The following is a 71,566-nucleotide window of genomic DNA, read 5'->3' on the forward strand; positions in this document are numbered from 1 at the left end:
AGTTAAAGTACATTTAATTAGCTACCTGCGCTGACCCGACCCATCGTCCATCCTCTTCTTGTAGCGCCTTTTCTCCGTTTTACAAATGATAAATACACAAACAAAGTGAAGCTTTTACAAATGAAAGAAAAGCTGCTGGCATGTCCTTCTGCACATCTGTCAAGAATGCCAGATAATCTGAAAAGTCCTTCCGACCGCACCAGGGAACTGTTCTCAGGCTAATTTCAGTGGAAGTGCAACAGGGTTTTTCTTAGAATCCCAAGGAAATGGAAAAAGCTCGACGAAAAAGGACTGTAGTCTATTCCACCCCTGACGATGGGGCATCAGAGAGGTGGATTTGGACCTTCTGAATATGAAATGAAGCCTGGCTCTTGCATGACAGATGCAGCATAAGACAGGAGTCATGTCTCATCTGCTGCCTGTTTAATGTTGTGGTGTTGACAGACTACAAACTGTCTCTCCGTCCCTGTATGAGCTAATTACTGGAGCTAGTGCACCTCACACCAATTCTCACACATTCCCCACTCTTGGCAGTCAATCTGCTGCAGGGGAGCAGGGAGGTGCACCAGAGATCAATCAATTTGCAAAAAGAGGGGGATGGTTTATTGTTGTTTTTCCAAAATATGACATTTAAATACATACTTGTACGTTTGATATTTTTCAAGCTTGTCAAAAGCTCCACAAGGCATTTGCCTGAGGATCTGAATGAACCCACTGACTCTTCACCCTGGCGAGACCCTAACAGGCGCAAGCTGGCCCGCTCAAGGTCCACACCCGCACCCTAGCCACAGACGGAGGAAAACCTAATTATCCTAATCTAAAGTACAGCAAAATATTCCAGAATCTTGACAAATGAAGCAGAATAATGAGCGCTTTTTCATCCTGAAGTATGGGAAATGCAGCCACTTTGATTTGAATAAGCACAATTAACCAGACGGCGTTTCAGATTACACCGCTACTCAGAAACTGGAGCGATGGCACTGACAGCAACCAGCCGCGGAGACGGCGCGTGCCTATAACCTACATATGACAGCCGCCGCATCAGAAACATGTCCTAAAGTAATTACGTCTTACCAGACACGATAAAATGGGTTTATCTTTCCCATCACATTAACGGCCCCTCCATTCACAGACGAGTAGTAATTAGCTGTTTCATTTTGTCCCGTGTTTTTCCCTGCAAGCGCGGCGTGTAGGTGTGTGAAAGAGTCGCCTAACTGATATCAGTTACCTGTGATTTGTAAATGAGTTTTCAGTTTGGCACATGCACGTTCTGGCGCCTCAGGGGCGTTTCAGCACTGACTCGGTATCTTCCGTGAATATCCTCCAGAAAACAGGTCGAGGCTGGTAAGGTAAGTCGCCTTTGAACAAGAGAACCCCCCCCCCCCCACACACACACACACACACACCCTTCCTCTACCACATGCACACATGAGTGTTAGAGGAAGAGCCCAATCACGTGAGCATCCCCTTGTTCCAGGCTGATTCTAATCCTCATCAGGGCCAGGTTTGAAAATGAGATCAAGTGCCTCGTTCACTGCGAGTCTCCGGCTCCTCATTGTGTCTAAAATCGCACTGTGGCATGTGAGCAAGATGGAGATGCCTCATTCAGGCGCCAAAGCTGCGGGAGCTGATCGCCGGTGTCCTAACCGCTGCTGTTGTTTGTTCCACGACGACGAACAGGCTGAAATTTTCAGGCAGTATTTGTGGGTTTGATGGTAGAGGAAGGGCAGGTTAGCGGGGAGGTGGGCGTCTGGTGACAGATGGGATGTGAATAATGCCTTCCTGCTGGAGGAACACCTACATATGGAGAGATGTGTCTGTCTTTGTCTGCCTGTTTGTGTTTTTATTCGCTCATTTATTTCTTACGGTCTGTTTTGACTGGAAACTAAATAATTAAATACACTAAGTGTGGATGGATTTATCAGTCGTTGTTTTCATCTGTTTGCATCCAGACTGTCATCACAACCACGTGTTAGCACTGCTACAGCTAATTAAAGCGCCATTTCTCTTCATAAACAACGGAAGGGAATCGCCTTTTAGGCTGACATTATACGCAAAGTGCTTTGATGCATCTTTGTCAGATTCATTTTTATATCATAAAATACTGGCTACAGGGAAAAATGCCCTGATTCAATCCCCTATTGTTTGGCTCTCTGAGCTCATTTGGTGCCAGGGTTAGAGTTGATTTTTGGAGGCACGATGTTGGACTCCAACACATTTGGGTCCAGTTTTCATTATGCTGACATTAATACGCAGTCGCAGTCGTGCACAATGCCGTGGTGTTAGGCCGTGGCGTTCAGCACCAAATAATGCAGCTGAGGCCACTTTAGCGGTGCAATAATCAGAGAACCTCTTCAATCAAAAAAAAACATGTTTTGCAGAATAAACGGTTACATGTTTTCTTTACATGGAGTGACATAAATAATCACCCCTCAATTTGAAATTGTTCCTCCAGGAGTGTTCATGTAGTACCACTGAGGTGATGCTTCAACTATATATAAAGGAGCAATTTGCAAGATTTGCAGTCGTATACCTGCATTTTCAAATAGTGACGCATCAAGCTGGCAGGAGGGAGGAAAGACTATACCGGCTGCATTTATTAGCCTGACAAAGAGACCGAATATGCTTTTAAAGTAATTGTTTCACACCATCATTTCAATGATTTTCCACTTTTTTTTTTTGCTAACTACCATCTATGCAAAACAAGGACAAGTAACGGAAAGTATCCAGTAAAAAGAAGTGATCTTCAAAAAATGAGCTGCAGAGATCACAATAGTCCTTGAAAGCCATTAGGAGGATTACTAAAGACCAGGCTTGCCACGATGATGAGAGCTTCACCTGATATTTCACTTTTAGACGTCAGACTGGTACCTTCCCTGAGGGGCCCCGGCGGTCCCCACCCTCATCTCTATCATTGGCAACAACATGCTCATGAATTCCCCCTTTGCATTTTCTTTTAATTCGACTCAAATCGCTGCTGGAAAATGTAAATAAGAAGCACCTCGCTGCCTCTGCACCAGATGGTGGAAACACCTACACAGGTTGTTGGGAAACAGCAGGAGGGAATGGGCTGACTAACTCCTGCTGTATTGAGCAACAAATGACAGAAGATATCAGCTGGGCTTTTTTCTTTACTTTTCCTGTGAAGGCGGGTTGAAGGTTCCATTGTCAGTGATTTCTAGACCAGAAAAGACTCCATGTCTGTTAATAAAAACAACTTTCCTGGGTTTGAACGCTGCCGTAGCTGCTGCAACAGGCTGCCGGTTGTCATAAATCAGCCGTGCACAGTTTGCAGATTTTAACAGTAGGGCTGTTTCTTGCACTGTGCTCATCATTCAAAATGCCATCCGTTTTCTTTGAGGTTGTTTGCTCTTCCCCCAGCAGGATCCAATAACAAATGTTTAACTGTATTTTTACAGAGCAAGACAAATCAGTCCACTGCACCGACGAATGTCGCGCACTGGGACATTCTGACAGATGCTGGATGCCAAAGTTACGGGTAGGAAGCCAAGCAGACAGTGCCGATAATCGCACCAACCTTTTCATCCCTGTGGGAATGGATGCCATGGTAGAGACAGAGATTTATGGCACCATCAGCTGCAGCAGCAGAAAAACCCTCAGCACGTTTGGAAAGGAACAGCGGGACAGTACAATCCTCGTGGCCAATGTCAAACCTTACTTAAAGTCGCAGCACGCACTGAGCCCGCCGCTGCAGGAGAGTCCATCTGCGTCTGGCAGCCCCACCAAGAGTAGTTTGCCCCTGAACTTGGCCAAGCAAGAGTCCACAGACGAGAAGGAGGGCGGGTCAGACATCAGTGCCTACGGACCTCCAGACGGCCAGTGCTCCCCTCTGCACACTGAGCTGGAGGAGCCCTCCTACCTGACCTGTGAGCTCAGACCCAAGTCCCTGTCGAGCGGCCTGATCCACAGCTCCATCATCAGCCAGGAGTGCGGGGGGTCGGACTTCGCCCACGACCCCAAAGACTCTGCAACCTGACAGGTCAGGTGATGGCCCGCCTCGGGTGCGTCGATGCTAATGATGAGGGCGGTATCACAGACGAATAAGTAACAGCTGATTTATTTTGGCCGACACAGGTGTCCAGACACACAATGTATAACCAAAAAAAGAGAACATCTGCTTCATGTGTTTTTCTTTTTTGAGTTTGTGACTCGTTGTGTTTCAGTGAAATATGTGTCCTTGACTTCCGTGAAGGGGTTTTTCCAATGGGGAGGGGGCCAGTGCTTACCTGACTTCAAGTGTTTCCATGGTGTGCTGTACCTGTCAGTTTAGATGTCTGTATTTTACACATTTCACGCTCCGATTTCGTGAGGCCGTTGAGCAAATCGCTAACTGTTAAGCTAATGAGTCCTGTCTGCTTTCGTACTGTGAAGCTTTCTGTCCCCATTCAGTGTATAAGGAACATGTCTTTGGATTCACACGCGACTGAAATACATATCAGTGACGTTAAATACAAAAGTGAAGTGTCTTATGAACTGTTAATGGTGGTGCAACAGGGAACATCCCTTTTCATAAAACCATTTAAGGTTCCTAAAGAAAAAAAAACAAGGTTTTTTTAAGAATGTATTTGTAATTTTATTGTCGTCCTCTGCGGTTTATGTGAAAATAAGCTGAGCTTACAATGTGAATGTGGGCTACTGTACTCGTTGTGTTTTATTAAATTTGTACACACTGTGCGTGGACGGTAATGCTTCCTTTCATTTTGCTTGGTGGAGCGAAATGATGCCATCCACCGTGTTATTATTACACATTAATAACAATGAGCGGCGCTTAAGCGAAATATCAAGATGGTCAAAGAAGCCACAGTGGGAATATCAGTGAAGTTTCTGAATCCTTCTTATGTTAAAACCTCCAATAAAAGCAGGGACCGTATGGATGACGAGTTAGCTCCGAAGCTCAGTCCTTTATCAAAGAGCGCGTCATCAAGTGAGCACGGTAACCCCGCTCATGCCTTTGTACTCCAATTCAAAAGGCTCCAGAGCTGCCATCAGTAAATGTCTATTTGTAACTAGGCCTATATTTACTTACAAATGCATCTGGCACGCTATGAGACGAGATCCGAACAAAAATGAAAGCATTAGGCACAGCCGCAACTGTCAGTTACGAGCGAAGACGCTTTCAGTGAATTGTTTGATTGGATAAAATTAAATTTTAATGATCCCTGTGGGGAAAGTGGGTCATTGCAGCAGCATTAGATTGAACAAATGATGCATTAAAGGTTATCTCAAGTAGATTAAAGAAAAGGGAATCATACAACATTAAAATGTGGCATCTTCCCTGGAGAGAATTCAAGACTGGCAGTTTATGCGGCGCATTGACGTCTTTGTCTCTGTATTTACCGTTCAGTCGTGTCGTGAGAACACTTACAGCCCGATTTTAGCTGAAGCATTCAAAACACAGAAATGAGGACAACTGTTGCCTCGATCTGTGTAATTTTACTACAGGCCCTCAGAGCTAAGCCAGACCTGTACCTCCACTTGATATTGATAGAGGATATAAACCTAAAGCACAAACAGGGATGTATGTTTACGGACATAGATCGCTAACGTTGGGAATCATGCATAAATGTTTCTGTTTTTCATCTGTTCAAAAAAAAGCCACCAACAGTCGGCAGGCTTTTTTTCCCCACCTCTTCTTTATTCTTACTGAGCTGAGTTTAGTTTCTCCGTAGAGAGACGCTGACTTTTGTACCCCGGCTCTGTGAGAGGTTGCAGAGCACCTTGCTTTTCATGAGCTCGGGATAACAGAATCCTGTCATCTACTGAGAGTCGACTATAAGTACGACTTGGTTTCTCCTCGGGGAAAACACATTAATTTGGATTTTGATTTGCATTTGTTTTGGTGCTGGTATTGACACAATTCCAGACCTAGATGTCTCTTCTCAGCAGGCAGGCTCTGATGAGCTCATCTGCATAAGTTGAAATACTCTTTGAGAGGGAGATTGCGTGGGTCACAGCAACTCATGCCGCTGAAACACAGACAGAAACATCACATCATTTTATGTGTATCAGTCCCCGGTTTCAGAACACGGGGAACGGAGACAGGTGTGTAGAATGTCAAGTAGAAGAAGGGCTGAACCGTTTGCTCCCGCACTCATTCCTCCCAGACGTAGCCACCAAATCCTTGTTCAGCATCATGTCGGATATAAATCTGGTTAAACATCCAGTGCTGCTAAAAAATATATTTGGAAAAATATCTTAATTAAACAGCGAGCCAGAGAATGGCTCGTGACAAAAAAAAGAAAAAGAAAGAAAAAGGGCCACGTTGTGGAGTGGAGCTGAATGCAGATGAAGCAGCAGCACACACCGCTGGATGAATTGTCTCTCCGAATGACTGCAGCCACAGAGAAAAAGGAATTACAGACAATGAAAGTGATCTGTGTAATACCTCCATTCTTCTACATTTTACATACACAAATGATCTATTCAGATGAAAATGGAATGAGCAGTGTACCATTCATTTGTGAAAAATTGACATGCTCACCCTGAGTACTTAAGCTTTTAATTCAATAATTCGGCAACACGGCCGATTAAGAGCTTGTCTTCCACCTCCAACAAATGCTATGGGAGATGGTTCCACTTGCACGAGAACCATCCGTGTGGGGAGAACAGCAGCAGAAGAAACAGACAAACAACGCCGAGAGGGTAGCATTCATTTTAGCTGAGAGGTGTCACTGAACGCAGCATGCAGCCCTTTAGGGTGAAAATATTAAAATGCCTCTTCTGGAGCCATTTGCATATTTGTTTAAACATAAAACAAACTAGCGCAAAACAGCTCGCACTGTACCCAATTAGGTAATGTAAATGTGACAGCTCTGAATTTAATTTGTTAAAGAGGTGCTATGTTTAGAATTATTAAATTATTAAGTATGTGCAGTAAATCTTAATAGAGCGAATGTGCCACAGGCCACACAAATGTGCCGCCCAACGTGACACTGTCGTGTTCCAGGGCTTTGAAAAATGGTCCGTTTTTTTATTTGTAAGGGTGGGGGCAAAAAAAAAAAAAAAAAAATCCTCTTAGCCCAGGTCAGCACACATGCGTTTGGGGAAACGCCTAAAATCTCATCATTAATATGAGAAAAACACACATAAATGACCCAAAATCCACCCCCAACTTTAAAATAATGATAAAAACAGAGAACAGCGGTGGTACGGAATGTTGCTAATACATCAGGATCTGAAGCTTTCCTTGACTTTAGACCATTAGCTCAGTGTGTGGTGAGGCTGGGCTGACTGGGAGCGCCACCAAAGCTCTGCACATCTTAATGATGCAAACCCGCTACACGGAGCTCTGGGTCCAGACACCATCTGGCCAAATCTGTCCGGAGAAGGAGGATTTGGTGAAGGACACAGGTGAAGTCTCTCTATTGAGCGTTTAAAGAACAGACAGCACTACATCTGATATCAAAAGGTCACTGCACGCCATCATGAAGACATCCTTCCAACCGTACAGCGTGCTAGACCAAATCAGGACCTGGGCCTGAATTCCTCCGCCAGAACCTGCCAGCTTGCTGCCATTGAGGGGAAGCTGTTCCAAAGGTTCTCCAGGCTCATGGATCCGTACCTCTAATGAAACTGTAGGAGAACAAAGCAAAGGGTGTCAGAAAAACGCAGTTCTCCTTTTAAGAGGGCCAATTCAGAGCCCAGACCTCAACCCACCAGAGCTGCTGTGGAACCATGGCGGTTTTTTTTTCATCAACACTGTGCGGGTGTTAGAATTAGAAATGAAAGATCACAATGTTTTTGTGTTGTTATCTGAGGCCCATTAGTTCCTCGACTTTGGTGGCCTTTGGATCACGTTTTATGACACCGCAATGCAAAAAAGCCAAGAAATTCAGAAAGGCTCACGTACTTTTTAATCTTCTAATCTTATGCGCCATTCAGCAGGGGCCTGTGAAAGTATGCAGCTGTTATTTAATCATCAGCAGCTGTAACCGCTGCCAGTCTCGCTGGTGCAGCTTCCCTTTCAACAATGGAAACAGAAAGCACTGATTTTATTAAAAAGAAAGGACGATTGGACCAAGTAACACATTCCATGTTTAAACCTCCTGACATCAATCTGAACTGATTTATGCATTGTTGCATTCAGGCTGTGAAAGTAAATAAATGCGTACTTCCACTATCCAGCAATGATCTCCATAATTTGGATTTCAAAGGTAGCCCATAAGATATGCATGTGGCAGAAGACTGCAACAGATTATTCCGCAGTGACTGTTGACAGGCTGGCTTTAGCAAGAAAGGCTCTCTTCAGCGGTGTTTTCCTCCGTTCTAACAGGAGTATGACACCGCTGACTGCGTTCAGTGTTTATTAAGACTCACAGGAATTAACACTCCCGTCACTGACCCCATCTGACAGCTACGCTCCTGACTACACACTGCTTTCATTTGGAGCGCTTGTTAAATGTGTTTCTTATGGGGGCTCCTGTGGGAGGGGGTTCAAATGCACATCGATCCGTCGCTCCCGATTCATGTGACAGAGGCACGAGGGAGCGATTCGGCAGGACTTCACACAGGTTTATGCTAGGCTACACATTACTGGGTCATGACACACTTTCCTCTCTTTAAGTTGGGTGAAAATATTCCCCAACGCACTTTTTATCTTTTTTTTTCATAGAAAACTGGGCCACTAACTGCAGGAAGTGGAATATTTGCTCTGTCATCTACTCCAATGTCACTAGTCTTCACCCTTTAAGTGCTTTGTCCACCACCACAAGTAAGATAGCGAATGTTAAAAACCAAAAGACTCTAATAGTTGTAACATAAACAGGTTTAAAGATCATCACCGAGTCCATTAAATCACTGTTTGGTGTTGTGCGGATCATGACAGATGATAATGGTCCATTTGGACGGGGATTAGATGGTTCTGGCCCGAGCCTTGCCCTCTTCACACACATCAGGCCTCCGTTCTGTTTGACTCTGATGGGCAGAGTGAAGGCAAGGATGAAGATTCAAATGGAAGCTTAACATCTTTTATAGTTTTCCCTACTGTCAATGCAGAGACTTCCTAACATTTACTTTGCTCCAAGATTATGCCGCATTGACGGAGGAGCGAGCCTGTCCTTTTGAAAAGGTCTCATTAGGATGGATGATAAATGAGTGCATTTACACATTGTATTGCCACAATTAAGAGCCCTATTTACTGGAGAACTTCCACACAGAACCTGGTAGAGCTGTGCTACACTGTGCTGTGGTGTTTAGCAAGCATGAGGAACGAGGTAGCGGCAGGAAGAACATGGTAGTAACGGAACATATGAGCGAGCGTCCCTCCTCCCCTCGATTCCAGCGTGGTTACAGAGACCTACCTAGCTTTGTGTTTGTAACTAAACTATAGCACGGACACACTTAATATGCTAGCCAGCTGCTACAGTCGGGCTGCTTACCCCAGCGTTTAATGCGATCGCATGATTGGACAACATCTAATTGGCTAAAGTGCAATTTATACCAGCCCTTCACTTTGATCTAATCTTGTGTCGGTTCAATGCACTTTAGCCTCAATGATGTGTGACAGCATCAGCACCCCAACACCGGTCCACTTAATGCTCAGCACCATGCACTTTAACTCATCACGTCTAAGAGGTTATTTCTTAAAATCAAGTGCACAGTGTGGGACGTCTAATAGCTGCAACCTTATTTGCAGTCAGAGTTTTTTTTGTTCCCGTAATGATAAACGATCCAAACATCTTTGTCTTCCTACTCGGCCAAATGTCTGAACCGATGTGCTTATTTGACCTTTTAGTTGACCTTTTGAGTTCTGAGCCCGTTCTTCAGGTCAGATGGTTGCAGGAAATAGCTCAGCGTGTTCATTCTAGAGTGAGGATGGGTCCCTGCTATATCTCATTAGCTAAACGGAGATATAGGCTGAAAGCACACAAGGCCGCCCAGAGCCTGCAGGTAACAACACGCCGCATGATAATGCAGTGTAAAGAGGACCGTCGATGTGTCCGAGTGTGGTTATTGGACAATTCCTTCCTGGTCGGTGTAGGTTTAAATCCATTTTAATGACTTTTCAAAAATCAACTTGCCCAGATGGGCGAAAAAAAATGAAATGTATTCAGAATCGATACAACATCCTCGTGAATCAGCAGTCAGCAGTGTTCAGTGCTGCCAAACAAAAAGCATATGTGGGTGAAGAAGATGCTGCCTCCACTGGGAGAGTTGGACTCGGTCTCACTGACATGGCTGTCCTTTAGCACCCCGCGTCCAACCAGGTTTTTTCATCTTAGCTGATTAAATCACACCAAGGACCGTGTGGGTGCAGTGCGAAGAGCGCTTATCTGACACTTCCCCCACTATCCTGCTGGGAGGTTTTTATGGTTTTTTTTTTTTTTTTTGCACCTGCCTGGTTCAGTCAATTTACACCTTTATGATTATTAGTGCAGAGAGTGTGGCGACTTCACATAATTTCCAGCTATGCTCCATTCAGCAGAGGTCTGGTGTGTGAGGAATCACTGAAGAGCCTTTTAAAACCAGAGATGAAAATGAACTGGAATGAATGACCGGTTTCAAATCTATTTTCACATTTTCTCTTGATTATTCTCTGCTAACAAGACAAATAACCATTCTTTTAAACGTAGCTTTTGATTATTTAAAAATAGGAAGCAGGACTGGAGCTTTAATGGCTTTTGATTAGCATTTTTCTTGTGCATTTTAATATTTGAGGAAGAGTGTTTACAGGAATGCGGCACACAGTTTTATTAACAGACTGCAGGGCTCAGTCAATAAAACACTGAGAGATTTCTGATTCATCTTGGCTACAAATCAACAAGCTAATGCAGAATAGGGGAATTTTGTGAGATCAACTGTCTGCCAAACCTGGGGGACTGGAAAAGTCCAAATTGGTGTTTCAGACGTCCAAATTGGTGCACCGGACGTCAGTTTGTTACAGTTTGTTAGTTTGTATTTCAACAAAACAGGTTTGAACAGCAGCTGCCCCCTTCTTCAAATGAGGAAAAGTCAGGCCGACCTGGATCCTAGATGTCTGCGGAGGTCATCGGTCTGAGGGTCCGCCTCATGATCGCCGCGACGTCTAGAACGGCGTGTTTGGCCCGCGTGTCCCGTCTGAAGCATTGCCGAGTGCAGCCAGTCTTTTTCGGTTCCAGCAGCAGCTGCTTGATGTCCCGTCGCCACGATAATCGAGAGCAGCGCCGTTAATGGGCCCGTGGACTTGACGCTGATGCGTGTTGTTGCTCCACAAGCGCAGCACATTTATAGATGTGTAACAGGCTTATAATGTGAGCCCGGCTCAGGTGCATTTCCACCCGGAACAGTTCAGAACCCTTTAAGAGGGAATACAAACCCGGATGATTTTGGCAGAGGCAGAAATAAACGTAAATAGTGTGACCTTAACACCGGGATAAAAATATGATTTGTTTAAAGAAGTGCGTGACAAGGTGCCGTGGCACTTGAGTGGATTAGTGCACCCTCCTGGGAAATCATCCATTTTCAGCGCTTGCATGGGTCTGAATCTAATTGCGTGCAATGGTATTATATCTGTCGTCTCAATCCTGCTCATTGTCACTGTAGCCTCTGGAAACTGGAGTGATTTCTGGAAGCGTCGGCACAACTATAGCAGCCCTTTAAACCACCGTTTGTCCCCCTTTCAACGCAATCCCAACAGCTTAACAGTCTCAGCATGTTCTTGTCAATTGTCTGGCGTCCGTAATTGACAGACGCGTCCCCCTTTCTTTCCACATCGGCCTGTGTTTCACTGGAAGCTCACTAAAGTACAATCAAGAACGATTCTGTTCTGAGAACAATAAAAGTCAATTTGTCAAGGCGTAATGACCCATGCTTTTATAACACAGTGAAAATAGTCATTATTTCGAACCTGAAATATCACTCTGCAGTTCCACATCTCCCCTGATTAAAGATTTAAATGCTAATTTCAATCTTACCACTCTGGCAAAAATCAAGTTTTTGTCGCCAGGGAGACGCGCAATAAAACAGGTAGGCAACAATAACCTCACAGCATCACAGCATTTCAACAGCATCCACACTCGGATGTGCAAAAGTCTTCCTTTTATCTTCGCAGGCTGCAGCTCCATACATAAGTAAGTGTTTGCATCAGTGGGAGCGTGAGGATCCGGAATGTTGGTGCAGAGTCGAAACGCCTGTTTGTCATATTGACCCCGGCTACGACTGGTCCTGCCTGGATTTGTCACTGTAAAGCCACGTTCTTCAGGTAAGTTCAGCCAACACAGCGACTGGCCTCTGAAACTTCCAGAAGCAGCTCGGCTCAACCGTGCAGAATTCCTGTTTCTCACACGTTCTGTGGAACCAACTGCGGATTCCACATTTGGCTCTGATGCAACGCTTCCCGTCCAAATTCACTTCACACTGTAGTAATTGTTCTGAGCGCCGTGACCTTGGACGACGGCTCCGTCCACGGGGTCACGCATTGTGCAAGATCCAACCGCAGCTCCGGGAGGCCTGCTCGACAGCAGGAGCCTGTTTCTACACCAAATCCTTGGCGGGATTTCACACAATTTGCGAAGGCGAATGTTCCGACTGCTTTTCCCGAAGAGTCGGCATGTGCGGATGCAAATAGCAGCCAAAGTATAAGTTGTGCTCTGCTCTCAGATGAGGTGTGGGAGCATTTACATTCCCTTGATCTCCTTTCCCCCCCCCCCCTTTCGGGAGGGATATGAAATGCAACCACCCACCGTGATGTTTATATCCCGGTCTGGCACCTCCGTGAACCCTCCTGTTGATCTAAACAAACGAATCGCGTCGCTGATTAAACCCACATCAAATAGCAGGAGCCTCAAGTCCTTTTAAGGGACTCTTTATTCGGGTGAACGCTCGCCCAGAAGTCCTGATAGGACGGCCAGTGGCGGACAGTGGCGGACACGGTGCCAGGGTGCGGGCATGGACAGACTCAGAAAAAATGAACGCCACGGACAAATTGAATGTTTATGAGGTGTTTCCTCCGGGGATTCGCTTCTTGCAGCAGAGGGTGGGGCGATTGCCCGGGTTTTCGTCATCTTTTCTCCCGATCCATTATAAAGACTCTTCTATCATACGTGATCCTTTTCCTCCATCATCTCGGGCCAGTACAGACGAACCGTAATACATTTAAACACTGCCTTCTGTGCGAGGCGGTGGTTTTTTTTATTCCCAGGCTCCTCCTGACAAACACTTCTCTTTGACCTTGACAGGAAACGCATCACTGTAGAGGAAGTGCGCAAAAAGAAAAAGGGAAGGAAACCACCAAGGTGGGGAAATTGTCTGGCTTAAATGGAATAAGGGTGATTGGAAGGGACACCTGAAGTGAGCGCTTATCTTTTTACTGGAGAGGCCACATGCGTGGACAGCGACGACTCCTTTCTTTCAAGGCGGCGCTGCTTTTTTCGCCCGGTGCTGAATGGAATGAAAGGAAACAACAGAGAAGCTCGCAGCAGAGCAGCTTCGCCACTGACTTTTGTATCCGACAGCCACTTTAATAAGTCTATCTGGAGACACTTTTGCATGGAGCGCCGGTGCCTCAACCCCCCTTTCCAAGCTGGTCTTTGTTCTACTGGGCTCAAGTCCACGCTACATTTCCTCTGAGTGTACTTTGAAAAGCTGTAATATCATAACTGCATTTAAATAATAGAATTCAGTCTGGTGCTTGGACGTTGAGGCTTGATCACCTCACATTTCCTGCTAACAAATGAATCCAATTTGAAATTATTGTGTCGAACCGCTGCTTCTGTCGCGAGGCTTCCAGAACGCTGCTCCCTGTAGCTCTTGACTGTCCTCGTGCTCATATACGCATAATCGATAGCACATAGGCTAATTGTTCGTTTAAAGACTGAAGGAAAAAAACTCATATAATAGCTCCACTTTTCTGGCTTTGCAATGAATAGGTGTGAAATTCTACCTCAAGAGGAAGGACAGGATTACAGGAACTGTACAGACAGATTCCGGGTACTTAAATGTTCAGCTTTTTTTATGAACTCCAAATCCAGACAATCTCCCGCGCTGCTTCACGCGCCTGCTTGCTTTCCAGCCCCTTGTGTGGAGGAAGAAAAACAAGAGGGGAAAACGGAGCATAAATTATCCGATGCTTGAACTTATGAATATTTATCTGTTAATGCTTCACGTTGGCCGTGGATAACACAGACGGAGTGTCCCGGGAGAGTACCTCATCTTCGAGGGGATTTATATGACCATGAAATGATATCACGACAAGACGGTTTCAGGGAAATAGATCCATTTGTCTTCGGACCGTCTCCGCTGAGATGGTGTATGATCGCAGCCATCATATGTGTCAGAATTTGATTTGTCAGCAGTTAAAGTGACAACACATCAGTCCGGATTTGTTTCCTAGGACTTTATTTTCTGCGGGAATCATGCACGGACATGTGCGCGGACTCGCTGCGTTGCATTCACGCAGAAACAACATTTCAGGGATCAACGCCTTCCTTTGTACTCGGAGACGCTCAGAGGGCCCGCACGTTCCGCCCGTGACCTTGGTACGTCAGGACGACCTTTGCTGACGAACCCAATGTGACATGACGAGTGTCTGGGACGACTCCGTCAATGGGGAGTTCAATCATCACATCATTAATGGGTTTGGAGTGCAGCCAGTCATTCATGACAGCGTTCTTTATAGCTCGGGATCTGCGTGCTGAAACGAGAAGGTTGTAGATATTTCGTGTGAAGCTATTTCTTCAACAGACGCTGATTAATGGCTCTCCCTCAGCAAAGCAATTTAGCTAATCCAGGAGAATAATCTCCTCGTGTCTGGGAAACCTTTAACTGCAGGATGGCCATTGTTGCACTGTCTCCTCCTGCTCAATTAGAGTCCTAATTATTATTTATAGTTTTTGGGTTTTTTTGAGGGGGGGGTTGTCACCAAAGATCCTTGCAGTCTGTTGTTTTTCATGCGTATATGATGATGTTTAAAGTTTCTAGACACCCCAATGTGGAATTTAGTTAATTCCATTAAGAGTTTGCTGCAGAGCTCAATTAGAGTTCTCAGTGGATGCGGACGTGTCTCTAGCAGAGAGGGCACGCGTTGTTTTAGGCGTCGTGTTTCACGGACATTTGTCTTTAAAGATCCTTGAAAATCAGGTGGTTCATCTTGTGGGTTCGTCCTTTTAATTACAAAGTGTATTCAAGCCGAGAGTGTGTTCCTGCAGAGGCCATAATAGCCACACGCGCAGTAGATAACCAATAAATCTAGCGAGGCTACTTTGCATGATGATATTTATTCAGTTCTGGTGCCCTATCCAGCAAAGGCAATTTACAGTCATATTGATTACAGACTCTGTTTTATTAGTCAACAAAATCAGCTTCTATCAGCTCAGATTTCTTTCTCTTTTTTTTATTCCACTGGAGCTCCATTGTTGGCTGCTGCTTTTAGCGCTCTCGAGTTATTGTTTTCCGTTTCGATTCCTGTTGAACTCCTCGCCTCTCATCCCTCTCTAGGCTCTTGTAATATTTTTATTTTAAACCTCCCCCCGCCACGAAAAGAAGGATTTATCAGTAAATAAAAAGGACTGCTTCCCTTCAAAGCCTCTGGAGTGCTTGTCTTGACTCCCATTGACCGGGCTTTACCTGAGAGACGCGGGCTGAGCGTTAGCATCAATTAAACCCTGTCATCCTCCACGTTCTGTGACATGTGAGTGATAACACGGCGCCTTACCTTCAAGTCTCATCTGCGGCACATTAATTGGCCCTAGACCCCAGCTTTTCCTGACATTTTGTACCAATCGATGGCAATTTAATCAGCGTGAGCAGGATGCTATCTGCCGCGTTAGCAACAGCTGTTTTGTTTTCTTACATTACTCGGTTACTTGGTTTACCGAGGTGAACATCACATCTTTATTATTATTATTATTATTATTATTATTATTATTATTATTATTATTATTATTATTATCATTTTGAGCTTTTTTTTCTTCTTTTGATGAAATTCATTTCTAAAACACAACAAAAGAGGAGAAGCAGAAATTGCAGCAACAAAGTTGATGATAATCACAGTTCGGTTGTTCCTGTGGAGGCATATTTTCATTTAGTTCACTATTTGCTGTCTGTTTTAAGCACTCATTTCTCCCCCTCCCTTTCTTGTTCACTCCCACTGCCTTACTGCCTCTCTCTCTTCCTCGTTCCCGCTGGTGCTAAGTGCAGTAATTATCCCTTTATTCTTTGAAGTTTCCATAAATTCCAGCCCCCCCTCCTCTAACATATGAGTGCATGGTCTTTTTTATGTGCTGGGGGTCCAATGAGCTAGCCCATAGCTGGTGTATCTCTCTTTGAAACTCAGGTCAAAAGAACATTGTTTTTAAGAAGAAAAGGCCTCCAGCGCATCTTTCCTGGGGTGTAAACGGTGCACAAACCTTTTGTTTGAGCAAAGGTGGACTCGGGCTGAAAAAGTCTACATTCTCTTTAAAATTATTATCTCTGAACTCACATTACATTACACCGTCAACAATCCCTCTTTTATTCAGAGGCTGCACAAACACAGCGATGCCTTCAGGTAACCATTAAACTTAAAGCCCAAAGAGCTGAGAACAGGCTGGGCCTGTAGAGGCTGTGCAGCACCAGCGTCTAATCACTTAATCGGTGGTAATGTGTTAAAATGAAAATTCGTCTCTATTTTAGGAAGACTTTGAGTTTGGTGTTGAAGATCCTCATCTGTGCGAGGCCACGCGGAAACATTATTATCCCCTCATCTCCTGAATTTGTAATTTAGCACACCGTGCAGGGCGACACCTTAGCACCCAATAAATAGAGCTCCAATTTCTATACAAACCCAGATAAATTGCAATATGCAATTATGTGCTGCAGAGCACCTGAGCTATTAGCTGGAATAACATTTTATAGCGTTCACTCTCATCTTAATTGCGTAACGACATTAATGCGACAGTGATGTACAGCTGTCGAGCCCTTCCCGCCACCGGGGCGGCCGCTTCGGGCTGTACAAATGTGAAGTGAGAATGAAAGCAGGTATTCTGCGGCAGGTGGAAATGCGACAGAAATGCTGGAGCTGTGCTCTCCTCCCTGCTTTCTATCTGAGTCCACATGGAAGCAGCCGAAGAGGTGACGGCCAGCTGAATGATCATCGCTGGCGCGGAACACAGGCGCAACGCCGAGCCGCGGCGACACGTGTTGAGACCTGCGTGCAAACATGCACAAACTCCTACAGAAGCGTACAGCTGGGCGAAGCCGCGCAGCGTGCATGCTGATGTGCACCCTGTGTTGCTAATTATTTAAACTAATGCAACCTGCTCCCCTCTATAGATTGCACAGTAAATAAGAAAAAACCCCATCAGTGCAGGCTAAGTCGGATGCTATCATGGCTGCGAATAATCATCTAAAAGATGTGAGCAGAGGCTGTCATTAAAGGCACAATGTGTGTTACCGTGGCAACATCATAGAGGCCACCTCTATTTTTTTTTCCCCTAATGCTGTGGTAGTGAACAATCAACGTTGCACCCAGCCACCTCCCCACCCCCCGGAGAATTAAAGGCACATAGCTAAATAAAGCTGGAGAGCCCTGCTGCCACAGGATCGCCATCGCCACGTTTGTCCCAGCAGGGAGTCCAAGCACAACCTGTTGGGGGAAACCGGGCAGAGTAGCATCTGTCAACAGTGGAAAAGGCTGCTGCATCGCTCACAATTGAATTTCATAACGACAACTCCGAAGGCAAATGGGCAAAACAAATAAATTTGCCGGAGCAGCTGCATCACTCCTCCATCGATTTAACCCCGCCGACGTGCTCATTCCTCTCTTGCATTTTCACTCCGTCCTTGGTTAAAGGTAACGAAGTTCAACTCCCCACACAGTTACTTTCCCATTATGTTGCACAGTGACCTCTCTGACCAAGGCAATTACCTTGGATCTTGAGTCATCGCAGTCAGAGATAAAGCCCCCAGAGATCCCTCTGCATCAGATTAGCAGTGCGTGTTTTCTTTTTTCTTTTCTTTACCCCTCTAAGCGGTGGCTCAGCCTTTCAGACCTCCATGATGACTTGTGTTTATTTGCCGGCATTTGATATGTCAGCAGAAGCCTTTCTAACAGGAGAGTCTCGTCAGCTTTTGGAAATGAGATAAGGGGGATGTAGTGTTTAATCCTGAGAGGAGGAAGCCCTCCTGGTATCTGGTTACATGCAGACACCACACAACGATTGACCTCAGTGGTCGTGTCGGGGCATTATCTGGCTCCCATCATCTGTGAGCAACAGTTGTGAAGGCAGTAAACACTCGATTTCACTCAAGCTTTTGGTTTTCACAGCCAAAGTGCCGAAGGCTTACAGACATTGGGATATTACAGCGAAATCACGTGAGCCAAGTTATAGTCCACATTTGAAAATGTTCATTTTGGCAGCAAAGTGAACAAAATCTACAATCAAAAGGCCGCAAAGACGGTGCTTTCCCAGAAACCGCTTCACGTTCACCATTAGCGTCACAGAACTAAGAGCACCAGTAAAGCTCCATTGCAGAATTTTCAGTAAACCTCTTGAATAATTGCGTTAAACATGGAGTCGGGTAACACTCTCTGGAGCTGGGCCATCAGAGCTGCATAAATAAATCTGTAAGATTTGGGTCTGAAATATTATTCTCTAAATAATTGCCTTCTTTGTTTTGCGTGTGCATCATTCAGTATTCATAAACCCTGAGAGGAATAACAAAGGGAGGCGTACGTGAGGGACGGTCAGACGGTTTTCCTGAGCCAGCAGCGACACCAAGAGGAGAAATGTAGAACTACACGTCGTTTGGCGACCCCGTCACTGCCAATTATGGAAGCATGAGCGTGTGAATGACAATAGGCATCATAAAAACAATATGCGATGTAATAAAGACAAGGATGGTGATTAAATTATTCACCTCCGTGTGTTGTTAAGAGGGCGTCATTTCAAAATAAACCACGAAACAAAGAAGTCCTTTATTGTTGTAATGAGTGCATAATTAAGGAAGTGATGCGGTTTGTCCTGAAGGTAATGCTATTTAAATGATAACTGCTAGATTTATTTTGTTTTTTCAATTGAATTTTGCATGTGGGGCTCATTTCATACTTTATATCATTGAATGACAGCGCAAAGCACACAACTAACCAAGTAATCATAGCAATTCCATCTAGTCAGTGTTTTCAATAAAGTACTAAGAACAAGGAGTAAAATTTACACTGGGAATAAGTTGGTTCCCTGTTTCCTCTACTAATAGAAGAACCAATGAATGCATTTTACTTGAATGAACCTCTTCCTGCTGCCTCACTGGCGTCATAGACAGACAGTTGTTTCGTAGCCTAAATATAAACCAACTTGCTTTATTTTAACGCTGTTTTATTGTAAAGTGCTATAATATTTCACAATGCTGTATGTAGGCGTGATATCATGTTGCCAAAACCAACTGGTCAAGATGTTAGGGCAGTGAAAACGTGTTTTTGCCAGGATGCCATCGTGTGTACCCGCTCCTGCTGCTGACAGGACCCACCGCAGCCCTTCACGCCATCGTAGCGTCTCAAAAGTTGCTTCAGAGCTCCTCTGCAGCTGTTTTCCATGTGTAGTACTCCATTTTCACCGACGGGTGGTGCCATTGCAGCTAGTGGAAAACAAAAGCTCTGATTCTGTGTGAGCAGCGGGGACCACCCCGGCCAAAAGGTGTGAACTCTTAGTGAAGCTGCAGCAATGACGAAGAAAAGCATTGTTGAGGCAACTCAAAATTCTACTGTGGGCACAAAAAGAAACCATTTCTTAGAGGGATGAAGAATATCAAAGAATGGATGTTATGTCTGGACCAATAGAAACATCTGCACAAGTAGCCAACTTGGGCCAAGCGCTGTTTTTCAGGGAGAATTGGCCTTAATTACGGTGCTGAAATTATCATCAAGCTGCAGCAGGTTTCTGCTCATGATGCTGTCCGTCTCCTGTGGTCTCCCAGCCTTAAGATTACTGTAGCTCCACAGGAGAATTAATTATAACCAAGACCAGAGGGGGGGAGCGGCAGCCGAGGATGAGAAATGTTTTAGGTAATAATCAAAAACAGCAGCAAGTGCTGCAAAGGTCAGCTGAAGCCCAGAAGCCCAGTTCAATATTCAGTCTTCAGGCTTTCAGGATGTCTGGCTGTGTAGGGGGAGATGTCCAGGGTCATCCTCCACTCTGTGATTTAGTGGACGTGCTGGTGCACTATCAGCCAGGAGGACTGGATTCATCTGTGTGTTACCGAGAGCAATACAAGACCAGCAGTCCATACATTACAGGAAACGAGCTAATTAATTTGATGGAATGGGATTTACCTGCAGGAATTTAGTTTCATGTGCACATTTAATGCATAATATTGAAAAGTCTATGAATTAATCATAAAAACAATGTTTGAAAAACAACCAAATTGCTGAAAAATGACCTCGCTGAATAGATTTAAATAGCATGTATATTTGATCAGACGGTAGACTCAAGTGCATAAATATTTCAGATACTGTTATTACATAAATTAAATGTCGCTATCCAGAGATTGTGGGAGCAGAGCGGAGCCTGCAGAGAGCCAAGGCGGCAGACATGGAACCCGTATTAGTGGGCCCTCACATATGGAGCGAGGTGCTACAGAGAGAGCCCTGCAGGGAACCACTGGGGGCCGAGACTGATGTCTCTGACATCCGCGAGCGCCGATGACATGACATCCTCTTTTTTCTTTTTTACCTCCCTCCTGGAGAAACCCTGAGAGCCATGTTCTCCAACTGCCTGCTGTTTGATTTCTTGTAGCTGAAGATGTTATTTGTGCCCATACAAACTGCCCCCCCCCCCCCCCCTCCTTCCACAGCTGCAGCCTGTCCTCAGTCTTCCTCCTGTTATTGTTCTTTCCTCCCCCAGTTTTTCCCTTTTTTCCCCTCTTACCCACCTTAGGCCCTGGTTTAGCCTGACATGATATACCTCTAGTGCCAGCCAGAGTTTAGTTCAGGGACCCGGGACTTGGTGCAATAAAATAAAAACAGTGCACCTTCCTGCTGGACATACTTTCAAAGATTCTGCACAATGAGGTTTGTCAGGCTGTCTGCAGAGTTCTCTCCTCCCAGCCCACTTTTCAGTCCCACCTGGGACTGCAGCACAGGCACAAGCCTCTCTTGTATGTCTGCATTTGTTTTTCATAATCATGAATTTGTTTCTAATCAGGTACGTCCTGCATTTATTGAGAAGTCTAAAAGCTTTAAGGGAAACAACCCATGCAGCATATGGGACCCTTGACAACAGCATTCCTGCAGAAGAGTTTGCCAGGCGTTCCTCGTGCACTCAAGCTGGACACAGCTGACAAAGTGCTGCTCGCCATCTGTAAGGAACATACATCAGCGGCTGCGGCCATCATCCTCCGTGGCATGACTCCAACCCCATTTGTGTATTTCTGACCTTGGAGCGCATCATTGTTAGTCATCATGTTCTTCCAGTCGTTCGTTATGCTGATTCCCAGAAGTGTGTGCGTGTGTGTGCATGTGTGTGTTTTGTGCATGCAGTGGAAACGGAGCCTCTTTTCTGCTCCCGGTTGGAGAAGATTACGTTCAGTGTCATGGAAAACTTGGAGATACTAAATGAGGCTACTATCATGCATTGCCCGCGTGCCTCATGTGTTCTGTAAACACATACTATCATGCAGCTGAGAAGCAAACACATGTGGGAGCGCCATCAAAGAAGCCATTGATATCTGCAGACTTAAAGACTAAATTAGAGTTTTGCAACGACAGCTTTTGTGTGAAAATGAGATATAAGCCAGCTGCATAATTTGCTTATCACATTACCAACACATGAATGCAGATTTATGCAGAAATTTTGGTGTAATGACAGGATTTAGCTAGCGCTAACGGTCTGGCCCGATATGCAGCACGAATCTCTGAAGGCAGAGGAAACAGAAGCACAAATGAATTGCACGCCGGCTGAATGCAGCCTTCATACTCTTTAATATGAGCCACAGGCAGTGTCCCTGATGCGCCTGCTCTCCTCCCTATGCGAGCGGGAGCCAAGTGAAGGGGATGATGGATACAGCTCCACGAGGGCGCGGTGATACACAACGATACTTGACGTGTTTCCACATGAGAGCCACCGTGTCAGGTTGAGGAGCAGCAGCATGGCAGGTCTTTTTCTTTACCTTTAGTCCTGCCACCACGCTTCCACCACCATATTTTCATATGCAACACACCGCACTGCCACTGATGTTACGCTTGATAAATGAAGATGACAGGAGAGAATAATCGACTCTAATATTACCCCTGTAAGCTCCGCTTCCACCACTTTTGCTTTCATTAAAATCAGGTGCAAACACACTCGGCCAGGCGGGTGAGTCACACCGAGTGACTCAAAGTTTGCTGTTTAACTCCGATGATGAAAAACACGACGAACATTGCACCTCTATTTTTTAACTTTTGAGCTTCTTTTGCAGGTTTGTGATCGATCGTGCATTAGGCAGTGGGCGAGCAGCTTATTTAGGCTGCTCTGCACAGGATGTTTAAGCACTTTAGTGCTGCTTTTGAGGAGGTGAATGCCATCGGTGTGACTCTCATCGGTGGTTTCAAGCTGAATATTTACACTTTTAGATGACAGCCACAAAATACAGTGCAGTTATTTTGGGGAATAACCTGGCAGCACGAGCAGTACTGCCTCTGTTGTATGGGACTAGATATTAATATCTATTATTGCGTACATGAGACATTAGAATTTTTGGGATGTAATGGGAGTCATGGCGTCCTTTGGGTTCTCAAGTGGGAGCCCTCCTTCTCGGTTGTTTTGCTGAGGGTTCAGCAGTGAATCCTTGTGTCCCTTACAGGCCATCAACTCACTCCAAGGGCCAGGTGGAGGTCCCCATCCACCCCTACTGACGCCCCGTTTCAGCAGCTTTGCAAAGGTCCTTGACAACAACAAAGTTGCTGCTTTTGCCATGTGGGTGGAAGAGTGTTGACACTCATCTGTCGTGTTTCCAGCACTGCATTTAGACAGTTAGCATGTCATTTTTCAGATGTTTCCTTTGACAATAACAGACTTTTATTCCTTTCCTTTGTGAACAGAATCATCAAAACTTGAAGGGGTTCTTGTAGAAGCATGATCTTGCTTTCTCCTTCTTTATCTGCTTCCTTTTCAGCTCTCCATTTGATCTCTCCCTGTAGCAGGTGTATGACTTCCAGGATGCCGCAAGGTCTTTCCCTTGTTGTCAGCTGCCCTTTCTCATCAGTCAGTCGTTCACCAGATGATTAGATCGATGTTTATTTGGCCTCCAGAGTTATAACCTGTTCCGATATACTATGTAATTCTGAATTTATATTTGATATATCATAGTGACAAAAATCTAAACAATAAGTAAGAGATTCCATTTCTCATAACACCACTACTGTTTATGTTTGCTGCTCCACACTGTCCTGGTTTAAACAGCATAGCAACTTGTCTGTCTTGTTATCATCTTTCTGCCTTTTTCAATCCCATCAATCATTTCTTTAATTTTTTCCCCCCCTCAGACCACATAAACGGATGCTGCTGTCACGCACACCCATCACATCTTCATCACTGTTCAGATTGCTGTTTCATCAGCTCTCCCTGCAGGATCCCACAGCATCAGCAGAGTGCAGCCTTTAAAGGGCTTTATTACTTCCTGCTGCTCCCAACTGCTGCTTCTGAATCAGACAATCGGCCCCAAAAAGAACCAAAAAATGTAATATCGCCTTTGCGATGGGAGAAAATCATGTTTGCTCCTTTAATCTCCCCTGGATTTAACTGATGTTGATCTCGGCTTTATCTTGCCTCGGCGTTACTCACTAATCACAGCTTCTTATTTGCTGCTGTTATATTGATATAAAGTTGAAATATTTTAGTATTTTAAGAAATTATACTGGCTCAACGGTGCAGTATAAGCCTATTAATGCTTGAATAACTCCCAAGAAACATATTCTCCATACAAAGTTGCTTTTTTCTCAGTTCAACTTTCTCCGTCTACCAGTTAATGCTGACTTTGATCACCCTGATCTGCAATCGACAACCGTGTCTCCGTTTTTTAGTTGGAGTTGGATTACGCTCTTCTCACCTCTGGGTAACCTCTTTGTAGTCGGAAGCATCTTTCCGGTAATGCTTCTGTTTTAAAAAAAAAAAAACAGACATATTGGTATCTACAATTTATATAGACAAATTAAACTGTGGTAGTACATAATGATGAGTGATAAATGATGCAATCAAGGAACACAAAATGAGATTAAAAGCAGCAGCGAGGCTGAATAACGGGAATACACAGAGAAAAAGGGACAGGAGGAAATCAAATGTGTGGGTGCTGGAAGGGAAGGTAGACGGCAGTGGGGGGGGGTCTGAAAGTATACAGTAATCCAGCTTTAGGTTTGTTTTTCATTGAAGATGGGAAACTCTAGGTTTAAAATCTTAACACGTGGGGCCGTTTATGCATGGCGCCGTTTGACAGACTCTGTGTGACACAGCCTTGAGACACTGGGATGCAGGATGAGGTGGCTGCACAGAGGGGTTGATGGAGGAGGAGGGTGTCTCTCCTGGACAACAAGAGGCCTGTCTGTTCTCCTCAGTACCGTTAGGGTTCAAGTCAGCCCCGGCTGAGCTGACGGCTTCATCTCGATTTGCGACGGCAGGCTGGTGAATCTTCTTCCATCCACTGTTAAAACTTGCTCTTTCTCCTCTTGATTGTCATCATCTCAGCCTTTATCTGCCTGAATCATCCTCTTTCCTGCAGCACTACCCCCCCCCCAAGCGGAATAATTTCATGGCAGAGCCGCCAGCCTCCTCCCAGCTCTTATCAGAGCCTCTGTCCTTTGACACCAGGCAGCTGGCAGCAGCAGCGAAGCTGCAGAATCCTCCATCCAGGGAGGCGCGTACGGCCACTGATCGGACAGAGCTGATTTCATCCATGAGTTGCTCTGCTTTGGCCTTGCTGGAATTTGTGTGAAATCCTTCCCAGGGCGTCTGCCCTGGCAGCACAGAGAGCCTGGCTGGACAATCCAAAGTTCCCTGAATGCTGTTCCCTGTCCCTGCAGAGGTGCTTAGTGCTGGACAGTGGTGCAATGCTCTGTGCAACACACACGGGAGAGTAACCACCTCTCTGGTAACCACTCAGGTTAGGGTTTTGTCATATAAGCTGTCAGGGTGATGCAGGGAAATGCAGCTCTTCTAACAAGCAGCCTTTGAGTCACAGCAGAACTCTCCTCTCCTTGAACAGAACACGGCTGTTTCGTGCTCTGCACTGTTGTCACGACTGGTTTTGCTCCCAAAAATACAGACTGTTGGTAACATTGGGACCATTAATGGCCTCCCTTTTCTCGTATACAAACTTTTGATTAAGAGGCAGCATTGTGGAACACGAGCCTTTCAGAGTCTGGCCCTGAATGTAGGAGCAATTTTCCTGTAACAAATACTTGAAAGATACTGGTACTGCTCAAATAGTCAAATCTCCAATTAAAATGTCCACTTTCCTTTGGAGGTCAGCGCTGGCACATAAAGGGATGAATGCAGTGGTGGAGAGACTCAGAGACAAGGAGGCAGTTTAACTGAAATGCTTCTGGATGTCTATCGTCTCCCCACCGTCCAGATTCCCCAGCCTGCTGAAAATGAATGAGCTTTGAGGAGTTGTTGCCAAGACCCCCACCCCCCCCCCCCCACACACACACACACACACACACACACACCACCACCACCTCATCAGCTGGCACTGTCTTCTCAGCCTTTTCAGCAGGCATTTGTGCTGCCTCACTGATGCCTGCATTGCTGAAGGAGGAAGATTGGAACGAGCCGACTCTTTCACAGCACCGGCGACTCCATTTACTGTTTCGCTGATTAGAACAAGGGGGTAGAAATTCCCAACCACCCCTGCCCTCTGACAGGGACGCGCAGTAATTCGAGTGATGATGAGAGAGGCAGCTGGCTGCCTGCACACCAACTTGGGATGTCCAAAAATAGCAGCTGAGATGTAAATAAGCTCCAGCGCTCGTGTGATGTGAGATAATCAATTTCTGCCAGATGAAAACACGCCTGTCCCCAATGTCTGAGCTCCACCTCTCACTCCTACCTCCATCTCTGACATTCCAGGATGCGTGGGGAGAAAAAAAAGCTGATGTCATTGGGCATTTGAGGGGGAAAAAATTCCCCTTTGGATGGCTGTCGCGATAAGCGGTTTAACAACTGGTTTGAGCTCGAAATCGAGTCTGACGGCTGAATTATTGATATTTTTCGGGACGTTTTTTTGTTTGTTTTTTTGTTTTTCTTTTCCGTAGGTAGGTCATCCTCTTTCTTTCTTTCTTTCTTTTCTTTTTTTGGGAGCTGGGGGGTGCGAATCTCAGGATGGCGCTCCAGTGCGCTGATTCTTTGTGCATGAAATGAGTTGACATCCTCCCCACCAACGAGCGTGCGTGCGTGCGCGTAAAGACAGACAGACAGGCAGGGGGAGAGAGAGAGAGTAACTTTGTTACCAGGCGCTGCTTGTGTCTCTCTGAGCGGGAAAAGAAGCATTTCCAGATATGGTTGTTCAGCGTTTCTCTCACTCTTCCCGTGCGTAAGTGGCGGCGCAGACCTGATCCCCAGTTGATTATGTTGGCGGATTAAAAAGAGACGCGTTGAAATATCCGGCGAGCCTGAATTGCCATCGATGTTCTCGAGGTGGGTGCTGCTATATTTGATACGGTGACACATTTCTTTCAATCGTCCCGTTTTTCGCGTCTCTGACCAACGTGACAGCTGATCAGCCCGAGCTGGTTTCACGGCATTAACAGCTCGGCTGTCTTGCTTTGACCTTGCTTTTCCTTCTCTGTTGACATAGCTTGAAGGAGTGAGTTGCTTTCTGCTCCGCTTTTGTTTGAGCCATTTTAAACCAGCAGCCGCGCAGTCAGAAGTTACCTCTGGGTAACAGCAAATGAAGCCATTCAGCCCGTTTCGGGGTTTTTTGGGTTTTTGTTTTTTTTTGTCTCAGCAGAAGTTGCTGTCTTTGTGCCTGATTTGCTTTACGCCGTGTCTCTTTTATTTCTAGATGACACTGAGGACTCGGAACTGAACGCCGAGCCATCATTTGGAGGAAAATGGATCTTTGGATTCCATGCCTTCTGCTGAGTGCATCTTCGATGTGCGCCGCGGAGATGTTCGGCACTTACGGGGAAATCTGTCAGAGACTCTGCGCCTGCGAGGAGAAGGAGGGAACACTCACTGTGAGCTGTGAAAACAGAGGAATTGTTACTGTCTCAGACATTAAGCCAGTGCGCTCCCCCCAGTATTATCTGCTGCTCACAGGGAATCTGCTGAAAAAGCTGTCTGCCGATGATTTCATTGAGTACAAAGGACTTACAATATTACATTTGGGAAATAATGACATATCTGAGATTGAGGCGGGGGCTTTTAATGGACTTCAGGGGTTGAAACGGTTACATCTCAATAACAACAAAATAGATGCCTTGAAGGAAGAGTTTTTCTTTGGCCTTGAAAGTCTGGAGTATCTGCAGATTGATTATAATTATATCACTCATGTGGCACCGAGCGCCTTCAGCAGTCTTCGTCATCTGGAGGTCCTGATTCTAAATGACAACTTAATAACGACTTTGCCCGTCAACGTTTTCAAGCACGTACCACTGACTCATTTGGACTTGCGGGGGAATCAGCTCAAAGTGCTTCCCTACTCCGGCCTGCTGGAGAACATGGACAGTGTGGTGGAGCTGCAGCTGGAGGAGAATCCGTGGAACTGCTCCTGTGAGCTGATCGCTCTGAAAACCTGGTTGGAGAGCATATCCTACACGGCTCTGGTCGGCGACGTCGTCTGCGAGTTCCCATTCCGCCTCCATGGGAGGGACCTCGACGAAGTTTCCAAACAGGAGTTGTGCCCGAGGAGAGCGATCGCCGAATACGAGATGCCGCCGCTGCCACATCTGAGCACCAATGGATACCATAAGACAACGCCGGCACAAGTCACAGCCTCACTCACCTCCTCGGGGATCGCCAGGTCCTCATCCAGACCCACAAAGGGACCTCGCCAGTCGGGCAGGTTAAAATCAAGGCCCACATCTCGCGCCCCAGCGAATAAACCACAAAACTATGGCCAAATCGTTTCGTATCAGACCAAGTCCCCCGTGCCTTTAGACTGCCCGACGGTCTGCACCTGCAATCTTCAAATCTCCGACCTCGGCCTGAATGTGAACTGCCAGGAGAGGAAGATAGAGCAGATCTCAGATTTAAACCCCAAACCTTACAATCCCAAAAAGATGTATCTGACTGGAAACTACATCCCCATGGTACGCCGGTCAGACTTCATCGAGGCCACAGGATTGGATCTGCTCCATCTTGGCAACAATCGAATAGCTCACATACATGACAGGGCCTTCGGGGATCTGACACATCTGAGGAGACTGTATCTCAATGGGAACCTGATAGATCACCTCACGGCCGACATGTTTTACGGACTGGAGACACTACAGTTCCTATATTTAGAGTACAACGTCATTAAAGAGGTGGCGTCTGACACGTTCCAGCATGTCCCCAAACTTCAGCTTCTCTTCCTGAACAATAATCTGTTAAAAACTTTAACAGCGGGTACTTTTAATGGCCTGGTGTTAGCCAGACTGAATCTCCGCAGCAACCACCTGCGCTACCTGCCTGTCAGCGGTGTCCTCGATCAGCTCACAGCCCTGGTGCAGGTGGATTTGTATGAGAATCCCTGGGATTGCACTTGCAGCATATTGGAGCTGAGGACGTGGCTGGAGCAGCTCAGCACTGGTACAGTCGTAAACAACGTCATCTGTGGTTCGCCCAAGAGGCTGGCCGGGGAGGATATGCGATACATTAAGACAGTTAATTTCTGCCCTAATAATTCTGATATACTTGCCTCAATGATCCCACCATCTGAGGAGTCTTTCCCTGGTAGCACTATCACCATAGAAACATCCTTGGACTCTGACACACAGCATAGCGCCATCCCTTTATCTGTGATGATTCTCGGTCTCTTCCTCCTGTTTATTTCGTCTGTGTTCGTAGCTGCCGGGCTGTTTGTGGCAATGAAAAAACGACGCCAGAAGAGCCAAAACAAACAGAATAACTCCATGAATGCTTGCATTAGCTCCCTAAATATGGAATACGGCCTTTACAAAAAGGGAGCCATTCCCAAAGTCAGGACATCCGCCGGACACGTATATGAGTACATCCCTCCGCCCACGGAGTCCACGTGCAGGACCAGCGTTCACACCCTGACGGACAGCAAATCAGCGGACGGGTTTAGAGACTTTGACGAGCTGAGCGGCGCTTTTCTGGGTAATTCGGATGAAGAGGCTGCAAGCAATGTAATAAGCTCGGAATACAGCGCCACCACTCCAGAGCCTCTTAACAAGCCCTCCACCCCACACCGAGATGATCTGTGCTACTACAGAGATGCGCTGGAGCCTGACAAACAGGCCCGCCTCAGCACCACGCTGCCGTGCAAACACGCCGCACGGTCACCCAGCAAGTACCCCTCAGACTTTGATGCAAGGCATCAATACGTGCACCCGGAGAGGATACAACAGACAATCGTCTATTGCACTGCGCCGAGCGCTGTTTACGTGGAGCCCAACAGGAGCGAGTACTGGGAACTGAAAGCCAAGCTCCACATTGATCCAGATTACCTTGAGGTTCTGGAAAAAAGAACAACATTCACGCAGTTTTGAGGACAGCCCGCTCCCTGACGTTAAAGCAGCGGATCATTCCGGATGGAACGGATTGCATCTTAAAGCAGAACTGCAGCAGAACTGTTTTAATGCCTTTATTGGTAAAAAATAAAACCAACACTGACGTTTACAGTGAGAATTCTGGGAAATGTGCTTTACAGGGTTGAGAGAGCATAAGGAGATCTTGAGTCATTCGGCACTAAAACTGTCATCACTGGGGTGTTTGGTGATAAATATGTAAATAGGAACAAGCGATTCAGGGCTCTTATGTCTAATCCCACATAATCTGACCATTTACTTACAAATTAGCAGTAATTTGCATACCACTCAATATATTTCAGTGGCATAGAGGTGTCTCATTTCTGGCTTTCTAAATTGGAAAACATTTAAACCTGAGTACGTTCCACAATAATACAAACTGCGCATTAATTCAGGAATCCCGCTCCAGTTACGGCCAGATCTGGGACAATAGTGCAGAGAATCATCAAGCAAATTCCAGTGTAATATTTCAAAGCACAGATTACCAGGCAGTAATCTGTGTGCTCTCTTGCTGAGAGAGAATAATTAATCTATCCTAAAATCTGCTACACCGACTGAGGATCATCTCTCATGTTGGTGAGCTCCTGCCTCACCAAAACAATTGCATTTGCGGGATTATCGACACATGCCGCGCTTGTGTTGCATTGCATTTTGAGGTATTGTCACTTTATTCAAAAACGTTGCAACTGAAAGGTTCCAAACTGCCCTCAGATCCAAAAAAGCTTTAGCTGCTGTGACGACGTCTCGCGTCTCTGATCAGAGGTGGTTGTGTTTGTCTAACTTTCTTGGATTTTCTTCATTTACTGAGAATGTATGGAGCGTCGGAGGGTTCCAGCCAGCCACAACCCTGTGTTTTATACAAACTCTGCAGTATGAGTGGAATTTCTCTATTTACTATATATTTGTGTCTGAACTTATTTCAAATATGTTACACTCGGGCCCATATTAAAGCATATTTTAAACTACTATTTTTATAGCAGCAAAAAAAGAAAGACAAATTCGTATAAAAATGCAATACTGACTTCTGATGAGTTAACAGTGATGTCATGTATAGAAATGCACTCTATAGTGTCACGTGCATATATAGCCATACAGGTAGGTTTGGAAAATAAGGTAAAAAAAAGTCATGTTTTAAAAAAAATATATGAAATGTGTTGCACTAAAGTAGATATACTCATGTTCTTAGACAATCTACTTAATACTACGTCATATTTAACATGATCACACCCTCGCAGTTTGATTATTTAGGTTCCTTCATCTATTGGCTGCAGATGCAGAGCTGCTCTATAGGGAGGCCAGTGTGTGAGAGGACATTACAGTTAGTAACGTCCAAAAGTGCCCGAGCAGATCGTCCATGCAAACCCATCTCTGGCCCATTACAGTATATCTGGACCCTGGACGTTAAACTGCAGCTTGTGTTGATCAACTATCCAGTTTTAACTTGTTGTCGTTCCCTCGAGGCATTTTGTAGCTTGTATATGCTTTTTGCTACGCCCAGAATTTTCTTTTTTACTGAAAGTTAGTGGTGAAAACACTGTAAACATGAACAAATAACCACACAAAATTGTAATTTCTTATTTGTAATTTCTTATTTCAAATGACAGCTCTGTTTTTGTTTGTGTTCAATGTGAGTTGAATATATGACAAAATAGCACAAATGCAAAGTTTTTTTGTATTTTGGAGTGTATGTGGAGGACAAGTACAAAACCTTTTGTGGTACTTCAGTCTGTATAAATTTTGCGAAAAATGTTCAGTGGAACACCTTTATTGTACGTATGACAAGCATTTAGAATGCAAGTTTTTCCCCATGCAGGATTTCTATGAGACTACATAGAAAAATTTAAAAAGGATTTTTTCCCCCTCCGCATCTTGCAAACAGGAAGCAGTATCATGATTCGATTGTTTTCCGTTTTGATGCGTTTTCCTTCGGTTGGTTTCTTTCTATTTGTGCCATATCTGTAAATAGAGCACATCTTCAGCACTTTCATGCAAACTCCCATCTGCGATGAAGAGCAAAAACCTGGACTCCTGCTGCAAATGCACAGCGCAACTAGGAATATGTGAGGTAAATATATCTACAGCGTGGTGTTTCTTTACTTGTTAGCTACTGAATAAAACATATGCATTCATTTGGTAGATCCGTGTTTGTGTTCTCTCTGCCCTTCTGGAGCGATCCCAGCACAGCGAATAGTGCACGAAGAGGACAGCTTTTAAAAATGCTTCACATGCGCACTTGGGAGTTTTTAATTACTCTTTCAAACTATACGGATTTCAAACGCTCACATCGGGTTATTGTCATGGTTTCAATTACGCAGATGGATTCAAAAGCAGAGCGGCGGTGCACGATCACAGCACACGCCCGCGGCAGAAAGACAAAATGGGCCACTGAAAGGTTGTTTATTCAAATATTCTTAAATAGTCTCCCTGGCTGATGTGTCAGTTATGATGCATTTTAATCCAGAATGACCCTTTTGGCGCAGGTGTGCACGTGCCACCTGGCACTGTATGTACTTACCAGACAACTCGGTATCCATGGAAACGTTAGAAAGGCTGGCACGCACCAAAAGCAAATGTAGAGCAGGAATAAGCTGACGTGCAGTGAACGCGTCATCAGGTGATTCTCTTTGTTACATGTGCCATGAATCCGCCGTTGATGAAGGGGCGAAAAGAAGAGTGTTACGTAAGAAGTGACCACAATTTGCTTCTGAAAAGGGTCCCCCCCGCCCCCCCCAGATCATCTGTCTCCTCAGACTGATGGTGTCATGTTGCTTAGCTGCTTGAAAAGCCTAATTTTGCTGGGGAGACGGAAATGAGGCCACATCTACATTATGTAAGCTTGAAGAGACGTGTCAGGCGGCGCAAAGACAGCACAGGACCGCAGGCGTCCTCCAGAGGGAAAACCTTTACTATCCGCTCACATCTGACACGCACACGCGGATAAAATACCGCTGACTCAAACCACCATTCTGCCTTTCACGGCGCTGAACGCGGCCTCACATCTGTCGACATATGTGCTGCTTCCAGTTGTTAGCCTTTGTTTCAGTCCCTGAAGCTTTTCCTCTACTCCGTGCGGCAATACTCCATTTCACTCCGGATGTGTGTCTGGGCGGATGTGTGTGTCTGGCTGCATAAATTATTGACTCTGAGTGTATTCACGGTTGCCTGGAGGACCTCAGCCGGGCGATGTAGCCAGACCTTTATCTTCCTTTTTTTTGTCTTCACCATTTTTGTTTCAACAAACCTTCACATAACTCAGCGGCTGAATGAATGTGTCCACTTAATAATTCAGCCGTTACATCTTGAACAAAAAAGGGCCGTTATCTCTGCACTGTGCTATGGTGTGTTAAGGTCTGGCCCATGGATGGTTGATGGAGACACACTCCCTGAGTCTGCAGGCTGGTTTGGATTTGGAACCTGCTGAACTTTACAGGTGCCGTCACTTTGACTGAAACACAAATATTTATGAGAGCTTAGCCGGGCTTATGACTGCCAACCTGAGAAATATGACAAAACCCTCCTTCATCCTGGCATTTATACGACACGGAACATGAAAATGGTTCACATTTAAATCAAAGATAAAGGAGCTGTTGATGAAAGCGGTGAAATGGTGTTGATAGGAAGCTTTCATGGCGCTCTGTTCTGTGATGTCAGACTCTTAGCTGGATCCATAGTGTCGCTCAAATGAACGCAACATTAGCCACTCTGGCGATCAAGTCTCCCCCGCAGTAACTATAGCATACTGCTCAGCTCTGAGCCGCTCTTCTTCACATTAACCTCTGATATGCCACTGCTTTTTTTATCGGCCCTGTTCCCCTTGGCTCGGCGGCGCATCAAGGGCACGTCCTCCTCCGTGCGCTGGCCTCAAGTGTCACCATAAAGCCTAACACAGATTGACAGGCTTTGCCCCGTGATTTAATGTGACAAAAACACACGCCTCGACGGACATTTGTGAATATATTGTAAAATATGTCTTGGCAACGGGAAAAAAAGGAATGGAGGAAAAAAAACGTTTTTTTAATCTTGTGGTTTATTTATACGTGTGGCGCACCAGCATAACACACACGAGCGTGGCCTCCTGCAGATTTGAGAAAGATGCGACCTGAAAGGGCACTGTTTGTGTTTCCTCGTTCAGTTGAGGGATAAAAAAGACACAAATCTCCCAGAGAAAAGATGGGTGCCTCTGTCTGAACAATAACGGCAGACTGGAGATCGGGGGGGAGGAGTTCAAAAAGGGGAGCAGCTTTTCACAAAAGCAATATCGACTGACTACTTTAACTATGCCGAGTGCCGAGAAATTAAATTTCTTTTTCAGGAACTACTCTTTTTTTTTTTCTCCATTATTTGTGTGACTTTATAAGCCTTTACTGTAACCTCAGGTAAATCCGGCCTGGGTGCGAGGCTGTTATTTCATGCACACTGTGGACGGACCTGGTGTGGCAGCTGCAATTGCGACGTAGCACCGCTGCACATTTTGTTCTTCTCTCCCCCGCACGTCCCCGAAAACTGAAGCGACAGTTGCAGTTTGCTCTGACATGCAGCACCTCTTCCCGATAAAACCTTTTAATGACAACAGACCCTAACTGTGATTACAGCTTCCTTCACGTCTTTCCTAATGGCTGCTCCGTAGAGACCGTGTGCAAATGGAGTCCCTCCATAATTGTGCTAAATGCCCTGAATCAGTCATCACCATCAGGCCTCTGCTGTAGAGATGCAGTGATTGCAGCAGCCCAAGAATCTGTGGAAATATTAGGCAACCATTAATATTCCCTATGTGAAAGCCAACTGTGGACTTAAGGCTCCGGAACTGTCAATCCAGACGGAAATAAAACACATTCTGAATGTGAAGAATGGATGTCTGAAGGCTACTTGTCAATCTCCCTTCAAAACTGTGTGAGTACTCTGGTTATCCGAGCCAGTAAAAGGCTGCTCTGTGATGGTAGTTCATGGTTAAATGTGCTGAAACTCCAGCACAAGAATATAAACCTGATGGTGAGCATCAGTCATGGAAACTTGGTCATTTCAGCTAAACTTGCAGTGGAGGAGAGGAGATAAAGTCCTGAGGAGCAGTGGCTGGCCGGCAGGGATAAGAGGGAGAGTCCTGATGCCCACGAGGGCACTTCAATGCCTTTTATCTGCCTGAAAGGCACTCTAGAGGGCACTTTATCGCCCTTTATTTATTCATTGTGCTTTATCTACCATAAAGGAATCTTTCAGGTCCACCGCTGCAGCAGAGGGCGGAGCCTTTGAAAGTTAATATGCGTAAGAGAACTTTAAAATGCGTTTCATCATTTGGACCAAAAGGATGGCTCCAGACTGTGTTTCTAAATTATGTTCTCAGTTGCTACCAACTAAATAAAGCTGAAGTGCAAAGAACATCAGCCAGGGCCTCGGGGGGCGTCAGCGCTGAGGGTCGCGCACCTCTGCTGTCAGAATGAGCTTTCAGGTGCTCTTTGTTTCAGCAGACTTGTTGGAATTATATAAGCCAACCACACCTCTGAAAACATTCTTCTTCTATTTTTCCATCCAGTGTCAGATCCAGGCCCCACGCCAACCGTTCTGATAAGGGTCTAGCATCTTGCTCAAGGACACTGCAGCAGAATAGCCACTTAAACTGACAGGGAACCTTTGCGTGACCCTCATTAGCATCCCGGATGTTGACAACAGGTTCAGGGAGCGAATAGCCCAGTTCCAACATGAACCTCGTGTGCCCCGATCTGGCTACTGTCCACTTTATTAACGGTTGTCTGGAAACCAAACATGTAAATAGCTCCAACATAATTCTGCTGCCTGCTTTTATTGTTCTGCCTGCTGAGTTTATTTAAAGACACGGAGTTTCATGGCACAAAATAAAGAGTAATATCTGCTGTCGGCAGTGTAAATGGAAATGCTGCTGCTGTCTTAACGGAAGGTAAAAAGAACCGTCTCCTTATTTACGAGCTGTAAAAGACGCCCACTCGGTAACTTTGGTGGCCAATTCCCCTCATTTATGTTTGAACTTTTGAAGCGGCGCTAACTTTAAGGTGGAGCCGCTCTGCTCGTGCTCAAATCTCGTGACAGTCGGAGGCTGCGCTGCAGTTCCAAAAAGCACTTTTTCATGTTTCTGTCTCTCTTGTCTGAGCATCCTGGTGGGATTTACATAGAGCTGGAATGGATCCGGACAGATGGCGAAGTGGGGGTGTGGGGTAACCATCTCCTGAACCCCAGAGAGCACCGCCATATACGAGCTGTCAGACTAATGTCTTCACCGTGTGCTTTATTTGTTATAATATAATGAGATTCTGACTTTGATGTTCATTTTCAAAATTGCTCATCAGCCCAAAGGAACTGGGAATGGAGCGATTGAGAAATCTGCAGTTCCTTCTTTTCTTTTTTGAAGTTTATGCTTTCACTCCACTCACTAATTATATTGTTGTTATGACAACACCGTCTTTATATGCTCTATGCATCAGGCCAGCAAGGCCACCAGAAATTTACATAAAGTAAAGAAGCAAATAGGTCATGAATATCATTAATTCTCAAAAACCACCACTTCAAAGAGCTGAGAGCTGAACGCACCAGTATTAGCTGAATTTGACCATTTGTATCTCTCCTCATTAACGACAGCGGGAAGCTGTGTATCCTGGAGGCCGAGCACCGCGGCCCGGCGTCCTGTGCATCCTAACAGCTCTTTCAGGTTCGTCCTTGTGTTAAACACTGAGCAGGATAACAACTAACGAGCCATCAGACTGACGAGGCCCGCTGACGGTCTGTGTCACCCAGGCTGATGCTGATGAGGCTCACGGCAGTTTATGTAGGACACGACTCAACCACAGGGGAGGGGAGAGGAGGAGAGGAGAGGAGAGGAGAGGAGAGGAGAGGAGAGGAGAGGAGAGGAGAGGAGAGGAGAGGAGAGGAGAGGAGAGGAGAGGAGAGGAGAGGAGAGGGAGAGGAGGAGAGGAGAGGAGAGGGAGAGGAGAGGAGAGGAGAGGAGAGGAGAGGAGAGGAGAGGAGAGGAGAGGAGAGGAGGGGAGGGGTGAGGAGGAGAGGAGAGGAGAGGAGAGGAGAGGAGAGGAGAGGAGAGGAGAGGAGGGGAGGGGAGGAGGGGAGGGGAGGGGAGGGGAGGAGGAGAGGAGAGGAGAGGAGAGGAGAGGAGAGGAGAGGAGAGGAGAGGAGAGGAGGGGAGGGGTGAGGAGGAGAGGAGAGGAGAGGAGAGGAGAGGAGAGGAGAGGAGAGGAGAGGAGAGGAGGGGAGGGGAGGAGGGGAGGGGAGGGGAGGGGAGGAGGAGAGGAGAGGAGAGGAGAGGAGAGGAGAGGAGAGGAGAGGAGAGGAGAGGAGAGGAGCGGAGAGGAGAGGAGAGGCCATATGCAGATGGCTGCCTGGTGCTCTTCACACTGAGAGAAGCGACTCTGCTTCTTCCTGTATTTCTCTCTGTTTGAAGAGCCCCTCCCCCCTCCTTCGGCACCATTACACATCCTGTGAAGGGTTGCATCAGCGAGGCGGTGTGGCTCCTCCGTGGACAACACGCCAGTTGATCACAGATCTGACACATGAACAACTGTGCAGCCAGTTGACCTCCCTTGCATGTGGACCGTGGGAGGATGCTGGAGTCACGGCTATGATGAGCCAACACCAGAGGGAAAGGTCCTGGCAGGGTGTCAGCGTCAGCTCCTTCTCACCAACCATCCATCTACATTCAACTGGACATATTCCAATTTACATTTCAAGGTTAGTTCTCCAGATAAGTTCTTTCATGTACGGTAGCCATTTGGTCTTTGGTTGACATCATCTGTCAGGCCATGACACCAGTAGAAAGAGTCCAAACCAGCCTGGTTTCCCCTTGCTCACCATGTTCAGCCACGTTTTCAGCATTGCTTTATCTCTTTTTTCTATATTAACACTTACTTTGTCTATTTAAGTGCTACTTGAACGCTGCTGCCCCATCTTTTGTTCGACACACTGTCTGCTCTCAGATTTCAGTTAAAGACCGACAGCAGGGAAGTCTGGAGCCCGGAGCTGCTCAGCTAGTTTCAATCTGATTCATTTATGCAGGATTTCATGTTTGCTTACAATTTAGTGTCATTTTAATTTCACAGGCTTATTCAGACCAACACGTTTTAAAGCTGAATTAGCATCGTGGCTACGTTTTAGCTCATTGTCCTCGGTGGCGCCGAGTGACCTTTTATTTTCATATCTATTTTATTCGCTGTGCCCTTGAGTAGGAAATTTTCATCACTTTGATGTTTTATCAAACGCCCAGCATCAGTGGGTATCACAGCCAGCCTCACGCTCACCTTTGCCATCCTGTTTCATGACAAATCCCTGTGAAAACAAGTTCAGTGATGCGATAAATATTTATAGTACCACAGTGTCCTTAATGCTTCCACAACTGTAGTTCAATAACACAGTACTATTATTAAAACGAATAGCAATGAAATGTTTTCTGTGTGCTCAGAATATGAATCTTTCAAAATAAAATAATAAGCAATAACCCTGCGGTGGCACACGAGGAGGACAGACACAAAATAACTGAATCTGCTGCTGATTGAAATCCTCCACAACAGACATCATTATAAAATAATAAAAACACAATCTAACACAACGCTGAGGTGAGATAATCAGTCTCCACGGTTTACGAAGAGAAAACCCCAACAAATGTAAAATGAATTATTCACAAACACTATCTTAGGTTGGACAATGTCCCTTAATAATTCAGCCATCTTGGATGTCTAAAAATACCTGAGTCGGTGGGTGAACGGTGTTAGAAACGTATTAATCAAAAGGAAAATGAGATCTGAGTGCTTCCCTCGCCTGTTTCCTTCTAAATGTCGTGCGCTGGAGCACTGGGCTCCTTCAAAAGCTGCCTATTGATTCCCTGGAAGATGACACGTTGATAATACACCAGATTTCCTCCACACGTCTCAGAGCTGATTGCCATCTTGATGGGTTGTTTTCCCCCACAGGGAGAGTTTTCCCAGTGCTTACAAGCCAGTTGAAGGAAAAAAGAGTGTTCACCTAGCCACCGGCTATTATAGATCAAAGCAACGTCTGGTCACATGAGAACAGCAGGGAAAAGCTTGGTTGCTATAGCAACTTATAGAACTTCTTGCACTGGCTTTAACTGCAAGTGTATTATTAGGACGGAGACATTTTAACGGCATTAATCAAACAAAGGCTTCGTTCATACGGCAGCAACACCTGCTGGGACGCGTGCAGATGGCGGCGACAGGTTTTTGTCCAGACTGTGAACTTTTGTAATTGGAAATTATGGCAGGAACACTCTTCAATATTCTGCACAGCACACATGTAACGTGATCCTCATAAACATACTACAGGCTCATCGAAGTTTCAATGTGAGACTTGTTTTACAGTGTAAATCCCTTCGACTGCACGTGTCTGTCCTTTCGCCCTCTCAGCAGATCCCATTTTTTATGACGCAGGAAGGACGGCAACATCAAATATTCACTCTTGAATAAGAGCGTCCTTGGAAGCCTGACATCTCCTGTATAATTAAGTTGTCCGGATTAGAGCGGGAATGCAGCCTAATAAGCTGAGGGATAGGTTGATAAGCCACCAACAGAGAAATTATTCAGGCTTCTTTCTGATGGGAAGGTCCCATAATGCATCAGGAATGAGGTCACCCGCTCGGGCTTTCAGTACGGTTAATTCCATTTAACGCCATCTCCAGCAGCTGAGCTAACCTGTGTTTGGAATGTCAGTGCCAGGAGCGGGGCAACAACAGAAGCTGGCCTTCACTCATGTTGTCGGCCAACGCAACCAGATGGGCGACGAGTCTGGCATTTCTGGGGAACTTAAAATAGCTCCGTGATTCGGGTTTTGTTTGGGCCACCCTGACATTTGTCCTCTCCCTTTAGGTAGATCCGGTTATTTGCTGTCCTCGGTGGCCTTTTGAGAGCCGAGCCTCCGTTTCAGGCGTCTCCGTGAGTCTGACAGCAGCACGTTGCCGTCTGCAGCAGCTCTGAAGGCGTCTTTATCGTCCAACACTTTCAGATCGGTACCAACGACTGTCTCAGGTGAGGGTGAATCACGAGTCCTCCGCTGCGACTGAATACACTGTAGATGATTTCCTGCTTTCTCCGCCTCTCAAGACGGCCAGGAAATAGAACAGAGTAAGGCACAGTGGTGCGTAATGTTTTGCGATGGCGGTCCGATGGAATTTTCGTAACGTAAAGGACGTTAATTATTCATAAAAGAGTGTTAGAACAGTGGAAAGATTTTTACATCCCTGCCGCTCTTTCATCTCTTTGCATCTGGATTGTGGAATGTTGGGGGGAGTCGATGATGCACTGTTTCCAGACAAGATGCTTGCATGTGGGGGTGCACGTGTGTGTGTGTGTGTGTGTGTGTGTGTGTGTGTGTGTGTGTGTGTGTGTGTGTGTGTGTGTGTGTGTGTGTGAGCATATGTGTGTATTTGTGCCCCCCTCTTTCGTTTCAGCCTCTTATCTCTGAGCGTTCAGGAAGATAATGTAATTAATCACTTTGCAATCATCAAGACGTCACTTTAAATGACTCTGTTGGGTTTAACAAGGACAGACTGAGACATAAATTCCCATTAATCAGAGGATGTGAGGGCTAAGGAGGACCAGATGCCGACAGGCTTATCTGCACGCTCTCATTCTGATGCAGTCCACTGCAACACTTCCAATGCATTTAAAAAAAAAACACACACAACTTCCAACCAATCAGAGTGTCAGAGTGTATATTCAGTCGTGAAGGTTGTTCCAAGTGCTGCATCTCTATTTCCCCACTAACACTCCACTAATATTTGACCACACTCTAAATCCATCAGCCAGAAGCCCAGCGTGTCCCACACTGTCTTTCAAACTGCATCCGGCATTAAACACAGTCACGTATTCTTATTAACCTGCAGGCTAAATGTCTGTTCACTGCATAAGCTTAGCGTGGAAGATGTAGTATCAGTTTTCCAATTTTACAGATACGGGCAGCCATTATAATTTCTGTTATAGGACAGCACGGTCGTTAATGGAGATTTATTAGGAATAAAGCCCGGGAATTCCCATTTCCTATTTAAAATTTGAATGGTCGTAGATTACGTGGGTAATTGCTTGGGGAGAAATAAGCATTTCTGAATCATCTATGTCAAAATGGACCTAAAATTATGGAAAAGAACTGAAATATTGTTGCAGAGATATGATCATCGGATGGAAATCAAGACTTGCATATTGAAAACTGGAGCAGTTTTGCGGTGTCTAATGATTAGGCATCATGTTGAGTTGTCCGACAGGACTGGAACTCAACGCATGCTGCATTTAGCTGCCCAGATTCTGCTGTCAGCGCATAACGATATGTCATCCTGACAGAAACCTTGAACTCCAAAATGTCCACTCAGATGTCAGAAATGGCAGCCATGACACTGAAATTACAACCCTACAGTACAGCGTTCTGCTCACGCTCGGCCGTCTCACTGCGGCCCTCATGAGTCGACACCGATCACGCTAAGTTGCAACGATCTGTGGGCCCAAATGAAGAGAACCACGTCGGTTATGTAACCTGACACTACTCGTTCCACGTGTCACGGGGAGCTCGAACATCACACAAGGGGACGCGTTATGTTAATACGCTTGAGTGTTTTCTTCTCCAAACGCCTTCAAGTGCTGTATACGACGGAGAGCTTTATTTTAATTACAGCAGCATATGCTTATGTTGCAGCCACTTCTTCTCCTCGTACACTTATTTCTGCTGACCTTTGAGTTGTCAAGCCGTGTTTGGGCGTTCCGACTCTCCTTAATGTGCCCTGTGGTCATTATGGATCTTTTCACAGGCTGACTGCGGAAGATTCTATGGGCTTGAACTCACAATTCCATCCTAAAAAGCAGACGCAGCCCACGTACCACCGCCAGCTCCTCCCCACCCCCGTCTGTTACTATTGAGACTATCGCAAAGAAAAAGATTTTTACTGTCATCACACATCAGTTGTACAAGGTCAGAAGGAGGCTCAGTCCTGACCGCCACTGTGGGCCGACCTAGCCTGCTTTTGGATGGTGATGGGCCTAGAGGACCCAGAGGAAACCAACACACACACACACACACACACACACGCGCGGAGAGATCGTCCCTCTGTGCAGCAAGGCCTGTTGGAGCTGGGACGCAACCCACGACCCGCTCGCTCCGAGGAAATGGAGCTAATAATAATTAAGGCCCAGACAAATCCAGTAGGTTCGAGAGGCCAAGAGGTTTATCCCCGACTAAATGAGGAACAGGTCCTGTTTAAGTTAATAAAGGTCAATCAATAGTGAACGCAAACACGAGTGCTGCACACTCCATCAGTCATGTCAGCACAGCAGCTGGCTTCACAGCGTGCGTGTGTTTGGAATGTTAAAAGCAGCCATCCAGGCAGGTTGCTGAAGTGCACAGGAGGGGGAGCGACACCCTCGTCCTGCAGCACTGCAGCAGAGATCATCTGCCATCGCTCACCAGGAGAGAAAACATTTGCATGGATCTGGTTAATCCGCACCTGCAACTCCTGAATGTTGCCACTCAACGATGCGAGGCGGTGAAGTGGATCTTTGTCTGGCGGGGAGAAGAGTGGCGCTCCGGCGGCGACGGGATACGTGACAATAGGCTTTGCTCCGTACAATAAGCCAAATAAAGGAATTACTGCAAACAGTTATGTCTCCGTGTTGAGATAACTTAAGAAATGTTGATGCAAGTGCAGCTTGGATTAGCGTCTGGGCTGAGAAAGCAAAAGAATTGAAATGCAAATAAGAGGGGGATTACTGAGAGAGCATTCACTCGACCAGATCCTCCTCCATTAATGGGTGAAATACTGGTCACATGTGAAAGTGTCTAAGCCTAATGATTATTTACTGCTTATTGCTTTTGTTTACAGCCACACACAAACCTCACCACTCTTCCTGGGCTCTGTGGGACAAGGACAAATGCCTGACAGAAGGCTTTAACACCTTTCCAGATATCTTAATAATGCTTAATGATCCAATCCGAGCCGATAATCCTCCAATTAAACTGCTGTTCCATCACAGGAACAACACTTGTGTACAAGCGCAGCCAGGTTTTCTCTCCTAAATATGTTAGCGTCAACCAGAGGAGCACAGCACACCATCAGCAACAGCATTTACTCCTCAGGTCGATGAAGGATTTATTTGGCCGTCCGTTCAGATCCAAAGAAAATGGTGCTAAATGAGAAGCTGAATCATCTCAACTTCAAAAGCTTGATTCCTGCACACCCTCAAGTGTGAAATTCATAGCTGCGGGGATGGCACTGACTTGAAAGTGGAGAAAGTGTGAACTCTTCCTTTCAGTTGTCAGATATCTGAAGGATTTATTAACTCTTTCCTATAGCATATCAGAATGTGGCCTATGCCCTTAAGTGATTTTTGTCTTGTGTTGGAACTGGCGATTCATTAGATTTCAAAACAAAACCAGCCAGATGCAGATAGACAGATACAGATTTGCTGACTTTTGTTAATGGTGACTATTTATGTCCTTTTAAAGCCTGTGCAACACTTTGGTCAACCAGGATGACATTTAGAGGTGCTAAAATCTGACCTAAACCTCAATAAACAAACAATGTAGATCAGTTTCACATAGCTACATTTATCAATTGTCCAAAGCTTGTTGTCTGAAGGCATAAATACCACCTGTCTGTAAAACATTCTCAAAAACTAACGAGGTTAGGGGACTAATTCAGTGTTTTCAACCTGACCTACTGCAACCTGCCCTATTATGCGTAATTACTGCCCCCTGCTGGCCACATACTGAAACAGTACACGTTTGCCAGGATACTGTTCCTTCTTTATTCCCTTCACTCATTTTATGCTTTTTCTGTGGCACATTATGAAAAAACAAAAAACAGGAGTAAAATGTATGATTGTTGAATGCCTTTAAATATTTGAGTAGATAACAATTCTAAAATAGTGTAACAAAGTCCTCTGCTACCTTTACAGTTAGATATCGGATTTCTGTTAATTCCTCTTCCAGAGACGGACACCGCTGATAGTTGTGCCTGATAACAGTGGGAAAGAGATTAGGTGGAAATTTTCTTCTGCTTTTATTCAGAAGACCTTGAAGCATTTCTGTCTCCTGTAGACAGAAGCACTAACCTGCATTAGCGAGTCACAATAGAACTGAGGTGATGCAGGGACGGAGGGAAAAACACTCTCTGGGCAACAACTGCAGTGCACTCACTACACCATAGCTTCAGCACGCTCCATCTGTCAGCAGGTTGGAGCAAACCACCAGTGCTGCTCTTTATTCTATCTCTTCATGGACAATTGGTCATCAGTCCTGCGACGTTCCATGTGTTAATAATGGAATTTCACATTTTCACTGTTTAAACATTAACTGTAGATTTATCCAACCTCTTCGGGTAATTGTTAATTTTAGAAGAACAGCCTTCTGCGACAGCAGCTTTTATTAAACATGTGCTCTTTAATTCATGTCTAAGGGAATAAAAAGGGCAGTTCATGAAAGAGAACACGACCACTGACCTGCTTTTTTGGATACTCGCAGTCAAAGTTAGCTTCCAGTGAAATCTGACTTAAGATGTGCCAAAACTTTCATGCTTCCACATCCATCAAAAGGCGACTTTTTATTGGACTTTTTTGTAGCGCTGCGTTCAACCTTGCACATTAATATTTTTGAAAGTAAGTTTGCTTTTCAAAACTTGCGAGTCAGGCTCAGTGAGGGGAAGGGGGGAAGGGGGGGGGCGTTTCAGACCTTGGGCTGTCTAATTAGAAGAGTCTGCAGCAAAACTCAAACGTTCGTGACTGAATGGTGAATTTATGAATTCCAAGGTGCTTATTGAAAATTTGGTCGATGGCCTGCTCCTTGGTGCTGGGACGTTCCTACTCCGAGTTGTGGTCATACAACGATTACACCATGGAGGTCAAAGGAGGAGGAGACATTTCATTCATGCGTTACAATAGAGTGACACCAGCAGACGTCCAAACAGGACAGCGCTGGTGGAGGGACGGGCGGAGACGACCTCAGCACAAAGTCACCTCAAAACCGCCTGGAGTCAAACACAGAACATCAGTTCAGCAGGACTGCAGCCAGATTGGGTTTAGAGACGTTTGCATCGTGCTGCATTAATCACACTCTGATCCCAGCTCTGACGTGCGCGCACACACACACACACACGCACACACACGAACAAAATGTCATAACTGACATCGCCTATATTTTTAATATTCTCTGCCACTTCGGGGAGGTGTCTGAATTAAACTGGACTTATCTTAAATACTAAATAATTTGATTGATTCGTTATTTTTTAAGCTTCCGTTTGCCTTTAAAATGTGAGGAGATTAAGTGATCAATTTAGAAGATTTCATTTTACAGCCACAGCCTCAGAAGAAAGCATCAAACAAAACACTTCTACCACATTCATATCAACTTTACCTTGAGAAATTCTTCTCATAACCTTTAAAAACATCATGATTGCCTGGTTGATGTGAGGAGCTGGAACTTTTATCTGCACTCTCTTCACTCTTGGCCGTCAAACATCCAAGATTTCTGTACATTTACAATATATTGATGACATTTACGATGTTAAACATATAAAACAGAGCTCTAAATGTTCAGAGTAATTTTGTGAGTTGGTGTTTTAATTCCACATCTGAGAATTGGGAGCATCTGCTCCTATTCTCTAATCTACTCTCTTTGCAAGATTCAGGTCTTGTGAATGTTAAAGCACTCAACACTCATAAATTTTCCCTTGGATAAACAAACAAGGCGTCAGAAAAATAATAATAACAATAATAATAATTACAGTAATTACTGCCCTCTGGTGAGCAGAGACAAACACCACAATCAAAGTGTTCTGCTGCCTTATCAGGCAGCTTCCTGCGCTTTGCACATACAAATATCAACCAAAGATTCAACGGTTTAGAAATCCAAACAATGCTGGCTCTGCGGTCGGGACTGCCGAGTCATTCTAAAGTGTTGTAGACTTTGCAGTGCAGGTATGCCATCTTCTCGGCCCTGCTCTTCCTCAGCATGGGTGACCACTCCCTGTGGCGGAGCTCCACCACCCTGTAGCCCGCCAGCTTCAGCTGCCTCCTCTTCATGGCATGGAGACCCAGCAACTGGTCGGAATGGTAGCAATAATGGTTCCTGCTGGAGACCTGGATAGCTAGTTTCACGATGCCGTTAGCGTTCGGTGGGGCTGATCCGATGCTTTTGGGTGTGATGAGAGCCTTTGTGAGGTCACTGCTGAGGGCAAGGCCAGCGTCAAACAGGCCCCAGCCTTCTTCAGGCTGTACTTGGTGCAGTGAAGTAGGTTTAAAACTTGCTGACTCAGTAAAAGACCCTGCAGCGTTGCTTGAATTTGTTATCTGTGCTAACAATTCATCAGTTACACTCACTCCTATTTCCATTCCTTCCCAGCTTTGGTGAGACGGGAGTTTGGACAGGGTGTCCTCTGGAAGGACCAGGTCTTTCTCTGAGGCTGGATTCACAGGTATCGGCTGTCTGCTGGAGTCGAGGTGCACCTCCAGGTCGATGGAGCGAGTGTGCGGAAGGATCATCCTCTTGTGTACAAACCTCTCTCCTCCAAGCATGTCTCGCAGAACCGACTCTGCCTCCAGGACCTCTGTTTTTTGACACACGTCTGATTCAGCAAACTTCCACAGCATCGCCTCCACCTCTTCTCTGAGTTCAGAGCTCAAGCGGGGGCCGGTCCACTGAGGCAGCTCCAGAGCCACTGCTCTATCCAAAGTGAACAAGTCTTTTTTCAACTCCAGTTGTGTGGATTTTAGTGCCAGTTTGACAAATTCGGGACTCAGAGCTAATTCTATTAGGTCCTGTGGGAATTGGGAGACAAAAGCCAGGCCTAGGAGACCGGTAAGCAGATGTTCTGGGTACTGTTGGAATTCAGCTTTCCTTTGTCTCAGAGACTCTGTCAGGCTTGAATAGAAACTTGGGCACTGAGCTGGCAGGAATCCTAACGTTCCAAATGCCCACAATAGTTTGCACGAGTCTTTACTCCTGCAGTGAGGCACCAGCGAGGGGACATTCTCAGCGATTGCCATTAGGATTTTATCATCTTTGCAATGCAGAGCTGAACACGCCAGCGCCACGTGCATTAAGCCCTGTACCCCCATCTTTTGAGCGCGTCGTGGAACTTCTCGCGCCATGGCCTCCAGCCAGGCTCTGGGATACAGGTAGCTGAATCGAAGGAATTTAAGCACATTCACAATGGCAAAGTCACTCATTTCTTCCACAAGAGAGTGTGCCACATCAACAATATGAGTCACAGCAGCCCCGGAAAGTGAAGTCTGGGATTTAAAGAGCCCCAAACAAATGGTGCCGACCTCCTCCGGGTGCAGCTGGTGTAACTTCTGCATCAGAAGCTGCTCTATAGGATGGATCAAGTCTTTTGGGCACCTCCTGCCCTCTCCCATTATATACAGCAGCAGCACAAGTTCAGCAGCCCCCACCTGTTTGATGTACTGATGGACTGACTGATAGAGATGCCGTAAGAACCGGGGCACCTGCCTTCCAACGCAGCGCCACAGGTCTGCAGCAAGCAGCAGCTGGTGCAGACTCATCTGATCAGCTCGGCTGCTCAGCTCCTCCTCCAACAGGCCCAGCACGGTGTGAGACGACGGCACGTCGAGCCACACAAACGCCTGCAGCACCTGCAGCAGCTGAGAGTGAGTAAAGAGGCGAAGGTGCTCCACAGCATACCGGAGCAGCATTGTAAAGCGCTGGTCACTTCTCAGGAGTGAGATCCTGTCTGGGTGCAAGCGGCTGAGCTCCCCAAGAAACTCAGACACGTCAGATGGTTTCATGTTGCCCTTTAGAACAGTCACTTTTTGCAGCAGCGACATACCCTCCCTCCATTCGATATGGGATGGCCGATGAGAGAGGTAAAGCGCCATAGAGGCATACTCTGGCCGACATTTGAGGAAGGCACGGGTATCTACCTTTACCTCTGGTGGGGTGGGTTTTCTGCAATAGGCTGACGCTGAAGGTGCTTCCTGTTGAGACTCCTTATTGAAAGCCAAGTCGAGAAGTGTGTTTTTGGAACTGGAGAGATTCCGTGAGCAGCTCACACTGTAGCGGTTGCTCCGCTGCCAGTATGAGGGAGCATAAACAGAAATACCTTCATCATCTTCATTATCAGTTTGGCTCCGAGTGGCTGCAGGGTTACAAACAGAATAATACGAGCTAGGGCTGTAGTACAGTTTGTATCCTCCTTGGACAGAGGTTTCTTGGCATTCCAGGCTTACTGTTCTCCTCTCCTGGTTGTCTTCTTGCGAAACTTGGGCATATTGAGTCCGGGTGGATTTTCTTCTCAAAAGCGGGAGGTAGCATCTTCTGGGCACCCGTCGACAGAGCACACAGGCAGCCATTGATCTGTTAGGTATAAAATACAAAAGCATGATTTTGTCAGAAGTTACTAAGTAACTACAGAGGTTTGTGGGGTCATCTCAGTTGAAGAGGTCACAAAGAGCGTGCGTCACACTTCTAACAAAGGGTGACACAATTATCAAAGATTTAAATGTTTCGACTTCAACAATAAAACTCAATGAAAGAAACCTGAACAGTTTATAAACTGCTGTTTTTGTGTGAGCAACATGTACATCACTGTAGAATATAACAGGAAATATATCCATGGAAGACTAGCTGGACAAACATCTAGTAATGATTGTAATGCTATTGTAGTGCTTCACAATACGAATCAATACGAGTTTGTGCAAAGCCTTATAAAATAATTTGGTATAAGTTATTTCTGCCTGACAACAGCCTTCATGGAAAAGAAAGTAAATCTTTTGTAGAAATTATAGAGGTTTAAATCAGGATGAGACAAGATCCAAGTTAACACGTGAATTCTATACCCTGGAGATCAATAATACTGATCAGCTAAACCTCTAATTTACTGGCAACTACACAGATTATTCAAACGTACAACTAAGGGTTTGATAGATACGTGTAGTTTTGTTAAAGATATGAACATAATGAAGGGTTCAGTAAGTTACGTTTTATGAAGCGGAATCGAAATGGTCAGTCACGAATGCACTTACTTTTCATTCTTTAGCACTAATGGGAGTCATTGACCATTAGCAACACATGCAGAGAAAAGCGGAAGCGGTGCAGCTCCGTGACAAACAGGCCGGAAGCTTTTAAACTTTCAAAATAAATGTCGCGTGAATCGTGAGCCCAGTGTTATAGCAATAGGTTCACGAAAATAGTCTGGTTTCTGTTGATTCGGGTGTGGGCCTGTTTTACAATCGTTTAAAGAAGCACGTTTCCTCCCATTCATGTATTTAGTTGTATAACGTTTCGGCATTGATTACAACTATTACTTTATTGTGGCAAGTGTCTTCTGCTTCCGAGGGAGGACGCCATAACTGAACGCAGGATGACCTATGGCAGCCGAGAAGGTACAAACGTCATGTCAACGGAATTTTCAGAAAGGAAGGCACCTCAAAAACCATCATTTCCGCTCTAACTTCTGAGTGCACGCTGAAGAAAGTGAACAAGCTCTGAAGGATTTAAGAGATTTGAATTAAAGCCGCATTTGCGCCGATATTTTTGCAGAATCTATGGTTAATTTTAACTCTAGCAAACATACACTTTAAAACGAAAAGAGGTGGAATTTGTGTTTTCATTTAAAACAATACTCGTTTTCACACGGCCTTTTTCTGCAGTTATGCATCTGTATATTCATCTGCAATGTAAACCTTTTTATTACCATTATGAGCCCGTTTATTCTTATTATTTCCAAACCCCCTTTAGATCACTTAAATATATTCATTCCACAATGCATGTGATTTTCTTTTTCCAAAATTATAATTATTATATATTATTAATGTAATTTGTAATACAAAAGTTAAAATGCAATGTGTAAAAAATGCAAGGATTTGGTAAATGGGAAGGTAAGTTTGAATATATTTTTAAAGAGAAAGCAGTAAATATTCACTTCACAGAAAATCAGCAAAACATGTTTAAAAAGGATTTTTTATATGCTGTAAGTGGGTGGAAGAATGAAGAATTAACACCTATTTATCTTCACTGAGTTCACTTTCTTTACATTGATTTTGGAGTGGAAAACGAGTGATAAATAGAAAACTACATTAAAAGAAATTCTTTACATGGCCTTCATCTGTGTCTCTACATTTTCTAAAAGAGACGGTTCAGATCTGAGATAATATTATTCATCATTCCTCAAACTTTACCTTTTTTTTATTGTTCTCCTGTATTTATGGGAAAATGAAAAGTATTTAAAAATTCAACACTGGCTGTAATCTGTAATCTTTGCAATAATATTTAAACTAATTAGAATCAACGAAATGTACAAAATCTATTAGCGAAAAGTGTATTTTTCAGTCAGGAATGAACATTGAATTTACAAGTATCCTTCAAAATTGTAAAATATTGTTTCAACACTGAATATTTATGTATGCTGACTGTTTTTAATTAGTTCTAAAATCTTGTATATTTCATTGCAGAAGGGCCAGAACTTTATGTTGGGGGATTTATGTAAGTTTGTGAATTTGTTATGAACTTGGTTTATGCTCATGATTCTTTACTTTGCGTTAAGCACAGAATAGAATCACCATAGAAACTTTACACAAGCAACAAGGGAACCAAATGCTTCATTTGACTTTCGTCAAAACATTTAAAAATTGTGCCCATTTGTGTCCATTTGGAAACGAATCATTTGGCCTTTAAATGTGGATCGAAGACATTAAAAGTTTGATTTTATTCAACTTTGCCCAGTTGTTGCCGTGTTGTGAAAAGATTTATGCTGCTTAACTTTGCAGCCGTTTCAGTTTACAAATGTATCAATTTAATGTTCATTCCAAGAAGACGCAGATTAAATCAGGCTTCTTTAAAATCATTAAAATAAATTAAAAACCTGGGGGTGGGGTGGGGGGGGGGGGGGCTTCGGCCTCTGACCTGCAGCGGCCTCTGACCTAACGGCAGCAACAGTCTATAGTCTCACAAAGAGCAGCAGCGCCAGTGAGATTCTATTCAAAGTTACTCCCAAAAGTTACTCCCTATGTTTTGAAAATAAGATGATCGAGTTATCAGACAGAAGGAAACGTCTCCACTAAGGAATAATTAAGTTGTCAAAACGAGTTACATTGTTTTTGATTTGAAATCATTAACTTCTGAGAAATTCTGCAAACAAAAGGTTTGAATGCAACGACTGAATTACCAAATTCTGCAGACACATTTCTTTGAGCCGTTGTGATCATTAGCCAGATATACACTGAAATACAGATCAGATGAGTAGTTTTAATTTTTTCCCCATATAACTGGGTCCAAATGTTAAAAGTATTATTTTTCAAAGAGTAAACATGCTAAAATATCGATTCAGCCAAGCGTCATTACAGGGCCTAAATACCTCAATAACTCCCAATGTTTGGACCCCTTCCTTCACGCTGAATAGACAGCTACTGTTGCCTTACACTTCCCATGGATGCAGGGTTATTATTATTGTTATTACTGCTGTAATTACCGCGTCTTTTGTGTGTTGTAATAACGACCCCGGTGAAGGGGTGAAACTTGAGAATGAGTGCAGGAGAGGAAGTGGGATCCTTGGTGTGTATGCTAATGGAGCTGCTGGGAGGGGGAGGCTGGGAGGAAGAGGAGGGGGAGGAAGGGGAGGGAGCCGCCCTTCATTCACCACATGGTTCAACCTCGAGTGGACTCGCGCCACTTTCGCAATCTTACTACGACTCCCAAACTCGCTGCAAACCATAATAGTAGCACATGGTGCCGTTTTGGGGATTACATCCTTCGGTGGAACTCGTTCCTCAAGTCTCCCCCGCAGTTTGGCGGAAGACCCCCGCAACAGTGCGTAAAGGGTAAGTCCGCACAAGTGAGTGAAGATGGTGGATTTTTGCGAGGCAGTGTCTTATTACGCGCATGTTATTGGCGAGAAAACCTGTTGTTAGCCTCTTTTTTTCTGCAGGAGGCGCGGGCAAATTACGCCAAAGTAAAACTCCTCGGCGTTGGAAGCAGCACGGGAGCCACGCTTTGGCGTTGCGGAGAGGGGGGGGGGGAGAAAAACGGTTTAATCTCCAGTTTCCGCGTTTGGAAACAGTTTTTTGCGAGGAGCGCATGGCAACCTCTCCTCCATGGTGGGAGAATGAGGGAGATTTGAAAAGCATGTGTTGCTGCTGCTACTGCAGCGGCGGCGGCGGCGGCTCGGGGCTCTGAGTGACCCTCGTCTAAATCTGATCTGCCCGAGCCGACTTTGGTAGCGGCGGTGGTGGATCGCAGCACTCTTGCGATCCACCACGTGTGATCGTGGAAAGTTTTCAGCTGATAAGCGCACCGAGCGGAACACTTTAAAGTGCGGCCAGAACAAAGCAGCAGCACATGGGGTGGAAATAGGCCGCGCGCCTTTGCTAACGGCTAGGTGCTAATGCACTCTTACGATGGTATATAGGCAATAAACTGATCGATTTGACACTAGCATTTGAGGATTTCTTATGTTTTCCTAAGGGGGTTTATTAGTATCGGAAGTTAGTTGGAATGGACATTTGTAAACAGCTCTAATACATGGACAGAGCGCACAAGTGCTAACATGGCTAACGCATGAGAAAGCGTTGCTTTTAGTAGATGGCGATGTTCAGTATTAGATTACATTATGTGTACCTCTCTAAACACTGGTAAACTACGTGTTTGCATAAACCCTCTGTGGTATACCGAATGGTCCTTACAACAGGATTTCTTCTGAAATCTTGCCCAATCTCTGGGTTCTCCATTAGCACGTTAGCCAACATTCGCTTGGATGTGTGTGTGTTTTGATGGAGCCGCCGAAAGGTGCTAGCTTGGGCTGGCTTCCAAAGTTGCAATTAGCTTGATTTTTGCTTTGTGCCACCATGGAAACGGCCCGTACACTACGCACAGACCAAAAAACCGGACATCTCCTCGCATTTATTTAGTTGCACCGGGAAGGGGGGGGTGGGGGGTTTAAAGGCTGAAAAAGCTGGACTCCTGGGCGCCATGTTAGTGCATGGGGGAGGGGTACAACTTATCCAGCACAAGTGTTGCGATCCTCCAGTTTGTGTTCTTGCTCATCTGTTTCTATAAAAGAAGACAAACACTTGGGTTTTGAAAAAGAAAAAAAAATGTTACTCTATGTATGCGTTTTCTTCTGTACAAAGGACGATCGCAATCTACTTTATTTGTATGAAAATGAGGTTTTGCAGATTTATTGTCCATACAAGTTCACCCTTAAAGATGTTACCTAATTGCAGGGTGCATCTATAACGTTGATAACATGATCCATCTTTACCAATGCCCGAATTAGTCAGAGAACGTGTGATCTGCTTAGTAGCTCCTGCCTGCTGGTAGCCCCATGGACAATAGACCCCAGCACCACACTATTTAGTAATGGTTATTCACAGGACTTGTATAGTCTGCCAGTGTGAGACTGGATTTATGCCCCAAATTTTATGCTGCTGACTCATTTTTTACCCCGTGTCTTTGTTTTTGCAGGTCCATGTGTTGCTCGCATCCTTCCTGGAAGACCCTTTTTTGGTCCCGGTGCCACGATTGAACGACTTTAAAACCTCCCTTGTGCTGGTGGAAGTCAAAGTAGTGTCAAAGTGCTTACAGTGCAGGTAGTTTGATGACATCTACTGCAGTGAAGGCACTTTCAGCGCTATTCTGATCATGAAAACACAGGAATCCGGCCGGTGCGGAGGGTAACCCGACCCCACGGTGACATTTGAGATATCCATGGATGCATTCACAGCACATGTTGCCTGTTTCATCATCTGTTGCACCACAGTTCCAGAAATTCTCCCAGTACGTACCTGTAGTACCTCCATGTGTCGTCCTGACTGTGCGCCTTCCTCCGGGGCTCATGCTAAGGTGCATCTAGTGCAGATAGTGAAGTAGACTAGCACCTACTGCCCTAAGTGCTCCTTCTGGCATGAGGGACTGGGTCTCTCTTCGATCCGCCTTGTTTGTGAGTTCCCTGCTCTTTTGACGGTTCTCTGTCAGTTTTGCATGGTTGCGCTGCAAGAAGAAATAAGTTGTGCAAATCTATGCAAAACTGACAGCGGTCTGAATTTGCAGTTATTTTTAAACAGCTCTGACCAGAAGCAGGTTTCAGCAGTATTAAAGTGCTTATAGTGCAGGTAGTTACTGATGGTCTACTGCAGTGTGAGCACTTCTAGTACTTCTAGATGCACCTCTCCTACTGGAAGACTGCACAAGTAGCACGTGTTCATGGGTCCCTGGTTAGTTTTGCTGGTTTGCTTTCAGCTTTTCTCTCTACTGCTGTGCAAATCCATGCAAAACTGATCATGGAGCTAAACAGAATCCATCCAAAAGTGTTCCTTTCCTGTGCAGGTTGGGAGAGGTAGCAATGCTCAGAGATTATGCGGTATTGCACTTGTCCCGGCCTGTGGAGGAAGGAGGGAATTACTCTGCATCAAGTTTTCCTGTGAATTGACCTGGAAATCCGTCCAGGACGTGTGTATTTTTCATTCGGACAGTCGTCCCCCTGGCACCATCCCAGAGACCTGGATAATGTTTTATTTATTAAAATGTATAATTAAGTGTAAAAAAAAAAACCACATGAATGATGGGGGGCATTACATTTCTAAATGAATCCTAATTTTTACTTTCTAATCTGATTTGGAATCAAATACATGTTGCAATTCATAACTAGTGCAATAAAAATTAAAATACACTTGTGCTCTTGCATATTTGTGTTTAAATTGGCCTCTTTTTTAGCCACTAATCGCTCACCTGAACATTTCTAATACATGTTCATTGTATGTTAAATTGTACAGCTCGTCCCCCCTCCCCGACCCCCTTTGATGTTTAATAAATCCTGAAGTTAAAGCATTCCCGGGGAGTGATGTCATTCTTCAAGGCCGGCTGTTTACGTTTGATCTCTGTCAGATCGGTCCATATTGACGTTTAGAACACATGCACTTTAGTAGGTTACTATCTAATAATCTGCTTTTAGCATCTGTTAACAATGGTATTCCTCCCTGTTTTTAGAGAAACTTGAGTACGGTTTTATTTTTTCCACTTGTGGTTTGCAGCCTAAAACCACATTTCTCCAGCAGATGGCGCCATCTGCCCACGGCACGTTCCTGGTTCTGACGCTGACTGGTCGCCTCAATCTCACAGCAGATATAACTGCATGTTTATCTGGGGAAGGCGTCCTCACAAATGGGAGATTGAGGGACGCTGCTAAAAAATCCCTGAATTCAGATCAGAAACCTTCACACAAACAACAGCAATGAAACGTATACAGTTGGGCCGGTGCATGTTTTTGTTTTCATCTCCAACACATGGCTTCATTATGTTGGTTTGAGTCCTCTGGACATTTACTGATAAGATATTTGCACACCACCCACACACACACCAACCTTTCGCCATTGCGTTTTTATTATACATCATTGTCTGCCTGGCTGGCAGAGAGCGAAAGAGCCATTCACTGGAGTGTTCACCTTTCATTATCATGTCCTCTTTACTTGACAGTTGAGATAAATGGGAAACACCCCGAGGGGACATGAACTCAGAGATGCATTTCTGCCTGTCAGCGCGTGCCGATTGCTCTTGTAACCTCTATTTACTTTGAGGACTCTAAACTGTTATGCTTTTATTAGGCAGAGTGCTGCACAATTGTAGGTTGCCAGGTGGACGGCGTCTGTTGTTTAAAGTCGTGCTAATGTGTTCCGAAACATTTAGCATCACTGCTTCAGAGAGATTGGAACCCAACGACATTGTTGATCCCCGGGTGCTCTCTGGATGGCTGTCACGAGATGAATATGTATGAACTTATGCAAATGGTCTCATCTTCCAAATAATTCTCAGCAGCCAGAGCCTTAATTTGCGATTTGTGGCGTTTGAGCAGCATTTTGAGCAGGCGAACATGATGCCGTCGTGCACTGTGCTGAATCAAGTGTGTTTATGAGCAGTTGTGCACTCCTGTGTGGTTGTTTCCATCCTGTTTTCCTCCGTTTCATATGAAGTTTGCTGATCGAGCGCTTCGGGAGGCTCAAATTAATAGAGGACTTCCTCTTACTTCTGCATAGAAATCTAATCTAATATGTGACAGGGAAATCACGCCGCCCTCAGGTTATTAAATATTTCAGTGGATTTTATTGCCCCCCCCCCCAGAGATCTGTGATTTTGATACCGTTATTTTGAGACGGTGATGAGAGAAGGTGTCTTCACCAGCTCCAGCTGGAGCTGTGGGAACCTCTCTTGGTAGTCATCTAAAGGCGAACTCTAATTAAGCTGCAAGTCTCTCAGCGCAGATGTGCTCATCGGTACGTGCGTTCCTCCGCTCTCGCTCCTCCACCCTCCTCTGTTTTCATGTCTTCCCCCGGTTCTTCCCGTCCCCACAATTGTCACCCCAGATTTGTGCTAAACTCCAGGTTTAATTGGGAAAACACCATTTGTGTTTACCGCCACGCTTGTTCTGTCTTCCTTACACGTCCTTCCTGTTTCGGCCACCTCCGGGTCAGAGTTGGCGCCTGTGATGAAGAGTTTTCTGCAGGAACTGCAGGAATGTGATCTCTTCATGTTGACTTGTGGTCTTTTTGAGCCTCGGCCGCTGTCATTCTCATCGACCTTTGACCCGGCTCGACTTCTTCCTCGCTGGCAGGGTGAGTTAATAAGCCCAGACACATTTTGATCCGTCCACCATCTCTGATTTCCTCTCCTCATTAGGGATCCCGAACCTCCAGCCTGCCTGATTCCACTCTCACGGTCATCGGTGGGCAGACCCTGGACGCGCCTCATATTTGTAGGCCTAATTGAATATTCAGAAAAGACCTTGGGTGTGTTGATGTTGAGTCTCAGGGGGTTGTTTAATTCTGCAAACAGACACAGAAAAATGCACGTGTCAGCCGTGCTGCTGAGGCTGCAGTTCTGCGCTGGCGCCGAGTGCGACGGGTCTGTTCCTTCAGACGACCTCTGTGAGCTCCGCGCAGCTCCGTCCCGACCGGCGCTTGACCTCCCAATTTGACATTTGCATATTATGGAAGGCCCGAGTTGCCAGTTTATGCTAGTGGACTCTCTAATAAGCCACACAAATAAAACCGTTTTCCAAGCAGGTCACTGGGAAGTTCTCAGGAGGAGCTTAATCACAATCTTTTGTGCTGGAAACCTTTGCTGACTATGTGACTAGTGAAGCAAGACACGGGCAGAATGTAAAGAATGTCTGTTTGAGATTAGGGGGCAATCTCCTGCCTGCTTATTATACAGCACACACACCTACACACTCTCTCTCACACACATCACACACATTCTGTTGTGCTATCAGCATCTAGGAAGGTTGTTTTTTTTAATAATGCCAATCATTTACAGTTGTTAATTCTTCCCGAATTCATATCAAAAGGTCTGGAATATTAAGGTGTGTTGTGGGTTCAGACCCTGAAATGGATCTTTTCAGATTAATCTGAGGAGATATTGTGTTCTGACGTCTTTAGTCGTCAGCCTCCCTGAAGCTGCAGCTTCTCTATGGTGCTTGTTGGCCTTCCTGCAGGATGAACTCTGATTCACAGATGCAGAGCAGCACCGCGAGAGCTGTTGAAGAATTTGCATTAACTGTGGCATCTTTAGCATTCCTATATGAATCCACCTTCCTTCCAATGTGAGGCTGTTGGCAGCACGTTGGTGTGTAGAGGTGTTAAACGTCGATTTCTTTAGAACCTTTGAGGTCAGCTCCTGAGGTTCTTCCATCTTTTTGTGAAAGATCTCAATGATCTCCACTGAGATTTGGGAATAACGTCCACTCCGTTGTTTAAAATAAAGTATTTCATTCGGTATGGGGCTCAGATCTGGGAGGGGCGCTCCGTTCTGAGAGTTCCGTTCCTCCAGCTGGTTTCAGCTGGTTTTAACATCATGTTTCCTCGTCTCCATGTTTCTATTGTGATCAGCCGCAGTCACATCGGATTTCATATTCAATTTTTTTCAATTCAATTCAATCTTTATTTATATGGCACTTTTCATACACTAGGTAGCACAAAGTGCCCCACAAAGGATAAAAACAGCAAAGCGAAGCAAGAGAATCAAAAAAAGGACACACACACACACACATGCATACAACACACTTGCATGCATACAACACACTTGCATGCATACAACACACACGGTCCGTGACCACAGTTGGTACCGCCACAAAGACCACCCCGACCCGGACAGACCGGAGGCTCCACACCAAAGCACAGAGCCCCCTAACCACCCAGGCCAGAGTCGACAACGGGACAGCACCCCCAGCGGTAGACCGGAAACATCTCCCAGCCTGGCAGGCCCCCATGAGGAAACACCATGAGGAGACACTGGAGCTAAAAACTGAAGGACTGAAACAGTAAATGGGATAAAAGGTATAAAAGCTAAAAGCTGAGGAACTAAGAACTGAGGGAGTAAAACAGTACTAAGACTAAATTATGTTATGATTTACATCACATCCTGTGTTTTAAATCCCTGCAGTGCTGCTTTAGAGCACCTCCCTTCTCACTTGCCCAGTCCCACCTTGACTTTTGCAGTAAACAAGCTCTTAACAATGGCTATATACTGTATATATGTAATCACACACAATCAGAGAGAGTATCTCTGTTATTTTTCCTTTTGTCACATTGTGTAGGCAACATTTTTCGAGAAGTCTGGAGGCAGTCAATGCACTGAAGAAGCAGTGGGTGGCAAACATCACTTCTGACTTCAGCTACAACAACTTCGAGGCAAAAGAAAACAGTTATTATAAGCATTCATATTAGCATTCAGTCAGTCTTATCACAGCTGAGGTGTCTGCAGACCGTGATTGAAGTTTTCACCTCTGGAGGGGTCGCGCGAAGACAAACCCCAGTGCACAGCAAAGTTAGCATGAGCCACAACAAGAATGACATGACCCCCCTCCCCCCAGAGATGGAACGGCAGGCAGCGGGTCAGGACAGACAGTCGGAAGACGCTCGTTTGACGCATAAATTCACGTAGGTGCTGAGTGAACCCGACACCCCTGTGCTGTGGAAGGGTGGGGGAACAACACTATAAGCTCACGTCACATACGGAAACTTTAATCCACGTTTTAATACCACGAGGGCACAGACACAGAGGTGTTCTGCTGGGCACTCCGAGCAGCGTGCGTGTGGATACGCCTCCGCTCACTTCTCTACTGCAGAGTGCAGCCCAACCCAGCGCCCAGTGTGACAGAACAGCAGTGTGGCTCTTCACAAAAAGAGAGAACACATGGCAGGAGGAACGTCTGGCACTGAAATCAAAGTGTAAACCTGTTTAAAGGCTCTATGTTCTTTCTCCGTGTGAAGGAAAATAGAAAAGCTACGAGGCCCAGTCTCATTGGAGCAGAGGAAGACAGAACTTTGAGACTGTAACACTGAATGACCAAGTCTGCAGAAGAATAGCAACCCGAAACAATGTTGCTTAAGCTTATATGATGCAAGAGCGAGGCTGTGTCTGATCGTATCCCTGGCCGTGCACGCCAGCAGCCTGGTTTACAGACATTTTCCAGACCGTTGAGGTGGAGCTACATGAGTATTTTACCCAGGTAAACAAATTCATGGTTATAAAAGTTCCTGGAAATATTGTTGGGAAAAGGGCTCTTTCCAGGGAAGGTTTGGGGTTGAGGGGAAGTTGTTCCTCTGGTAGTTTCAGAAATGTCCCCTTGTTTTTAATACCCAGAGCAAATGATAACTGTTCCTGATGTGCAAATGGAGCTTGTCTCTAGGTTGGATGGATTTCAGCCACGTTAACAGGATATAAATGAATTTTAGTTTCGTTTTGGTTATTTTGGGAGGTTTGATGACCAATTCTCCACAAATGTGCTTGTAAAACACAGCCCAGTTTGGGAGAGAGAGTGGGATGCAGTCCAAGTGCAGAGGAGATGTTTGCAAGAAAGGACTCGTGCTGTGGTTATACCGGGCTGCTAAATCACACCAAATATCTTTAAACACACATTATTTCACAGCTCTCCATCTGTGACCTATTTTTTGTCTCAGCCCTGCTGTCACCTGTCTCTCATTCCATCAGGGAGGAGAAGCTCAGTGACAGGAGTCCGTGCTCTGGTTGAAATTTCCCCACTAAAGATGTTAAAGTAGCAACCGCTGCAACAATTCCCCCTTCGCAGCGTTCAGAAAAAAAAAATTCAGGGTTGTTACGGGGAGACCAGTTGGGTCTAATGTGCAGCGTCCCCCCGTGCACCTTTGTGATCTGGTACTTAAGGACTCTTCACAAAGTTCAGGACATGAAATACCAGAAATGGAGAGCTCCTCCAAGAAAGAGTCCACTGGCAGTTACTGCTGTCGATGTCAAGATAAAACACACGACAGTGAAATCGGAATCTAAAAGAATGTCGACTGGAGAAGCAGAGAAATGTCCATACAGAGAGGGAAGACTGGGAATGCCAATAGATCAACCATTGGAGCTCAAAATAGCCAATGAGATCTCTTTCTGGCATATTCAGAGTTTAAACATTCGGTTCCATTTGCTTTCAATGCATGAACGAGTGTATTGCTTCCTCTTTCCTCAAGACATTTTCTAGCCTCCATCATTGATTCTCGTGACAGGCTGCCCCCTGCTGACCCAATCAATCGGTCCACTCTGATCACTGAGTGTTGGCACCAGATGGTTTTACGTCCTGTTGCAGGAAAGTTACTTCCTAAAGATGTTGGAACATCACAAAATAATATGAATAATCACCTACCATCGGGGGAGATGGTGGTTTAATAAGATCCTTCGGATTTTACAGGATTTTTGTAAGATGGAGCTCCGTGTCGGGGCTTGTTTGTTGTGAGGGTTTTGCTTTTACTCTTTTTAGATGGTAAAAGTATAGAAATTATATCATTTAGGCTGTGGAAAAGTCACTCGAGGCAACGCTGAGGCAAAATCTGTGTGTATTCCACTTGCAGTAGGACGTGAACAACCCCTTTTACCCATATTCCTCCACCGTGGACCCACCACGGTGCCCTGAGTCCTGCCACTGACTTAGTGTTCTTAGTAGTCTGTGAGTGACTTCTGGTATATAAGCCGTTTCCAGGTCTCCAGTTCTTTTTTAACTACTTAAACACCATCATCATATTTGCCCATATTTCAAAAAATCATGGCTTTCACAGGAAACAATTACCGGTAATGTAGGTGGTGAAACATCAAATGTGTGGGCAAATTCTGCAAGTTGTGGAACTGACACAGGAGACTCAGATGACCAGTGCAGAAATGAAGTTTACTGATCAGGAGGAGTGGCACCCACACAGCAGTCATGCATGCGGTGCCAGCATCAATTCTGATAAGATGTTTGTACCGAGAGGTTTATAAAGCAAATGGAAGGTCAATGACGTCAACCAAACATGGTGCCAGCCAGTCTGTCTTTCACTATCCCAAACAGAAGATGCTAACCTCGGACCCAACAGAACCATCTAGCCTGTTTGTCTCTCCAGCATTGCTTTGTCTCTGGGAAGAATGGAGAACAAGATCTGGTCACTGAGAGCTCAGAACCTCCTTCAGGACGCTAAATGAGAGTAAAGGTCAATTCTACAGTACAATTTAGAATTTAGTGAGGATTAGTAATTGTGCCTTCACATGGGGTGTAAGAGTATAGAAACAGGAAGCTAATATGCCGGGAAACAGGTTCAACTTCCCCGACAGACTGAGCTGCTAGCAGCCACTACTGATCTGATCGGATCGGATCGGATCTGATCTAATCTGATCTGATCTGATCTGATCTAATCTAATCTAATCTAATCTAATCTAATCTAATCTAATCTAATCTAATCTAATCTAATCTAATGATTGTTATTTAATTTGATCTAATCTAATCTAATCTTAATTTTACAAATTTAATAAAATGCAACACTTTACGAATAACGATGAAAAAAAATTAAATTTTAAACATTTGAAAATAAAGCACGTTTTGCTGCGGTCATCAACACTTTGATTTATTCTGGGATGTTTCACAAGAGAATTTTTGGCTTCACAGAAGGAGATTTCTTTTTCACCTTCAGCTTTTCAGCTTTAAGGGTTTAAAGGAAACCTCGGTGGTTTAGATGAGTCAAAAAAAGCACATAACCTGCCAGGATGTAGCCTTAAAAAACTTTTATTTTCTCAATATTTGTATCCTCTAAGGAAGAAAGACACCACAGGAGGCAGACTGCTGAAGAACATCTCAAGTGGATGTTTTCAGAAGGTTCCTGATTGACAGAACATGTGTGAAAGCCAGAACATTAATCCTTTTGTGCATGTTTGGTGGAAGAAACCGACAAAAATCTGTAAAATGATGGATATGGTGATAAGCTCAAGAACGATTTCTGCATTTCACCATCCATTGTTGTGTGTATTAAAAAGCTGCATGATTGTATCACATGTGTAGCATATTGACATGACGCTTCTGTCACGGTATTTACGATTCTGTCCTCCAGTTGTTAAAGAAGTCAATAATAAAGTGTTGTTTCACTGCTAGCATGGCGTGCTAATGTTAGCCTTCAGGGCTGCTAGTTGAGACACTCATAAACCAGACAAGTGAGGCTATGGGTCGATCTGGAGTCTGATTCAGATTCTTGATGGTTTGTAGTGGTGTTAATTACAATGTAATTACACTTGGAGGGTATTGGTTGAATTTCTCACTAAACTGAGGGATGTTTTGTCTTTAGGCAGATCAGATCATTAAACCAGACATCCTGGTCAGGCCTGTGCAGTCAGTCAAAGTGTTAATAAAACATGCAAAATTAATCTAGTAGAATACATTAGATAACAACTATAACTGTAACGTTGCCGACCCTAACTAACTGTATGTGATCCTACTTATATGTTTCTTCGTCTCTATATGTAGGCAGTGATTGTCAGGAATAGCTCTGATGTTCAGGAGCAGCCTGTACTTCAGTTTCATTTTTGATGGTCTGGCAGCCAGAACATCTGATGAGCATCTGCAAGTTATATTTATTCGCAACAGCCAGTTGATTAATTATTTCTATTCAGCCCATTTTATGATAATTATATAATGGCACCGTGGCTTTTTTGCTTTCACTATTAAACCTCCCAAGCACAGTTAGAGTTTTCCAAGATTTCATTGTCCTTCTGAGCAGACACGATATTATCTTGTTGCCCGTAATGTTGTCCTGCACACATTTGGAAGATGAGAATCAAAGATCTGTGAGAAACCGAACCTCGTGGCAGAAGAGACCCATTGAGAGCTCAGATGATGTATTGATTTTCTCAGGGGAGCGTCGGAGAGCGGAGACACGCCGGCTTCCCCGCAGCGTCTCGTTAATTAGCAAAGTGTCTCTAAAGGGGAAACGGGAGGTCTTGTGCTCTGTTGCTGGGTCTGTGGGTGAGAAGCAGAAAAGCTCCGTGATTTAAACATCTGTCCATTATTAACCAGGCAATAGCTGTTGCAGGAGGTTTAAATGACCGAAACTGCACCCCTTAGTGTGTTCATGCTCTCCCAGCGAGGGAGGATCCAGCTCCCCTTTATGGCCCTGGTACTGAGCAAATGATGATTAGCAGGAGATGAAAGAAAAATGACAAAAATTCTCAAAACAACCAGACCCGCATCACGACTGTCTGAAATCCCACCCCGGCGCCTCCCGCCTCACTCGCAGGGAAACCTCGCGTTTACGGTTCCACTGTGGCCAATGAATCATGTCATTTGTCATCTCAAAGTGTTTCCCCTCTGAGCTAATATTAGATCACCACGTCTCCTAATTGGACCGGCTAAATTACCATAATTTTTCCAGCTTCATCCTGCAGAAGTTTACAAAGTGAAGCTGCGAGCAATTATCTGTCCCCGTCTTCGGTCTGGAGAATTGCCGGTTTGACCCCACTTGTCGGAAAATCACGCTTGACACGCGTACTCCTGCAGGCAATGTCAAACGAGACAGCTGGGGCCAACGGGGGATGAAACACATCACTGGCTGCTGCTAAAGATCTACCAGTTAACGGAGATAAACTAATATTTGACTTTGGATGCAGCCTGACGAGCCCCTGCGCGTCGCTGCTGCAGTTCCGAACGCCCGCTTGTCGCCCCCCTTTGTTGCGCATCTGCCACGTGTCCCAGCGACCTCCCTTCTTTTTCAAACTCACATTTGTCGACATTTTCAACAGCAACAGCTGGATAGACAACACCCCCCCCCCCCCCCCCCCCCCCCCCCCCCCCCCCCCAGTGAGGCTGACGTCAGTGCGGTGCTCTGAATGCTGTGAAAAATCCAGTTTTTATGAAAACGCTGCCGGATTTCCACAGCAAAGGCAGAAAGATTCCCACCACATATAGTCTGCTACAAATGAGATTTGAAACGGCGCATGCTTTTCATTGTCAAAGAAGGGGAAATCAAAGAATTTTCACAAAAGGGATGCGTGGGACATGTGGAAACACCAGGCTTAAAGAGCATATTTATGAATTAGTGGGTGGATTGTGTTCAGGGCAAATCAAGGCCTGCGTGAGAGTCGCTGTTCCCTTATTATCAAACGAGAGAGATTTCATACATGTAATGGGATTTTACAGGCCTCGAGAGAAGATCTGCATGGAAGCATGTAACACGGTGTGAATTGTCTAATGGCAACTGGGAATGGCAACTTTTTATGCATAAGATTAAACACATCATGACTTAGAGGGCACTGTAGCAAACTTTAGCTGCTGAAAGAGGAATATTTTTAGACATAATCTCATCGAACTGCTGATGTCGGTCTCAGTGCATTTTTAATACTGCTGTTGGATTGGAAACGTCACCAGATCATATAAAATTGCATCTCTCCCTTTTAGCAATTTACTCAACTTTATCACAGCAACAGTGTGCTGCTGTTTGTATTTTAGTTTTTAGACTGTAATTGCTGATTTGTGATATCAAACCCTTTTCATTCCAAAATGGAAACACACACAGGCACACATGCACGCACACACACACACACACACACACACACACACACACACACGCACGCACACACACAGACAGTCGCACATTCTTTTCATTGGATCTCTGATCTTTTCCTGCTAGCTGGCTCACATACTGATGACTTTACTTACAGGCTTACAGGCAGGGCACAAGTTGTTAATGCAGCCTTTATTTTTAATGCCAGCACATTTAAAATTTTTCCCTTGAATGCCATCTCTTTAAGTGCCAGGATTGATTTGCTCTGCATTACACTGTGATCTGTATGACTTTCCTGACATTTACCTTCTACACTATATATATTCACTATATTCGAACGTGACATGAAGTCATCTTTGACTTTTTCAGATGTCAGAGGCCTTCACCATGAAGTCAGCTGTCTATAATCCTGTATTATCATAATAATAATGGTTTTGTGCGTTTCTTGCTGCACTGAAACTCATGCTCAGCTGTAAACTTGTGCCAGTCTCCCAGTGTGTGACTTTGAAATCTGCCTAATTAAAAATCTGGACCATCCATGAAATAATAGCACTGAAGCTGGTAGTGTTTCAGCCCTGTCAAGCATATCAAGGACTCCTTAAGGTTTTTCAGTGACATCTAACTTTCTTTCATTCAAAGGGCATTTCAATTTTTTTATTTATATATTTTTTTGGAGCGAACAGTTTGATGTTTAAAATCGAATGCATTCTTGATGAGGCGGTCTGGGATTTGGCTGCCTGTCAGATCAGCACTATTATCAGCCTTTTAGGTTGGAAGCAAATTAGACTTGGGTTCCCCAAGGTGCGTGGCCCCTTGCATACTGGTGATGTAGGCTTCTCAGAGCGTGTCACTTCCTTGAAGAAAATTCCCTTTAATCAGAAGAAGATTTGTGACCCCCCTGGACATGTTAGCGGCTGTCTGAGCTGTTTTATATGTTAGATGGCGCATTTCTACCTAAAACTGAGGAAGGTTCGGGTAGCAATCGACGTTTCCACCATTTTAGGCTGGTGGTCGGACACACCTGTAACCAAGAACCTGTGTTTTCCTGTCCACTAGTTTTTACAGGCTGGCAGTGAACTAAACACCAACAATGATCAGTTTCTAGGACATTGCACCTTTATTTTGAAAAGTTTTTCCTCTTGATGCGTGTTTATTGGTGCAGAGGCAATAATCTGTGAGAGGAAACGCACAACGTTTTTCTTTGACGGACACAAAGACGAGCACGGGGATTCGTATAAAGGAAGGGGAATGCTGTCATCTGAGACAATGCCCTGAGGAATCCCATCTTGAGGCGGACGCGCACGCTGCAATTTGCCTTCAGTGCTTTCGCTTTCGAAAGCAACCTTTCGGGGGTTGATGGAGTAAATCCCGTCCCACTTCCTGCAGACACGCACGCTCTCGTCCCGCTACATAAACATGTTTTTCTTCTTCTTCTCAACAAGTATACAACAGCACAAAAACAAACACATTGTCACATCTGTTTAACTAACGTGGACGTTTCAGCGCCATCCCAGATTAAACATCACTGCTCCATCTCCCGCTCCATCCATCTTGTCTTATCTGTGCTCGTAGCCCATCCGGAGCGTTGTGATGTATTGATTCCCACAGGTAAATTGGCTCGGAATATATCTTTTATATAAGCATCTCCTGGGTTACCGGGAAAAGTCTGAATCATTACCCTTTCAGGGAGACAGAGCTTGTAATAAATTAGAATATAGAGGAGTGGAGAGGCGTCAGAGTTTCTGATTTGTTTGTCCCGGCTGCAGCGTTTCCAACCTTCTTCTTTCTTGACTGCTCAGACAGCAGAGCTCGAGCAGCATCTCACCTCTCACACTTATTTGCAGGCTCTGGGTGTCCACTATTGGAAAGTGATTGACCACTCGCCTTAGATTGAAATTGATTACATAAGGCTTGTAACAATGGAAGACTGTTGATATTCTGTCCGCAGCGGTGGAGGAGTGTCAGGGGATTGGATACGGCTGTCAGCTAGGTTCTATATTAGTGTATTGTCTAATGGTCAGATCCCAAAGATCAGACTAGGCCTTTGATCCCAGAGATACTGACTTTCTAATTGGGTTGCATTGATCCACCCTGCTCTTGCTATGCTTTGCTGAATGAGAAATTGAACAAGTCAACTAAAATTTGCCTGCCACTCAGTTGACTTCCCTTTATGATTTAGGCTTCAGGGTTCTGGACATCTTCAACAGACTTATACTAACAAATCCATCACTTCCTGTTTTGTTCTGTTTTACACAGACACAGTTGATTTCCTGCTCATATATATATCCATATGCACACACAGTTTTAAGCTAGATGTAATAATAAACACCGGTTAAAATCAAGGATATTAGGGGATTTCGCAGTTAAAAACAGCAGCACAGCAAATAAAGTGGACTCTTTACAGTACCGAAGTATGATGATGCAACATTTTTAAGCACATCACATGAAAGCCTCTCTGTAAAGAAGACTAAAAGAGCTCTAAAAGAAGTCACGGACCGAGCCAGGCCCATCTGCTGTGCTGGCTGTTCCACAACCACAAGGCCCTGGCTGCAAAAGTCACCTTTAGTGAGGGAGGAAAACGAAACAATCAGAGATCTCAGTCTGCCGGTGTCAACAATTCTCTCAGGCCAGTGGGGACCAGACCCATACGTGCTTCAGAAGTGACCAGTACAGTTTTAAAATCAATTCTAAAATGGTTGGGCCACCAGTGGCGGGAGGCCAGCATGGCGGTGATGTGATGACGTGTGTAGAAGCTTCGCTGCTCAGTTTGCACTGTAGTGGCAGGTGAGAGAGGGGCTTTTGGGACGAGCCAGGCAGAGCAGAGCTGCAACAGAAGGTCCATGTGTCATCAGCCTTGTGACTCAGGAGACCAGGCACGTTAGACCCTGTGGCCCTACGGTGACCATGAGAGGTTAGACGAAACCTTCTGAATCAATCCAGTTTAGACCAGTGTTCTAGACCCCATTTCTCCTATATCTGTTAACAATATGATTTATTTGGGACATTGAGCGTTTGCTAACACTATAAAACCAGACTTGGATATCTCAAAGAAATCATTTTGACAAAAGAAGTTGAAAACCTCTTTAGAAGTCACTTTTTCTAAAACTTCAGGCACAAAAGGAACTTTTGAGATTGGTCTGAAAATGATGCAAAGGTCAATTTTTTTTTTGAATACTTTTAAGAAAAATTGAAATGCTTTCACTTCTCACTTTTGCCTCATAAATAGCCTCAAAAAAGGTGTCACCCTAGTTTCTTTCCACAGACATTTTAAGGACTTGTTGAGTGGCATGAGGCAGGATTTAGAAGAATTAATGAGCACAAATAAGAAAGAATGTAATCCTGCCCAGGAGCCATTGATTGTTCTGCTGCTTGAATCGCGTGACATTTGTATCTGACTGACTCAACATAACACTCACAAAGGTGGAGGAGCATCGCTCTGAGCAAATCCATAAGAAATAATTAGTCAGACTGTTTTTCTCCTTTTGCTTTCCAGAATGTATTAGCAGTATAGAAAAGCACAGTGCAGAACATTCCAAATCATCTGGAGCGCTGAATAGATGAGCACACTTGTGATGTTGACCTGGGCTGTGTCTGTATCCGCTGCTGATTCATTAGATGCCCTCTGAGGAAGGAAAGAAGAGCTCGAAGGCCCGTCTGGCATATTAAATGTCTTTTGGTGAACGTCAGTAAAATGATCGGAGAGAATCTTCAAACGCGGGCATCTGACTTTTAACTCACATACAGTGTTGGTCAACAGAGTCTGGCAGTGTGTTATGGCTGATAAATGCAGGTTAATGTGAGGTCTCTGATGGCACGTGAGGGATCATCAGCCAAAGCCTGGACTGCAGCTTCCATATGGGCGCACAAATACAGCGAATACGCTTATTGTCTCCAGCAAATTCCATTTGCAGAGACCTGTTTAAGCATTTGGTCTTCTAATATTTGTGCGTTCTCCTGCATCTTGATGGAGATCTCTTAATTATGGTCAGATTAGTGTTTGTACACACTTGAAAAGAAGCACAAACCCCAGATGAGGCCGGAGATGAGAACACTTGTGTTTGAGTGCTAATTCACACGGCTTCGCTGCTTTGGCACAAACGTTGGCTCCTGTTTGTGGGTCATGTCAGGATTTATTCTCCTCATTCTACAATCCAGGTTTTGAGGGAGGTTTTCGAAATGTAAGATCTTGCTGCCTTCAAAAAGCCGCAGCAGATTATTGCAGACAGGAAAAAAAGAAAAAAAATCTCGGCTAAAATCTGATTTGTTGTTTTGTCTATTTGCATATTTTGAGTGCAGATCGTTTGTCATTATTTAATGGTTTTATTTGCCATTGACAGTCCAAGACAAACATGCCCCAAAGTCATGTTTGTTTCTAATACAATGAGCAATTTCTGCGATGATGCGGGCTGATAAATGGAAATATATTCAGTCTGAGTTTGCCTCGGGCATACAGAGAGAGTGTGGGACCTTTCTGGCCCATTTATGGAAGTTCCATTAGTGAAAGATGCCAGGAAATGAGTGCGGGTGGTCACGTAAATGCACAATTATATCTCAGATGTTCAGCTAACAATATGATTTCTGTTAGTGGCATTCCAGCTAATAAAAAGGCTGTGGTTTTTTACTCTTCCAGAGTGATAGTTTACGTCTCAGGCTGTGCACATCCATTTGAACCAGACCTCCATCAAGCCCACCATCGTGCGGTCTTCGTAAGATCATGTGACCTCTGAGTCTCATCGATGAGCTCAGCTTTGTATGACAAGGAAACATCTCGTAGCAACAATACGGGTATCAGGAATCAAACCCTCTCCCCTTTTCATGAGTCACGGGGAACAGAGTGGGTGTTTCCATGACAACTGCCACGCGTTTTCAAAGTTTGACATATTTAAAAATTAGAACTTACAATCAGCAGTTTGCGAGATTTATTTTTTTAATCGAGCGATAGTGACACATTCTAGTTGCTTATTGACAAACCTGATATCTCACAGATGCCTCATGTCTGTCTGAAGGCGAATCAATTTATCCCTCCCTGTCAGTAACGTCACATATATATGCCATTGTTATTTGAACAAAATTTCTATGGTTATTGTCTGTACACTAACCTCCATCTGTATTCCTTTTGAATTCTGACAATAGATGGTTGAAAATTCACTCACCACAACATTATCAAAGCTCACAGCTTCATTTTCAGATTTTTTCCTTTACCTTTCAGCTCCGTCCCTCTGATCGTTTCATCCCTGATATGTATTTATTGCTGCACTGCAGCTTTTAATTTTTCCGAGTAAATGATCAGTTGTGCTCTGCACTTCAAGCCTCCTTTGTTTTGATAATTGAACACATTTGGGCGGTTTTGTGCTCGTGAACGCTGTTAGCCCATTCGACACAATTAAAACGTGAAGCGGAGACCTGTTTCACATTTTCCTTTCAGTGAGCTCTCCCCACGGCCGTTCAATAGCTGCTGCTTCTTTTCTCATTTTGATAGTGTGTTCTTAACTGATATCTGCACATGATTTTGTTCTATCTTTACATGATATCTGATGTAATTTGTCATGAGTCTTTATTAGAGCAGTTTGTGTGGCAAAAAAAGGCAGGAAAAACTGGGTCCCTAATAGGTGTTTTGTTGTGATTTGAATTTCTTCTTCAGACTCTCTCAAACTGCAAAAGAGGTGTGAGATGTTTTTGGGATATTTCATCTCACAGGAACTGCACTCCTGGGTACATAATCTACTGAAAGTTATCTAATAAACTGAGCAAATCGTTGGCGCCTCTTCCTGGTTTGAAAGTGTTGCACAAGGTAACGCAAGGACCTGTTCCACAGGGCCTGGAGTCCCTGTTCTCTGAGCTTCAGTCTGCTGTGGTGGGAGATGTTGCTTCACAATGTTCAGCAAAAGGCCCCATTTCAAAACTCAGCGAGGTAAAATAAGGCAACAGAAAAATGATACAGCCTCTTTCATCCAGACAGTGTTTCAATTTTGCAGCGTTTGCAATCCCAAGCACAAGGCAGGAGCGGCATAAGAATTTTAAAAGAGAGGGGAAAAACGTTATTTTTTCTCAAATGTGCTTATATTTCATTTTATAAATGTTCATAAAATAAATGTTTATAAAAGTCTGCCACACAGAGCCGGACTGTCTGGCAGGTTGAGAAGTTCAGTGCGTAAAATAATGGGAAAAATCGTATTTTTAGAGGCTTTCGGCTGAAAGACTGTTGACGGTTGTGATGACTTTCCTGCCCCCCTCGGACTTGAACATAAAGCATTTTATGTTCACCTTTCGCTTTTACTCCTGAGACAATATTCAAATGGTTTTATCTTTTCAATGATGCATCGTAACAAAAAATAAGAATAAAATATCAAATTGCTTTTCAATACCAAAGAAACCTTCAGGATCTGAAGTAAATCACCATATAAATGATAGGCAGCAACAATTCCGAAGCAAGTCTTCATCATGGCCGTGATGGAAGGAAAGCGCATTGTAGCGGCAGGCTAAAGGCTACCTGGATTTAAAGCTCTATATGAAACATCTGCCCAATGATCTCGGTCACTGTGGTGCAGCTGCGTGTTTATGTGAAACGGTGATTTAACATTTCAACATCAATTTCACTAAACTTTCCTGTTTGCTGCGAGCTTTAAAAGCCTCCTGTGGGTGTGATGGTAACCTTTGAATGTGCACGACGTTTAGACTCTGACAACACTCAAAATGATTAATGGAATCTGATAATTGCTTGAAAGATTTTGACAAATACACTAATGAACCGAGTGCAGCTGAATTCTATATCGGCATTTTTAGGCGTGGAGTTACGGCGTAGTGCCCGCCTCCATACTGCCGCATGAAAAGATGCCATGCAGCCCGTGTGTGAGTGTGAAGTGGTGAATTGTAAATCTGAAAGTTTCTTCTGCTATTGCAATGAAAAGCAGAAATTTGTCACTGAAGCTGCTTGTCCACCAAAAGAATGTTACTTAGGATGGAAGGAAAGTAAAGGCTTGAGGCTGACACGTCAGGTCACACGTAACATTGGAAATGAAAACAGAATTAAGGGTTAAAATTCAAAAATGGTCCAATGAAACGTGTAATTTGCGATCGCTCCTCCATCCCATTAATACAAATTAGCTTTAGTTAATGCTTTATGTCATCAGCCACAGACCCAGGGGAC

The 71,566-nt window shown here is 44.8% G+C and overlaps 3 protein-coding genes, 1 long non-coding RNA gene and 3 other non-coding genes across 9 annotated transcripts in view; 6 read left to right on the forward strand and 1 right to left on the reverse strand.

The window, feature by feature from the left end:
- LOC101076473 (protocadherin-17-like) overlaps positions 1-4,704 on the forward strand; it is a 13,725-nt gene extending 9,021 nt beyond the window's left edge. For both annotated transcript variants that reach the window (XM_003961879.2, XM_029849083.1), the window contains one exon: positions 3,420-4,704. In XM_003961879.2, coding sequence (XP_003961928.2) covers positions 3,420-3,997 — 578 coding nt within the window. In that variant the 3' untranslated portion in view covers positions 3,998-4,704. The remainder of the gene's footprint in view (positions 1-3,419) is intronic.
- Positions 4,705-26,066: 21,362 nt separating this feature from the next.
- Positions 26,067-31,766, forward strand: slitrk5b (SLIT and NTRK-like family, member 5b). 2 transcript variants are annotated; one of them, XM_029849601.1, is made up of 2 exons: positions 26,067-26,197; positions 26,947-31,766. In XM_029849601.1, exon 2 carries the CDS (start codon positions 26,996-26,998, stop codon positions 29,597-29,599), a length of 2,604 nt encoding a protein of 867 aa, XP_029705461.1. In that variant the 5' UTR covers positions 26,067-26,197; positions 26,947-26,995; the 3' UTR covers positions 29,600-31,766. The 2 variants fall into 2 exon arrangements, with proteins under 2 accessions (XP_029705461.1, XP_003961929.1); XM_003961880.2 differs by lacking the exon at positions 26,067-26,197 and adding an exon at positions 26,226-26,579.
- A 5,348-nt stretch (positions 31,767-37,114) lies between these two features.
- Positions 37,115-43,129, forward strand: LOC115252037 (uncharacterized). Its single transcript, XR_003890483.1, has 3 exons — positions 37,115-37,342; positions 39,490-39,648; positions 41,418-43,129. It is a non-coding gene; the product is annotated as an uncharacterized lncRNA (long non-coding RNA).
- A 363-nt stretch (positions 43,130-43,492) lies between these two features.
- fastkd5 (FAST kinase domains 5) lies at positions 43,493-48,733 on the reverse strand. The gene is made up of 2 exons (XM_011609215.2): positions 48,643-48,733; positions 43,493-47,974 (listed from the first exon to the last, which is right to left on the reverse strand). Exon 2 carries the CDS (start codon positions 47,968-47,970, stop codon positions 45,544-45,546), a length of 2,427 nt encoding a protein of 808 aa, XP_011607517.2. The 5' UTR covers positions 47,971-47,974; positions 48,643-48,733; the 3' UTR covers positions 43,493-45,543.
- Positions 48,734-53,170: 4,437 nt separating this feature from the next.
- mir17-2 (microRNA mir-17-2) lies at positions 53,171-53,252 on the forward strand. Its single transcript, NR_105387.1, has one exon. It is a non-coding gene; the product is annotated as a microRNA mir-17-2 (primary transcript).
- Positions 53,253-53,697: 445 nt separating this feature from the next.
- mir20 (microRNA mir-20) lies at positions 53,698-53,777 on the forward strand. Its single transcript, NR_105388.1, has one exon. It is a non-coding gene; the product is annotated as a microRNA mir-20 (primary transcript).
- Positions 53,778-53,925: 148 nt separating this feature from the next.
- On the forward strand, positions 53,926-54,004 carry mir92-1 (microRNA mir-92-1). The gene has a single exon (NR_105389.1). It is a non-coding gene; the product is annotated as a microRNA mir-92-1 (primary transcript).
- Positions 54,005-71,566: the final 17,562 nt, after the last annotated feature.

Source organism: Takifugu rubripes, chromosome 1 (assembly GCF_901000725.2).
Source record: "Takifugu rubripes chromosome 1, fTakRub1.2, whole genome shotgun sequence".
NCBI classification, from domain to species: Eukaryota; Metazoa; Chordata; class Actinopteri; order Tetraodontiformes; family Tetraodontidae; genus Takifugu; species Takifugu rubripes.

What these genes read in the sequence shown, in the direction of transcription:
- slitrk5b (XM_029849601.1), top strand. Translation starts at nt 26,996, where the DNA reads ATGGATCTTTGGATTCCATGCCTTCTGCTGAGTGCATCTTCGATGTGC.
- fastkd5 (XM_011609215.2), bottom strand. Translation starts at nt 47,970, where the DNA reads ATGGCTGCCTGTGTGCTCTGTCGACGGGTGCCCAGAAGATGCTACCTC.